The following is a 60,948-nucleotide window of genomic DNA, read 5'->3' on the forward strand; positions in this document are numbered from 1 at the left end:
CTGGTGATCTTTTATGCAAGTTCTTGCTAACTTATGGTGACATGAAGTTTTATGTGTGGAATAAAAATTACGTAAAAATCAGTGTAAACACTAATACCAATGTTTGCAGAGATTAGTGAAATTGTTTCAGTAGCAATTTAGAAAATTTGGATAAGAAAATTTGGAAAATTTGGATAATTTGAATTGTATCTCATGATTGCCTTTTGTAGCTTTTGAATTCTTATCATGACAAGTACATGAAAATTTTGATACCGTTCAAAGCACAACATGGACAACAAAAATGCAAAGAAAATTTGAAGTATTTCAAAGGAAAAGGCAGTTATAAGCTTTTTGGTATTGCAACATGCAAGTGAGAGTTCATGAAATGTAGTTGTATTAAGGCTCATAAGGTTCCTGTCAATAAACAAAATTTTCTAATTGATCAAAGAATAATACAGCTGATGTTTATAAGCAGAGCTAATAACAAGAAGTTCCTTCCAAGCAGAAATGTCAACTTGCAGAAGCAAATCAAGCATCAAGTTGATGCTGTCTGATAAGGAAACCATAGTAAATGAAGTGATTATTTCAAGTGAATCTGATGAGACTGAAAAAGAAGTCATATCAATATATCTAGTTAATGCTGCATCAGGTCCTCATGCTTTTACAGGCTTAATTGGAAAGGTAACTAGTATTTACTCCAATTGAATCTTACTACATATCAACAAAACTTTTATGAAATATGAGACGTTTCAAAAGGCTTATGCTCAGTACCACTATCAAGACAGAATCCAGGAGCACTCTCATACAAGATGGTTAACTACTACCTGCTGCCTTTATACTTTTCAGCAAACAATCTATCAGCAAATCTGGTTCAATTAGCAAGATAGATTGGTAAAATCTACGCATCCATGTGATTTAGAATCAAAAGCAAACCATTTTTCAAAGATGGAGCTTGTCATCTGTTTCAAATTGTTTACAAATCACAATATCTATCCTATCAAATTAAAAGTTATAGATCCAGTGATTCAATGCAAAGAATACTTTGCTCATCCAAAAATCATTCTTCTAGCAATCTTAAATGATTAATGTAAACAAATATAAGAGTTAGCAATTTGTTGTATATTGCATTAAAGATCAGAGAAATATGGAGTTAGAAAATTTCAGATCTTTAAAATAAATTTTTCAGCTGGAGATTACATCAGTTTGATTGATTAACAGAAGTCTCCTACTACTAAACTATCACTTCTGACCTAAGCTAATGTCACAGATACGAAAATATTAATTGCTAATGGTAATATCCCAGTAATAAACTGTCATGCTCAAGCTATTTCATGCAAAGCATTGACCATAGTGTACTGTGTGAAGTTGGGAGATGTGCTTATTCTCGTAAAGTTTCAATCTTGTAAGCTGATGCCAAACATTAATGCACTGAATATTGCACAAGATACCATTGTGTTTTTGAAGAATTTGTCATTAATAAAAACAATTTTATAATCTGTATTTTGACATAATTACAAAAAATAAATATAGTGGCATATTAAGTAATTTTCAAATTGAACACTAATGGAATTTGGCAATCCAACTACATTATATTGTTTTACACTTAAGTATATTATTATTTTAAACTTTCCTATCAAAGTTCGTTTCTTTTGAGAGACAGCTTGAAATGTTTATGGTAAAAAATATTTTCACTAATGTAAGGGTCCTATCAAATAATAATTGGGCTTGGGGAGGCTAAAGAGTTGAAAATTTTTTGCCTGTGTCTTATTGAAAATTGTTTGTGAGACCATTAGGCATCTTTTTCGCGTTATTAGAATCAAAACAAAAAATGTTTAAAAGAATTCCTATTATGGATGATTCACCCTAATAAACATTGTCAATAATGAACTTGAGTTCATCATAATTTCAGGCAGTTGTGTTTTCAAATCTCTGCAATAAAGTATATGTAGTTTATTAAAATTTACATAACAATCCTAATATATATATATATATATATATATATATATATATATATATATATATATATATATATATATATATATATATATATATATATATATATATATTAAAAAAATAAGTTTGTAAATTAAAGTGCAATCCTTTATATGTTAACTTGAAACTACAGTTATTTGCATCACTATACTTACTTTGTACATTTTAAATATTATAAAAAAATTCTGAAAATAATGTGTTTAAGTATTCAGCTTAATCAAATGAGCTTTTTTTAAGGATAAATGCAGTTTCAAATGCTCAAATTCGGGGTGAAACCTTTGATTCTGGTTGTCTTGGACAGACAGGTATATATATTGTCTTTGCTGTTGTTATTGCATATGGATCAAATCCAGATAAATTTTATTTGTATGATTTCCTTAAAAAGGTGCTCGGATTTGGGCTTTAATTGGGTTCATTCTTGGTTTTGGTGGTTTGATTGCTGCTTGTTGGATATTATTTGGTGCTTATGTAGCTTCAGGTAAAATTATAAAGATGCAGTAATATATTATAATTAGTGTATACTAAATTACAAGTAGTTTACTTATTTGTGTAAAAATAACATAAAAAATTCCAGAGAAAACTCAGTACTCACTAGACTTAAAACTCACTAGATTACACCACAATTTTTTAATCTAGCAGTATATATATCTCAATCCATCAGTACATAAATGAATAAGTGATACAAAATATCAAAAATATTTAAATGAGTTGACAATCAATTAAACTTTTGAAAATGATCTTCAAAAATTTAAGCTCTTGACCTAAAATCTGTTATTCTCTGAATTGTCTTTTGAATTTTAAACTGTTCTAATAAAGAAACAGCTAGATAACTTGGTATTTGGGTGTTTTTGACAGTGTAAAATCCAAAAAGCAAAGTTAGAAATCCAACGCTTTGAAGAAGATACTTAAAATTGAACTTGTAAGTATCATTAATGATGCATACATAAATGACAAAAAGTTTGTGTGGTTATGTAGATATGCATCTGGAGTTTTCAGAATTTATCAAAGTATGTTCTGTAATTCTGCAAATTGACTTTTATGGATAAGTGTGATGTCACATTTTGTATAGTTTGTTTGAATACACAACAACAAATAATAACTCATAGGATTGAAATTGTTTTTGAAGAACTGCAGAAAAGTGACACAACGTGTTTTTACAGATCTCATTCTCAAGAACTTCTAATAATTTTATACTATTCTAATCTGTCAAGTCTACAATTTTTGTCAAGTCTATAGTTATTGTTTTTTTAATTCAATGATCTTTAGATATTCAATGTCATTTGTATATTATTCTTTTTAAGACGATCCAAACACATGGCCTGGTGTTGCTGTGTTTCTGCAAAATGCCTTAATTTTCTTCAGGTATATATTGTTGTTGTATTTTCTGTTCAAAATCTAGGATCTAAGTGAGATAGTAATATTATTTTCAAGATGTGTGGATCTAATCTATCCTAAAAAATTGTTTGTGCTTCGGTTTGTTCCGTAGCAAATAAAAAATGGAGCATTCTTTTAATCTTTTATTTCTTAACTTTTGAACTTTTTTTTTTTTTTTTTTAAGTTTTGGCAAGTCTATTAGAATAGTTATACTAGTCTTAAAGAATAGTTTTTAAAGGTAAATGGAATACTAAAGCGGAAATGTTGGGCTCTTTTCACGAAATTGTGCGCTTTCGTTAGAATTACTTTCTTAGTTATTATGTAAATGGTAACAATGTGCGTGCGTTTTCTTACATATCCATTATTTAAGTTAACGAAGTTTTAAAGATAATCTATATGAATTCAGACTTTTAACGACTTGCTTTTGATGACTTAAGCGTATAAGTTTGAAATTGAAATGAAAAAACATTAAAGCTTAAATGGTTTCTTTTAGTGCTCTTATATTCAAGTTTGGTCGTTCAGAAGAGGAGTATTGAATCGTTTTATTTACTAAATATTGTATAATGGGAATGGTTACTTTATTGTTAATAAGTTTCCATAAAGATTATTTAACATTTACGTCCTTCAAGTTATTTGTATTAAAATAATAATTCTTATAAGATTTTGTAGATTTGTGAATATCTTGCTTTTTTGTTTGTTTGTTTTATTGATGACTATTTCTAAATTAGTTTATAAAAAGCTCTTTTCGTTAATGATATGCTGGAAGTTGTAAATGAAAATATTTTCTGGCGGGTTTATGATTCGTTTCTCGTCTGAAATCAGGCCCTGAACCAACCATGTTATTAGCCAGAAAAATGTATTTTGCTGAAGCCCTTATAAAATAAAAGTGCAACTCGCAATTTTTTTTTTTTTTTTTTTTTTTACAGTTATTTGAGATTATCTGTGACAACTCCCATGGGATTGTACTAAATTTTCCATTAAATTTTTACGAGTTTTACAATAAGGTTGACAAAACAATATAATAGTAATCGTGTATTTTATCACGTTTCTCTGATCGACTTCACCATCCAACGGATTTTTTCATTTCTGATTTTTTTATTTTTTCTTTACTTTACGTTTTTGATCAGATTTTAGTGGCGTGGCGGCACGACACGTCTTATTCCAAGTATTTATAAAACTGTGATTCATTACGGAGTAAATTTAGCCGATCTATAGGAAGAATCAATATTCTAATAGTATTCACGTTAATGAACTAAAAAAGGCTGACGGTACAAGATGTGTTTTTGTTGATCTCTATTTTATATCCACAAAATGATTTAAAATTTTCTCTTAATCGCGATTGGTTTGAATTGTTTCTGAATTTCTATCATCGAAGTTCTTTTACGTTTCTGATACATTAAGACAAAAATTATCAACGATTTAGCATCCAGAGTTTATTCTAGACACGTAGAGTATACGCAATTTATAAAACAGACTTTGATTTTAAATTCAGTTAAACTTAACTGGGCCTTTCGATAAAACTTCTAATGCCGGCTGACTGTCGGCTTTAGAAGTTTTATCGAAAAGTACACGGTTAAGAAAAAGTGATAATGACTATCAATTTTTAATTCGTGTCTGCTTGAATAGATTGTAAACATGACTATATATTCTTTTAAATTCATATTTTATCCTCTTAGAGTGTTTTAACTTTTTATAAAAAATATACAAGAGGTCTATTAAATGATTGTGGAGGCTTACCAAATTCTTCTATCTTGAGGTCCTTCCGAGTAAAAAATTAAATAAATTTCTGTAATAAGAAAGTTTTTTTCTTTTTTTTTTTTCTATCATAAAATATTCAATTATTCAAAATATAGTTAAAATTTTAGTTCGAAGAAATATGTACTGTTAGGAAAATTGGTTTAGATTGATTAAAGAACTAGTAAGAATATTTTCTAGCAAATCTTCAGTAAGGCTGTTTTTAGTAACTGGTTAAATGAATTTAATTTAAAAGTAACAGGAATTGGTAAAAACTTAAGAAATATTTACACCTCTAAACAGGTTATTATCCCCTGTCTTCCTGAGTATCTCTAATGGCTTAAAAATCATCTGTTCAGAATTTCAGATTTAAATGAATTTTGTGACATTCCATATGTAAGTTCATAACACATATATTTGGAAGTGTGTAAATGAACTTATATATGGAATGTCAAAATTCAAACTTTAATTTTTGAGTTTTAAGATCTAATGAGTCAATAGCTGCGAACACTAGAGATCGAGCAATGCTAATATTTTTACAAGATGACGTTTATTGCTCTTAATCAGTGGTTCCCATCGTTGGGAACCACGCTCCATTGAGTGGCAAATTGATTGACTAACGGAGGCATTTCGAAAACTTGTTAACCTCGATAAAATGACCATAAAGTTTCTTCAGTAAACAATTCAATTTTTAAAAAAAATTTCAAAACTATAAATTATGAATATCTAACATAGGGGGGCATAAGAATTTTAGAAATGCTTAGGTGGTGTACGACACGAAAAAAGGTTGGTAAACATTGCTCTAAATCAAATCAGGTAAGCTTTACTAAAACTTGAATAATTTTTATCAAACTTAGATTAGATTTCAATTTTATAAACGAGAAAATTTTAATTTATTGCTTTGATTTAGCTTCTTAGAATACAAAATATATTAAGGGACTTCAAAAGCCACTTAGGTATTCGTTTTCTATTTAATTTTGAGAATTACGGATTAGCAAATCTCAAACAAAAACGAATTTATTTAACAAAAAAAAAGTGCATTATTAGTAAAAAGAATCCTAACTGTTTGAAATTTAAATTTATTAGACCCGGTTTTAATGCTGCATGGTAGCGTTAGCTGACAGAAATTAGACGATAGATACTGCGGACCTTTTGCTAGACTTTAAAGACTTCTTTTAAAAGGAATAAACAATATAAAAAATTATCTCAAAGTTCAAGTTAGGTGGGTTTTCATTGAACATTGTAAGTAGAATAAAGGTGAGTATAAGGAAGATAATATACCCAGATCCAGAATTTTATTTTTGATGTCAAGAATAATACTAAAACTCTTCAAACTTTGTTCGCTTACCGACTCTCAATCGAAGAAAGAACGAAGTGAAGGACCCTGCAATCGAACGTAACGAAGGACCCTGCGATCGAACTGTGGTAACAAAGTATTATAAGAAAAATCTTTTAACTATTTATGAGTGAGCATGCTAGGCTCATTCCTTGTAGCAAGGCAATGTAAACAAAACAAAACAAAAAATTTTTTTTTCGTTCACATTGCCAAAAACTAGAATGCTCATTCATAAATAGTTATCTTATTCTATCGTCTGATATCTGTCAGCTAAATACCCATGCAGCATTAAAATCGTGTGTAATAACTTTAAATTTCAAACAGTTGCGATTCTTTTTACTAATAATACACTTTTTTGTTAAATAAATTAAATAAATTCCATTCAGAGAAACGTTGCAAAGTTTACTTTTTTGCAACACCATAGCAGCGGATCATATATTTGGTTGTCATAGTAACTTACTTCCATCATATTGCTGAGACAGCTAACTATATCATGAATCTTTGATGATCAAAGAAAAAAGGAGAGAAAGTCGGTACTTTGTTGAAAGTTTAAAATTCAGAGAAACATTTATCAACGATTCTTGAGAAGCATTGAAGTTTTTTACTTGTTTGAGCCGTGTATTGAAACTGTTTAACTTGAATATAATGATTGCACTCGTTTTAGCGAAGTTAGTAATTCGTACGCGCTAGAGTCGGAGTTATAATTTTTCTAGAGGAAATCGTTTGTTATATGAGTGACAAATTTTTAAACAAAATAAAAAAGTTGCTGCAAAATAAATAACACACACGTTTTAGTTACCTTTTTAGTAAGTAAAAGTATTTTTTAAATTTGTACTGTAAATAAAACCGGAAATTGATAAAATCTGATCATCTTAAAGAAAGTAACGAAACTTGTTTCGTTTCTGGCTTTGGATTGTACTTTTTGATGTTTACGTTTTTCAAACTTAAATGCTTATTAATACTATACACTTTTGTTGCAATATTTATTTTGTACATTGCATAAATATGTATGCATATAAATTATATAATTAAGATTCTAAATAAGAAAACTGGGCAGAGAAGGATTAGCAAAAGAATTCAATAACGTTTGATGGTCATAAATTATGCATTGTTAAGTAAGAGTCGAGTATTATGATATTTGGTTTTCGATAAACCAAATAAATTATTCAACAGAAACTCTTAAATTATTTTTTAAGTTCATGTCTTTATACAAATTTTCATACATACTTTCATTACTTTTTTCTATTGCGTGGTTATTTGAATAGGCTTTTAAAAATGTGGGTACATAGCTAAATATTATACGTCATTTATTTATAAAAGCAAACCTCTCTTTTTTTTTCTTACGCTATAATTAAACTTACACGTTTTACAGATTGTGAGTTACTTTGCGAGCAACTTTCAAATTAGCACATAAGAGCAGCTATTTACCGCAGAGGGTTCTTACAGTAATCTGAAAACAAGAAAAGTGCTATAAAAATATATAATAAAAACGAAATGGTTGGTTTTCCAATTTCACTGTTTGATTAATTTTTTGTTTTAAAAATTATACACGAGACAAGTTGATAAAAATTTTGGGGTTGATTTTTCTTTTGTTATTAAACTTTATTTTATCAATTTTTTGGAGAAACACCTTTGCTAGCAGAGTAAATATTATAAGAGTTGAAACGAAACGAAATGTTAACATGAAACGCGTCTATACTACGTAGGACTTCAAGTCATTTTTTCATTGAGACATTTTCAAAATAACAAGTTAATATAAAAAAACGCGATTGAAGATTTTAAATCGACTCCGATCTTTATATTCCAGCTACTTTACATCAGTTCAAATCTTCAAATTCCAAAGACTTACATAAACTTAAATCATTAAAGTTGTTTTATTTTTTTCTTATTGTTCTTTTTTCTAGTTAAATACCATATATAGTTCTAGTTAAATGCCATATATAGTTAAAATAAAAACATTTATTAACAAAATCGACCAATAAGGGAATTGATTGTGGCGGTCGAAAATAACCATTTAGATAATAAACAATTAAAAAGTAGATTTGCTATATAATCTAGACCAGATTGTGAGTTAATTAGTATATTTCGGTTCGTTCGCGTAAACATATTATTATTAATTCATTAATATTCATGCATGTATTTATTATTACTTTTAGTATATGCTCAAAGAATCAAAATAAGATGGGCTCTGGAAGTTCAAAAAATTCAGATTCTGGCAGCAACAACAATTTAAAGTTATCAAAAAAAGATTTGCAATATTTTATAAAAGAAGTTCATAACCATGAAAAAGGTATTAACACGATGTGCATATCTCCAAATGGCTCTGTAATAGTAACTGGTAGTGAAGATTGTAATGCTCAAATCTATGACTTAGAACGTGAGGAGGTTGTCTCCATACTTAAAGGCCATGAATTCTATATTAATCATGTCATTTGCACTGACACTTACATTTTTACAGCGTCAGCTGATAAATGTATAAGGAAATGGCGTATTGATAACGGAATGTGTTCAAAGACAATGAAAGGACATACAGCAGCTGTAAATCGCTTGCTCATAGCAGAAACCATTCTCTTTTCTTCCTCTTATGATCGCACTATTCGTTGTTGGGATGTTATTAGTGGGGAGTGTAAAGCGTCTTACACCGGTCATAAACTCGGTGTTTATCCACTTTTATATATACCACTTCCAGGACAACCTTTTGACAAAGATTACTCTGATTTAGAAAATAATAATGATATATTAATATCAGGGAGTGTTGACAAAACTGCAAAGTCGTGGGCACTTGGTTCTCGAGAAACAATCATTACGTTTCGTGGTCACACTGGAGCGGTTTTGTGTTTAGCTGCTGATAATCAAGCAAAGTATTTATACACGGGAAGCCAAGACACGACAATTCGTTCTTTTAACTTATTTACAGGTGAAAAACTAAAGGTATTCGAAGGACATGTTGCAGGTGTGCTTCAATTGCAGGTATAAGATTCATTCTGATTTTTATGTCGCTTTGCTGGGCCCGTTAAAATAAAGAAGATGATATCTTATATTGCAAGCAACTTAAATAGTTATTTAAATATTAGATCTGTAAAAAAGCATTCGGAAAAATGGCTATCAAAATTTAGTCTAGAATTTGTCACGAAGCTATATATTGCAAGAGAACGCAACTTTTCCCATTAGTCGAAAATGAACCTCTTTATCATATTCGTTGTTACTTTTATTTTAGTTACTTTTGTTTTTCTGTTCAATAAATGACGGAACCCAAGTGACTCTGATGCCTCCTTAACCATATCGCTTATGACCGGTTTGTGAAATTCGTAAGAGAGCTGGAAAGATGGATTCTTCACAATAAGTCATTTAATTGCGCATCGTGGCTCTGGCGACACAACGAAGATTCTTTTCTAAACCTTATTTTCAGATGAGAAGTAGGTTCTTCAAGACAATAACGTAAGCATGGCTCGATCCAGATGAACCATCCAAAAGGTATCCAAAACTAACCCTTCTTCGCGCTTCAAGCTTCGCGCCTCTTTTGTTCTTCTTTGGTGGGCCAGGTTTACAGTGTTTCATCATAAGATTTTGAAAAACGGGAAAACAATAAACGTTGAGATTTGCAGTGCTCATCTCCAACTCGTCCACGAATCTCTGACAAAATCTTCCTTAGCGGACAACTAAACTAAAACAGCAGATTGACGGGTTTCTTTCCTCTCAGATCCGATTGTTTTAGTGAGAGAAAATTTGTTTCTTTGATGGATGTTGATTTTCAAGTTGATTAGTTAATTAATGTTATATTTGCATTTAGAAATGTGATCAACTTTACCTATCGACCGTTTTCTTCCGAATACTTTTTGACAGACCTAATATTAAATTGGCAGTGGTAACAAAAACTCGGGTATTTGCAAAGACTAAACGATCACGCTTTTGCGTACTTTGCTATACTCCTAAAGAAGTTTGTCTTAATAAACAAATTTAAGTGAGCATTTATATCATCTTCCCCAGACATACCCTTTTCAAATTGAAACTTCAAATTTGATATCGAATCTTTCTTGAAAGCTAGAAACAGAGTGTAAAATTTATTTTAGCTCGTCAATAGATTGTTATTTTCTGCCAGTTGTGATCATACTGTTCGTTGTTGGGTCGCTGAAATTGGGGATTGTACAAGAATTTATAAAGGGCACACCCATACTATTGGTTGCATGATAGTTGCTAATGGGCTACGTAAGTGAAAATTAAACTTCGTTTTCCTGACTAATAGGAACAATATCTAACTCCTTAACAGTAGAAATATCTGATAATAAATTTACAATATCTTAAAGATTACTTCTGATAAACAAAGAAAGATTCAGTTCAAAATGATTTAAGCATGCTTTATCTTTTTTCAACTGATATATGTTTTTCAGTTATAACTGGATCAGGAGATAGTACTGCAAGGGCATACGATGCAAAATCAGGTGCGTGCAAACGCATTTACAAAGGGCATCGAGGAGCTGTAAACTCCGTTGTAGTAAGTCAAATGATAAAAAGCATATTTTTATTTAAGATTTTATAAAAAAAAAAGTTTTGAAGATTGAAAGTTTAATAGCTTTCATACTTGAGTGTTTTGATTGAACTTTTCAGATACACGGAACGAAACTGTATACTGCTTCTTTTGATGGTTCAATGAGAATTTGGGATGCAAGTAAACTTAAAGAAGGTGAAGATATTGCTACTGACACTGCCAAAACGAGCGCTGGTTCAGGCAATATCGTGCGCGATGCCGTATAAGAACGTGAGTTGAGGATCTTCAAACAAAGGTTTTTTTCTGCGTTAATAAAAAAAATACCAATGTTTTTGTGTGAAGCTAAGAAAGACCCAAAAGCACGCTGGGATATTTAATTCAAGAAAATATCAAATTGAAATTTAAGTATTACGTTAAAGTATAAATTGTAAATAGTGTTTATTAATTTCCTACATATTTCTATTGTCTAATTTTTCGTGGATAGTTCTCCTGCCGAGTATAAATTTCTTATGTCAAATAATTTCCTTTATATTTCTTCTGTCAAATAAAGTTATTCAGGCAGTGAAACAACGCAAAGATTTGTAAAGTTTTTAAAAAATGAAAATATTTTCACCGTCTTTGTTAAGGTTTTTCATCAACGCTGCAGTCACGTTTATAAAGAAAACTCATAGTTATGAGGAAAAAATTGTTAAAGATTTATTTTGCAAAAAGAATGTTTTTAAATACGTTTTTGAATTTTGAATTCTCTTAAACTGTTGAGCAATCTTGGACATTTAGATTTCTAAATAATTGCTAATTTTAGCCCACAGCAATTCTTATGGATAAAAACAGGAGTTTTTTTTAGGACGATGTTTTATATTTTTTTTACTTACTCTAAACATTAAAGCAACTTTTAAAATACTGATAAATGTCCATTTTTGTAAAACTTGAGTAGCCCAAAACAAACAAACTGCTTCTTATGTTATCCAAATTAGGGCATAGTTGTTCAACCCCCTGTAACAAATAAGTTTAAAAATTTTATCTTACATCCAGTAGGTAGTAAGGTAGGTGTTAAGTGATATGATGTGAAGTTGATAGTGATGATATGCAGGATTTAACATCTTACTTCAATTCTTAATTTTCTATAATTTAGTGACTAGTTGGGTTAGGCTATGTAAATTAGTACAAATGTTAAAGTATACTTAGAGAATTTTTTAAGTGAAAACTTTGAAACTCAACTAACAGCAGTAAAAAATTGAAATATAAATTCATCAATATACTTCTAGAACTAATTAACAGAAGGATTCAGGGCTTATGGAGCTGGGGAATCAGGCTACGGTTGTTTTCGTAAACAAATCTTTTTAGTAAAAATTTAAAAGTGCATTTTTTTGGCGACTTTTAATAACTCGGAAATCTTTTTGAAATAATGAAAGTTTATGTTCAACCACATGTCTTACACAAAAGCGATAAATTCTTTATTAATAAAAGCATGTGATAAGTTTGTTTAAATGTTTTTTACTTAATTGAATTACTTTTTTTACTTGTATTTATGCAAATTTTAATTAAATTCAACAATTCTTTTTTTGTTTTCTTTTTTTTTTTGTTTGTTTTTTGAATTACCTTTTAACTCTTTTTACAAAAACCTTTAATGGAAAAACATGTCTTAAGTATAGTCGACAATGTACAATTTCAATATATTGGCTTCAATAGCAAAATAGTTTCAGATACGAAAACAAAAAATTCATGGTTAGCTTTAGTTTTTTTAAAAAAACTTTTAAAAAAACTTATCTTTAAACCTTACTTGGGCTATATTTTAATGACTATAGTTTGAATAGACTTTAGTTAGAATAGTTTGGGAGAAAAAGTTCTATAAAACTAAAGTTATTTGAAAAGAATTCATTCGAAAGCTATAAAATAGCTCTCAAGACATTTTTCATTTATCTTTTTTAATCAACTTTGTAATTAGTTGCATATTTTACGAAACGTTTTTGGTTCTATGTTCTAAGCTATTATGTGCACAAAGTAACATAATATTGCGCATATTTATCCAACAACAATGTGTTGCTATTAATCAAACAACAATCGACAGTAATTGCACAACTTATGTAATTTTTTAAGAACAATCAAATGTGAAAACTGTGGTTACATTGTGGGAGTAAATTATTTTCTTTCCGTCATCAGTTTTTTTTCATGCTATATACTAAAAATTACAACTATTTTTAATGTAAAAACTTTGACTAATTATAAATATACAAGAACATTGGCTATAAACAATATATATTTACATCAAAAAACATATGCAATCCCAGAAAATAAGCATATAAAATTTAACCAAACAAAAATGTAAAATCACATAATATTCAAATACTTTTCTTCAGAGACCATAAAATACATTGAAAGTCTTTCATTAGTTCACAGAAAAATAATTAGCTTTGCATAATACAACATAAAATGTTACATGAAACAACACAAAGCTATATAATACTTTAAAAACTAACCTAGTCGGCCATAGTTAAAAGTAAAGGCCATTATCTAAGGTAGCATTCCGAAACAACAAACAGCACAAAACCTGTCATATACAGTTCCTATTTTAATCGTAATTAGATCTTCATTTTATCGAAATTTTAAAGGCAACCAATCAAACAAATTTCATACATCAACATACATTTATACAACTACACAATTTGTTGATTGTTATATTCCTAAAACACTAACAGTAAGATTTCCGTAAACTTTTATCGTAATTAAAATAAAAAAGCTATCAGTGTATTAACACACATTGAGTGATAACAATTACATGCAGAAAAAAAAACAACCAAGTTACACATAAGGATCTCAGATAATACTTATATTGACTTACAGTAATATATTACAAAGCCGTGTCCAAAAGCTAGTATGTTTTAACTGCAAAAATATTCATTTTGAAAAAAGTAAAAAAAGCAGACAAGAAATAAGTAAATATCACTAAACTAATTCAAATTTTCTTTATTCTTAACCATAGCTTAAAAGTTTAATACCCTCAGTATTGAAAAACGACATTTTATCAACTCTGAGTGCACGGTCGTTCAGAAGCGACAAGTTATTATACGCAAGCGCAGTAGAAACTTAAAAAAATTCAACTTTCAATAATGGCTACGGTCCGTAGCAACGAATTTTCTTATTTAGTTGACTGATCATTTATATGTTTCCATATAAATCAACATTTTAAACTCTTTCTAAAACTGAAATCATAATAAGCATATCTCAGTTGCATAAGAAAATGATTCAAATAAGATAAAGATTATATAAAAAAGTTTAAAGTTGCGCTTTTCTAAGTAAATTAACATTCTTGAAAATGCTGATTTGTTTACACTTTTAAAAACACATCATCTAATTTTCTGAGCGTAGAAATTAAATGATTTTTTTTTTTAATTTAGATGAGTTTTTATAGTATTTAACAATTTTATCAGATCTTAGCACTCAATTTTTTCTTGTAAATAAACATACAAACACACATACATACATACATACATACATACATACATCCATGCATGCATGCATGCATGCATGCATGCATTCATACATACATACATACATACATACATACATAAATACATACATACATACATACATACATACATACATACATACATACATACATACATACATACATACATACATACATACATACACATACATACATTTCATGCATATATATATATTTTTTTTACATTTTGATATTTTTTACCTTCTGAATTGGGTTTGATTGCTATTTGTTTGCTTAGGCAAACCGATAGCAAGAATTGTTTAGTTTTTCAGATGTTTTTTTTTTTTAATTTTAATTACTTCTCTTCTCACTCCTTACTCTTACAGGTTTATTTACTTTTGCTTTGAATTCATATTTGGTCTCTATATTGTTTGCTATTACATATACAATAAACATTTGTGTGCTATTTAGGATCAAGGACATATATTGATGCAATGTTTTCAGCTGTTTGGCAACTTTTTACTGATCAACTTTAAAGATTTAACTTTTTAAAACTAGCTTGAAGTTTCCTTGAGTTAAAATTTTGGTCAAATTAGATTAAAAATTGCTCTAAACAGAGTGGTTAATTTTTTCTTTAACACTTTCAACATTTTTTACTGAATTATGCGATTTGCCTTTTTTTTTTTTTTTAATGTCTGGACCAGTGAAAAGTTGCCAAACAGCTGATAAAACATTGCATCAATACATAGAAGTTGTTCATGAATATGAAGCAAAAGGAAGGGGGGATTGCAAAAAAAACCTGGAAGAGTAAAGAGTTTCCAGCTATTGGTTTGTTTAAGCCTCTGCTTAAGCAAACAAATTACTTGATTAAAATTATAAATGTTGTTTTCAATTAAATGATGATGAAAATGATGATGATGATGATGATGATGATGATGATGATGATGATGATGATGATGATGATGATGATGATAACGATGGGGTTGATTGTGGTATTATTAATGATTTATCAAGGCAGATGCACTTATGATTAATATCTAAATCATATTCTTTGATTGAATTAAACTTTTTTTTACATACATATACAACAGTCAACATAATTAAAAGAGAATTTGTTTTAGTACTGGATATCAAATCTTCAGGTAAAATAAGCTGTTTTTATTTTGAACATAATGTTTAATTGAGTTGGTTAACCTTTATATTTTCCACAAGACAGAAAAAACAAAATAAGTGTTCACGTTTTTTTAGAGTTGCTGGTTGTTTTGATATTTTACCACAAAAATTACACTGGTAAAGCTGTAAATGAGGATTGATTTCTTTATTTAGTTCTTCAATATCTATTTCCAAGTCATGTGCTGTCACAATGCTTTTTTTAATGGAAGCAATCATGGAAGATGACCACACTTTTTTTACCAATGCCAGGGCAACCAATAAGCTTTTTATTTTTGTTTTAGTGATTTAGTAAAATTTAAACTTTTACTGAGTTTTTCTACCTGCTGACAACAATAGCATTCATCACAATGAGTTTTCCAGTTCATATTTAAAAGAAGTTTTGTTGATTTCATTCTTTTGATCCCATTCTTTATGGTATCATAATGTTTTGAAAATTTCTAGATGAGTGTACATTCTCTAAATCTGACAACATGACAAGGAATACATATTTCAATATTATTTTTTTAATTTATTTCAACAGGATACTTTTTATTCCCAACCAAATATCCACAGACCCTGTAAATAAGATTCAAATTTTTGTAATGGATTTTCATCTAAAAATAATAAAACTTTTTGGATAGTTCTTGTGAATAACCATCAAACTTAACCACATGCATTATGTAGTGTTTATATTCATGAAGTAAATTAAGCCAATAAATCAATAAAAAACTGCATATAAAGTAAAAGATTTTATTTAAAATTATTAGAAACATTCAGTAAATTTTTTACATAAGGACAATTTTTATTTCACAAACGATATAATAAAATGTTATCAATTTAGGACAATTGTTAGATGTAAATTTTGAACAAGAAAAAAAATTGAGTGCTAAGATTTTATATAAGTAATAAAAAGTTAAAAGATTGATATAAGTAAAAGTAGAAAAACTTTTAAGTTTTTCCGCTCAAAAAAAAAATAAAAAGACTTCCAAATTTGTAAACAAATCAAAGAAAAAGTTTTTTTAGGTAGATCCTCTTCAACCATAAAACAATATTCCCCTTTCATTTTACTTACTTCTTAATAAAATTAAGTTACCGAGACACTACTAACAGCCTAAAAGCTGGTTATCGACCTAGACGATTTTAAAAAACACAATAAGTAATGAAAAATTGGTCGCTAAGTAAAAATTCATTCCGTAACGAAGGTACGTAGCCATTTTGAAAGTTCTAAAATTTTCATAACCCAACTGCGCTTGCGCACAATAACCTGTCGCTTATTAAAAGAGTTTGAACGACCGTGAGTGGGTTCGCTTTTACTTCTCTTACTTCCCGGTTGAGTGGCGTTTTCCATTTTCTTTCTGGTTTTTTTGCGCTGACATTATTTTCAGCGTTAGAATGCTTTTAGCAGTTTTTTTTCTTCTAAAAACCACATTTATTTTCAATGAAGGATCAAACTTAATTATAATAAAACAATTGCAATTTTACTGCTTAAGTAGTAAACAAATAAACTGTAACTGTTTATTACAAGTAACTTGGACTCTCGTTACTGATCTTACTGATCCGTGGCCAAATGTTCTTGATCAACAATAATACTATTCTCAAAAATTGAATATTTGCTTGTAACAAATATTTTCCTTAATGGTCGGCGGTTGTTTGTACAAAGAGTGCCGTCTTCCAGCAATATGTATTAACTGGTTAAGCAGCTGCTCAAAATTATGATATTATTAAATATTCAAAGAAATGAAAGTTAAGTATTCATAGTTTTTAATTCGGCATATACAGTGATATGATAGGTCATTTAACTACATTAAATTTATACTGTTGAATTAAAGATGTTTGTTAGGGTAATTTTACAATCTCATATTCCTAAAAACAAACAAATTATTTGTAATTTCAATTTACTAGCATTACTTGTGTTAATAATTTCCTGAAAGTAGATCAACAAAAAATGCCAACTATTTAGATTTACTTTTAACCCTTCAGCACAATCGTAGGTCATAATTAGGAATAAAAATTACTTAATTTAAGTAATTCCCCCCCCCCCCCTCCAAAAAAAAAAGAAAAGAAGAAGTTTAGATTTTTTTTAAAAAATTGTGTTTTTTTCCAGATAATTTGGGAAGCTTGAAAAACTTCAGTAATTTTTTTAATCCTTCCGCCTTGAATTTTTAAAGAGTTTTTTCGGAGACTAACTTCAAAAATAAATGCAGTTTAGATTTTGCCAAGAATAAATGAGAAGTCATGTAATAAATGTCATATGATAAATAAAAGACTACTTGAATATTACAATATATTTGTAAAAGTAGCTGTGGATAGAGGAGATTTCCTGAACCCGCATGTAGTGTGATTTATTCTGATAATTTGGTCTCCTGTTCTTAAGATAATAATAGTGGATAGTGGACTCAACCCATTGGCGCCGAGTTCACGGGGACAACAGGGGCAGTGCCCCCCCCCCCCAGAAAATTTATACTGATAATATATTATCACGGATTATCATGAGGGCGAGAGTATCTATTCGCCCCCGAGATAATCCGTGATAATATAATATTAGTATAAATTTCCTGGGGGGGCACTACCCCTGTTGCCCCCGTGAACTCGGCGCCTATGACTCAACCTATGCAAATTTTAGCTATTGTTGAGGAAGTTCTAGAATAATTGAAATTATGTTGGCTGTAGAAATTTTATGCCTAAGATTTTTGTCCTGCTGATGCTATCCTCAGTATATGGAAGCTTTATTTCTTCAAATATCTTGTTATAAATACCAGTTGTCACAAAATCTTTTATGTGAATAAGACCAACACCAGACGAAGAAAAACATTCCCACACCACATTTCGACTGCCAATATTTATTCTTCTTTAGTGTAGCGTAAATCAAATTCTTAATTGGTGGTCTGCTTACATACTGCTTAACATTTGGTTCAAAAGCATAAACTTAGCTTTATCTATACACAAAACAGTGTCCCATTTCTAATTTGACTATGCAGAATATTTACGGCAAGAATACTTTCTGGCTTTATCATATCAGCTTTTCAAAAATGGCAGATAACTTGGAGTTCTTACCAGTAAATTAGTTTCTTTTTAACATCCTCTGATTATAGGCAACGTTTCATTTAATTTTAAGTTGTGTTGCTGGAGATGAACGGGTTCACTTTAGCTTCACAAATAAACAATTTATCTTCTTCACAAGTTGATTTTCTTTTCCGACCTATAAATATTGCTGAAACATGCTCAAAAGCCAAAAACAATGGGGAGTGAAGGTTTAACAGTATATATATATATATATATATATATATATATATATATATATATATATATATATATATATATATATATATATATATATATATATATATATAGGATACTATATTTTTCTTTTTTTTTCTTTTTAATACTTAAAGGGATGGATAAGTACCGTAAAACGGGGTGACTTTGATACGCGGGGTGACTTTGATAATTTTGCCTGTTAGTTTCAAAAGTATTGATTTGGAGATGTATTTGCAAAATTAGAAACTTTTTTTGTTTTTTTCCTAGTACATTATTATATTTTGCGTATATTTTTGAAAATTTAATGATTGTGAAGTGATTCTAGCTTGTGCAAATGTGTTGGGATTAACAAGACTTAAACAACAAAATAACGATTTTTACATGTACCAAAAAAATACCAAAAAACATATGATTTTAATTTTTTGGAATAAATTTTTTTCTAAAAATCTATACTTAGATGTTCAAGTGGTATATTCCAGTTATAATACCACTGTAATATACCACTCATTTTTGTCAATATTCAAACGAGTTCACACTTCACAGGTATAGCAAAATACCGTGTGAAGTGTGTAAGTGAATATATTCAAAACAAAGATAATAAACAACATCTATTAACAAACTACTAAACTAACAACCATCTGTAAATGTCTAGTTTATAAACAAATGGAAACAGCTGACTGGAATGTGCTTAAAAGCAGTATAGAACGTCATATAAAAAGTCAGTGTGAAATTGAAACCGATAGTCAAACTGTGCGATGTGCGCACAAAAAAAACCGTAAAATCTTAAAAATATATTATAAATTGTGTTGTAAGTTAGTAAAACTCCAAAAAAAAAATATTAATGGCACTTGTGAAGGTGGCTTAATTAATAAGCTTTTAAGAAATAATAAACTATCAAAGTCACCCCCAACGAAGGATTGAGATAGATAACATTTTTGACTTAAAAAAATATATATTAGAACCAAAAAAAAAAATTATATTTAACGGAATCCTATAAAGGAAAGGTATAATGTTACATCGAAAAAATAAAATTCAAAAAAAAATTTATACGAAAGAATTTATTTGCAAAAATGCTCGAAAACCTATCAAAGTCACCCCGTTTGACGGTAGTTTTTCTTTCAGTTTTTGATATATAAAACTTGCATTTTGTTAATTGCTTATCTACGTTTGCTTAAAAACCACCCTAAGTTTAAAAAGTCAAATCTGGGAAGCAGTATTTGGAATTTACTTTTCGACAGTTTTTATTGAAGTTTTGTACTGAACGCTTCAAAAAAAAAAAAAAAAAAAACTTTTAACTTGGCAAATTTTCCCCTCCCCTAAAATAATGCCAAGGATAATCCTGATAATGAAAACTACTAAAGTTGATTAAGTTTGAATTGTCTAAATGCTGAAAATAGATTAGCAAATACAAACTCTGAAGATAATACATAGTTAAATTTAAAAAACTTATCTGAAAAAATGATAAATCGTTAAGCTTACAAAACCAAATTCATTTTCGCTGAGACATTTATTCGTGACGTCATCAACAACTCACATATTTACACATCTAGATAAACGAAAATGTTGCGTATTTCTTCAAAAGAAAACGTAAAAAAAACCATTTGCGAATATTTGGTTGACTATAGGGATACTTTGTAGCAGGGCTAATCAAGAGTTTTAAAAGGTCATACAAATTCTTCGAACTTCATGGGACATATATTTTTTGTTTTTTTAAGGTCGAGGTATTTAATCTTTAACATGCTTGATCTGTGTTATAAAGCAACTGGTAAAGAAGTCCTACATTTTTTGCTTTTTTGCTATTGCCGCAGTTTCACATTTTTGTATGCATGTTCTCCAAAACTTTTACGGTGTCTGTTTTAACTGCTGTTTTGATAAACATTGTATACAATTACAATTTTTTTACTGTAATTTTACTGTTGCTCACAGCAACATTCATTCATTTGTACAAATTTTAGCGAGTCTACTATACTGCAACTTTGACTCTGCTAATTTTCGCTCTTTTTCTATCTTCCGTAACATTGTACTTCGATTGCGTAATTATATTTATTATTTTTTTCTTATCTATAGCATGTGATAATTGAATTTGAATTGGACCCTTTGAACGGAATGTTTTTCCACTATGATTACCCTTTTTTTCGCTTTTGACATTGCTTCTGACGGAAGCTTTGTCATTTAATGCTTCACCGTTAACTCTAAGTTCTATAAAGTCGTCAGGTAAGTTTTTTGTAATTGTTGCTCTGACTATACCTTTATTTAGAGAGTCATTTTTATTAAGGAACGATGTTGGTCGAAGAATCTCGTTTCTGTACTGCGGCGATTCCGAAAGAAACGAATTTATAACATTCGATGAATCAACAGACATGCGTCCATGTTTATATTGAACCATGTCTCCCGAAAGTATTGAGAACTCTGTTGGTTGGTAGGTGGATCTTGAGTGGCCATTTTGAAAAAGATTGTTTGTGTTTGAATTAAGATGATTTTGTAAATAACTTTCTTTGGAACTTTCATCAAATCGCTCAGGAAGGGGTTCGTGGATTTCATCAGCAAAACTTGGATCTATTCCATCAGGGATCCCCGCTCTTGATCGGCCATAGTCGGTTTGAAGGCGACTTTTTCTAAACTCCATTGCTAATGCTCGTCCGTCTTTATCAAATAGTTTATCATTTTGTTTTCGGAGAGATTCTAAAAGATCGTCGGGTGAACCATCTGATATAGCTTCTTTATCTTCTCTGTGTTTAAACGTTGGACTAAACCAGTTTGGATCACCTGCCCCTAGGAGACCTCCTTTAAGTTCAGTGCCTTGAATTTTGTCGAGTAAAGATGACGGATCTACGCCATTTGCAACACTCATCAAGGCTCTTTGAGAACCTCGTTGATCGTAAGACATACGATCATCATCTACATTCATGGAATCAATCGATGCAGTTGGACGACTATCGGGATGAAAACTGCGTTGCATGGTTCGCATGTTTGCATAATTCAAAAGTTCATCCGGATTTTGGTTACGAAAACGGCTTTCTTCTTCCTCGGTTTGCTCTGATGGTGGGTCAGATATATCATTTAAAGCAACACTCTTTCCCCTAAAGAAGTGGCTATCGTCGTCATCATCACGTTCTGGATTGGCTTCCGAAAACGGGTTTTTTTTAAGAGGAAACACTGGGTTTGTGGGATAATTTTGAAGGAGTTGCGAGGCCGCTAAAGGCTCGTGATTAAAATTTTGTGAACTTCCAATCATGGACGATTCTCCTGGGTAATTTGATCTTGCCAGGTTCTGTTTTAAGTTAAACTGAATGTCACCGGTACGCATGCTTTGAACTCCTCCACTATTTGAATTAGTTAAACCACTTGGCAATTCATTAAAATTTCTTGCACTTGCTTGCTCATTCTGATTTCTATATTGAAAAGGAGTATTTTCATCCATAATTTGTGCAGCTAAACGAGGCATTTCTGGAGTTTTTAAAATATCATTTATAAGTGAAACAGTTGATGGTTCGGTTTGAATAGATGGAGAATTTCCTAAAAATAAATTGTTTATAGGATAGTCTGCTTCTGCATGATGCTGCTGTTGCTGCAGAGACTCTTCTCTCGGGAAGAAGTGAGGAAAATTATCTTGAGATCTATCAATATTTTCAGGATTGTGCAAATCTTTATCGGTGCTCTCAAGATTGTTTTGTGCAAAGTTTGATAAACCAGCAGCCAGTTGTTGCTGCTGCGCTCGAAGTTGCTGCTGCTCCTGCTTAAATTGTTCTAACTGTTGAATTTGTTGTTGACGCTGATTGTATTCACGAAAGTACTGCTCTTGCTGTGACTGCTGCTGTGATGGTAATGTCATAAGGTTTCTACCTGATTGCTGCATGTGCTCAAGCTGTTCTTGTTGAACTTGCTGACGTAAACGTGATGCCTGTTGAAAAAGTTGAGCAATTGTTGGAGTTGGACAAATAGTACCAGGTATTTCGCAACGTGAGCTGGCTGGAACTTGGTTCAATTGAGCAGGAATAAAGTTGTTTATGTAAGGGAGTCTCGATTGTTGCATAGACTGTGTGGTTTGAAGAAATTGATTCACCGGATTAAGTCCCATAAATGTAGCAACTTGTTGCTGAGGACTAGATAGTGGAACTATGTTAGATGGTAAACTAGGTAGACCTACCGATGGATTTGACTTTAATTGTGCCATACCTGTGTCAGTATAGGATATTTTTGGGTGAGAATCACTGCCATATACGGGGACTAACGCTTCTCCACTCTTTATAAACATCAACGGAACCCCTGGCATTTGCTTTACACTACCAAGGTCTTTTACAGCATCTGCCGCACTACTTTCAATAGGTATCTGCACCCCTCCAAACTGATTATTTAACGATATGGTAGATGGGTCTGCAAGAGATAAAGATAAAGAGTTGTCTTGTTTTAAATCAACACCAATTGATTTTACCGCAATTCCAGTACGATTTTTAAGTTCAAGATTTTCTTTAGCTGGTCCAATGCTAGCATAGGGATTTGAAGCTGATGAGTCTACCTGGAAGCCTGGAAACAAACAAAAGTGTTATTACTTAATTTTTTCAGAAATAATGAAGTGTGATAAAAACATAAGTATTATAAAGGTTGTGGTGTGTATTCAATTTACCTTGAACCTGTTTATTGCTGGCTCCTTCGTTTAAACTATCGCGTTGTGTTTCTAACAATGCCATATGTTTTGCTTCTGATCTCAGTTGCTGAAATTTTTCTAAAATTTTATCAACAACTTCTTCAGGAATGATTTTTCTTCTCACAGGGTTGTTAGAATCATCAATCATCTTTGGCGCTACATTATTGGTGTTTATAACATTTTTTGTAGTCTTGTTAAACTCATTTTGTTTCATAAATCTCTTTGCTGAAATATTCTTTATGACTTCATCCAAAGATTTAATTTCTAACTGAAAAAAGTCTTGCTCAATTTTACTAGCTGTTACATTTTCTTTACCCAGGTTAGTTAAATGCTTATTTTTACTATATTGCGCAGAAGAATCAGGAGTCATTTGGTCCAACTCGTCTGCTAGTTCTTTGGAACTAGTTCTTTTAAAGAGTTTATCTTGGATCTCTTTTATTTTTGCAATCAATTCTTTAGTACGTACTATTGAGTTTGGTCTGGAGCTTCTGCCATCTGGAACAAAACTTTTTGCTTTGGCATTGCTTTCTTTTTTTGTGACTAACTCATCCTCGTTGGAGTCGATTACTTTTCCGTAGGATTCTATATCATCGTCATTTTCTAAATTTTTTTCATTTAGAGCATGTATCACCTCTTGCCTTCGATAAGGTTTTGTCCCAGTATATTCATTATTGCTGGTTGTAACAATTGTACCTCGTTTTGAAGGATGGTGTAACCGAGGTAAACGGGTGTGTGTTTTTGCTGCATGATCTTCTATTAAAATAAGCCAAAAAAATATATTTTTATTGATTTAGCCTCATACACGTGTGTAGTCTGATGCATGATGAGAGTTCGCTCTGAGTATGTTTAGACATGGAAGATAAATTTAAGGGGAGGGGGGGGGGAAGAGAGAGAAAAGGGGGGGGGGCTTGAATGAAAAGAGAAATAACTAAATAAACATCTTAGAAAAATTTTACAGCGCGTAATTTTGTAATTCTCGGTACATGCCGAACTAACATTTTAAACTAAGTGCTTCTTGTTTGTTTGATAATTGTCATTTCGTCAGCAATCTGCCAACTATTGCCTTTTGTTATTGAGTTTGATTTCGGCTTACATGTAAAATCAAACCCGTTATTACTCAAACATTTTGTTTTAAAAATCACTGAACTCTCAATAAAAAAACTCAGCTCTTAAAAACTCTAAAACCTACTTGCTTGTTTCCCATACACCACTCCCAATAAAAGCATAACAATTAATCGTTTCCACATAATTAAAGATCATATTTGTTTATCATTATAAGCAATAATTATTTTATAATTAGAGTTCATATTTAGGCAAACCTATTTCGATTTCTCATTGGTCTCTCAGTCTGCAAATAGCAGAACTGTAGTGAAGCGTGAAACAGGTGAATTATAATGAATAGCAAAACACCGTTTATCTCTTTCATTTTGAAACCGCGGTCGCATGTTCTGCACTTAATCAATTTTCGAACATTTCTTAATAGAAAAGTTTTGAATGTTAAATTTTTATTTGTCCGCACTTTTAAATTTAAAAATTTACTACTTTGATATTCTGCATGCGCATTTATCAAGAAACCGTTTGTATGACAAGAAGCCGTAGAACTTCGATAACCACAACGGTCCAATCACCGAAATTGTTTTTGTGCGGCTCTTGAAATATTAACTAAAATCTACTGGCAAACTTTATAAGAAATATTAGAAAGATGAACAGAAAACCTTTTGCAATTTAAAAAATTCGTACATTTCCAAAGTGGTATAAAACAGTAACTTCGCTTATAGATTGAACTTTTTAATATTTAATCTGCACGAATATATGTTCGCAGTTATTTACAGAAAAACAGCGATTAATAGAAAAACGAAAAAGTTGTCGAAAAGGTTGTCGAAAAGAAAAAGTTGAAAAAATCTCCCCATAGAGCTTAATTCCCATAACTTTTAAAATTTTTTGATCATTTTTAAAATTTATTGCTCATTCTTAAAGGAAAATTTTCTTAAAAAAAACTCTCAATTTTGTTTACCAAAGAACGTCTAAACATTTTTTTAAAATACGCATCCTTTTTTATGCGGTTAAAGAAGAAATGTGGTCTACAGTTACTGTTGAGCCGCGTTTAAAGCAACTAAACTACTTTAACTTCTTTAAAGAAAACCTTTTCCTCCTGAGTGCAACTTAACATTAAAATTTAAGAGGATCGCACTTTGAAGGATTTCTCATGAAACTTTCAGCTGTTGAGAGCATCCGGTGGTTCGAAAGTTTCTGTCAACCTTTTGGTTGGTTTCAACATGGTTAGCATAGTTGGATTTTATCCCCAAATAATTAAAATCATACACAATTTTTTCACAGTTTTTCTATATATTAAAGTCTAACTTTTCAAAAAATACTAATAAATATATGAATACTTATACTTACAAATAGTATTTAATACTTAAAATGTAATAGAAAAAAATGGCTTCAGTGGCAGAAAACTAACAAAGCTCTCAATTTGTTCTTGCATAAAATTCTTCATCTTCAGACCATTCTGCCAAAGGAACTTCTTGTTGATAAAGTGCTGCGTACTTCGCTGATTTCTTCAAACTGGAAAAACACGAAATGCTGCATGCACAGAATATTGCAACTACAAATAACCCGCAAATAGAGAGTAAGATAACAATAAATGTGGGGTTCTTTTTTATTATTGAAAATAACGTTTTTTCTTCTAGCATGTTCAAAACTCTAGCAAGTGATCCGTTGTTAGGGTTCGGTTTTAGTTCTAAAATCTGGCACATTAGAACATATAAGTCAATATTTTCTACTGAGCCAACCTTTAAATCGTTTTTAAAAGCTGGGCCTTGAGCTAAAAATATTCCATGCATTTCTTTTAGGTTGTTATCGTAACCGTGGTCACCAAAGTCATCCAATATTCCAGCAGTTACGTTCTCGTTCGGTGAAATATAATATCCAGAATCTGCCACCGAAAAGATGTCTGTTATTCTTCGGTTGTTCTTATAGTGCCATTGGTTTGGTATATTTTCTTTTTTATACGTTTTTAAATTAGCAATTTTAGTTAAATTAGAGTAGACTTCTTCGTGTAAACCAGGTTTTGGTTGAATTAAAAGAAATGTTCCGTAGCTATGAAGATCATATGTGTCAGGGTGTACAAAGTTTGTGAGAGTTTTAACGTTTTCTTTTTTTACAAATACCATTCCATGGTCACTTACAATAATTGTATTGACCTAATTATAAATAAAGATTTCAGTATATAATAGATTAGATTTAAAAACTATAATATAAATTTTGTATAACTTAAAAAATTATACCTTAAACTTAAAGGGTAAACCGTACAAAAATATAGCTAACAGTGGTTTTCATTTTTTTAAATAAGTACTTTAAGGTAAAAGTAAGTTGTATAACCAATAGGTTAAACAAATTTTAGACATAAATACTATAAAGCTATTCAATTAATAGTACAAAATAATTGTCATCGATGCAGTTTCGTACCACTGTATTCCAGGAATCACAATACAAAGAAAAGTTGAAGTGTGTGACCGACCGACTTGGCGTTAGACAATTTACAGCAAACGAGAGTACAGAAATGCATCAATATTAGTCTATTAAGTGAGTGTTTACTGATTTAGAATCAAAGTTTATTTATGAGTTTTTAACTAATTTAGAATAAAAATTAATTCTTACTTTATTGTATAAGTTTGCTTTTTTCAGTTTGGTCGTAAAATAACCTAATAATCTGTCTATTTTTTGAAGCACATTCGATGTGGCTACATGGTCTGGACCATACTTATGGCTTGTATAATCTGGTTCCTCAAAATAGCAAGCAATAAAATTAACTGGATCTGGCTCAAGTAATAAATCTACTATTTTATCAATTCGAGCTTTAAACGTGTAGTTTTGATTATACTTCTTTTCGGTGTAATATTGCCAGTGTCCGTTGTAAATTGCTTCTGATCCTGGCCAATAGATTGTGGCACTTTTCCTGGTTCTATTACCATCTTGAAAATATTGGATCTCATTTAAGATCCAAATTGGAACTGCGTTGTTCCACCATTTTGACTCTTTTGAAGACGTTAGCGGGTCAAAATACTCATCGTATTTCGAATCATACATGTAGTTTGAAACTATGCCATGTGATTCCTCGTATAGTCCGGTAACCATCGTAAAATGATTTGGTAACGTTTTCGTGACAAATGAACTTTTCAAAGAGTCAGCTTTAATACCTTGTCTGGCAAACTCTTTGAAGTGCTTCATATTTTCACGATCTACGTAATCGTAACGAAATCCATCGAAAGATAAAATGATTACTGTTTGCCTTTCTTTTTTTAAAACCGAGTTTGTTCCCGTGACGGTGACGCAGAAGACAATAAAAAAAATCCTAGAATCCATCTGCAAAGAAGCATGCAGATTCGTACACTATAAAAAGGAAAGAGGAATTCATACTAAATTCAGTTGAAGAAAAAAGAGTAGACAGAAATGCATTAATAAATAAAAATATTAGTTTAAACTCTAATCTATTTAAACCGACCAAAAAGTTTTCGTTCGTAAAAACCCTTTTCGTAAAATCAAACAACAAACGACATTCGTCTCCGAGTTCGTCTCTAAATGCTATTAAAATTATATAAAAACAACAACAACAATAACAACAACAAAACAGTAAAGCATGCTCTTTACTTGCCCGATTTAAAAATTGTTAGACGGTTAGTTAGCTTAAAAACATCTGTGATAAAAAGTAAAACTTAAAGAAATTTTCTAGTCAAAGTTTTCATATTTTTGATTTGGTTTTGTCAAATTCGTAACCTAGAGATTTAAAAAATTACTTTGTTAGCCATCCAATGCGGCGAATGAATAATTTATAATAAACAACACATTAAGAGTTTCACAGAGATTTCAAGCTCACAAACGTGAGTATTGTTCTGTCCACCAAAAAAAATCCATGGACTCCCTATAAATAAAAGCAAAATACATGTATTTTATAAATTTCTTTAGAGCCGCGTGGCTCATACACTTTTGCTAACAATCCAGTTCGGAGTCTGTTGGGCTTATCTTTTGCAGTAATAAAGAATTTCAACCATTTATTTTTTTATTTTGTTGAAAAAATTATTGCTGTTATATTTTACGCATTTAAAATATGCAGTTTCCATCTTTTTCCATTTGTTTATGTAAGTTTTTGTTTATGTAAGTTTATGTAAAAAGCTGCAATTTCATAGCTAAAAAAAATCTCCTTAAGTTGCATCATTTCATAAGAGACATTACGAATGTTTTTCTAGTTCATCTTCGGTTTTAAAATTTAAATTCGGTTATATTTGAAATAATATATAACTAAAACTTTATAAAACTTTAACGAAATGAGCTGCCTGATTATACGCAAAATATTTTAATCAAATTAACTTAAAATTACTACCTACGTCTATATAAAGTTTGCATAGATTTCGATGTCAGCTCCTCTGTTGACAAACGACTTAATAAATTCAGCCTCTTAATTCGTAATAATTAGATGGACGTGTATGAAATGACAACGAAGACGCATTCCATTAAAATGAGAGCAGTTTTATCTCCACCATCTTAAATTGGTCTGCACATTTATGCCAGCACTCTAGCAAAAGAAACACATCATTTAAAAAAAAAACTTTATCAAAGCAAAAAATACAAAAGGAAGAGTAAGATAATATGTATACTACGTTGAATATAAAACGTTGTCGGATAATTGGCTTACTGAGGTTTATCACAAAATCCAATATAACCAAAATTAATGGCAATCACAGAAACAAAAAAATAGACGTCATCTAAATTGAACAAATTATGGATATACCGAGCCTCTAGGATAAAGAGAGAAATTTTTGTGTGATTATTGTCAGTACAAAAACAGTTTATTAATTATTTCACACCCAAATAAAGTATCTTTTGTTTTCGAATTAATTTTTTTTAAACAGGGATATAAAAAATTCATTTGATTATTTTTGAAATACATTTTTGTTTTTATGCTGTTCAGTTTAGAATACCACAAACTACTACTTTGTCACTTATTTTTTGAACATGCTCTTCGCTGATATTTATTTTTCCACACAAAACAGAATCAAATACTGGGAACGAGTTTCCAATAATACAATTGCAACGGACATCTTAGAGAAGAATTTTAGTTTATGACACGCTGCTTTAAAATTAAAAATTTGTTAGCTGACGCTGCATTTCACAAACGGATAATTATTTTTACTTTTCGTCTTGATGCTGTGTACTGAATTCTTCTTTACATAAGCCTAAGTTTTTTAGCCACAAAACACTTAATAGCCACAAAATATTGCGTTTTGCGAGTGAGAGGATATTCAAACAGAAACGAACCAGTACTTGATTCACAAGTAACTACGTCTGTTTAAAAGGAAATGTTTTCATTAAAATTAATTGTGATATATTAAGCAGTAAATGTTGAGCCTCGATTTCGTTTCGATGTTTTTAGAGTTCAAATGCGGATATAAAGAAAAGTTTTAAAAGTGTAGAGTTTTTATTAAAAAGTAAAGAAAATTCTCTTCTCGGGCACCCATTCTGGAAGCCTTTTTTTTTTCCATTGATGTAAACATTAGAATTTTATATGATAACTGAAATAGAAAACTGGAGATCATTTTTAAATGCTTAATATTTAAATGCTTTTTGTTAGGTCAGAAATATCCCAGCATGAAATAGCCTTAGACTTATAGCATTCTATATATAATGTTAAAAAGTAAAAGTAAGCAAGTAAAAGTAATCAAGTAAAATTAAAAATAATATTAAACTTCTTTTCAGTTATTCCAATATGTTTTTTAAATTCTGAAACTGTCTTTTTGTTTGGGTTCATCTCTTTAACATCACCGTAGAGAGTATATTTATTTAGGTCAGTAAACCATGAAAGCAGTTTAATAAACTAATATACTCTTTCTCAAATCTTTCACAAAACGTCTCTTTTTTAAAACTTTCAAACTTTTTGTTATTTGATATAAATTCCTGTTACAAAAATAAAAGATGACTTAATGACAGAAAAAAAAAAGTCATTGCTGGAATACAAACGCGGATAAAGAACTAACTTTCTGCGTTTAAATCATAAAAGTATGCAAGGAATTGTTCCGCTTTTAAAAAGACTTCCAGAAGTTTCTCTTGAAAATGGTTATTCTAATATTAATTGTGTAAGGAGGGGGTTTGATGGCGTTCTTTGATTTCAGATTATGTGAATTCATTTCTTGTGATGCAATTACTAATTCATTATTTAATGCTATTTTCTATTATTTTAAACGCTTTACAATAATAGATTGTCATATTTTATATATGCCCAGAGACACTTTTTGTTATTGTTATGATTAATGATATTCAAAAAATATAACCAATCTTTATATTTAAAAATATCAACTGTTTTTAATGAATGACGCAAATCATCCACCATATTGTTCAGTAAACACAACGATAATCATCTCTAATGTTTCAATAAGGAATAATTAAAATCTCACCTTAAGATTAAAAATTGAGCAATCGACGTTTTTGAAGCATAAAAACATGAACTGGATCAAATTCTAAGAACCTCCTCTACCAGAGCAAATGATCTCCCATGTAAGAGCTACTCGAGACTTTCAACGATTCATTCAGGGATGGCCTCCTTTATATGAATTTGTCTTTGTGATTTGGATACCATTAACCTCCTTTTTAAACTTCAAAAAGGTTTCTTCGTTAAAAAACTAAAATTTTAAATAAACAATAATCCAATGAAAATGTAAATTTGAAAAATGGGAATTGGAAAATGAAAGGCTGAGGTTTGGTTTAAATAAAGAAATTATATATTTTGCATATTTGAAACCCAATATTCGATATTAGGTTTCAACAAAATGTACGTTTTCTTTGCAGCGCGCCAACAGACGCCTAAAAGTGTTGCTGTTCACCTTAGCCAATACCTGTAAACTAAATTATTTTCATGATTCCGTCTTTATTAAAAATTAAGAAATGATAAACTTAGTTATAGCTTGACATATAAATATTTATTTAAATGGAAAATAAATAATAAATGGTATTTAACTAGTTCATCTTGCAATCCAGTTTATATTTAATTTTAGCGTCAATGAGATTAGTTATGAAGTATTTTTAAAAAAGCCGTTTTGCGGTCGAAATTTTCTCTTTTTTTTTTTTTTTGAAAACGATCGAAATGATTAAATAAGGAAACAAATTCACACGGTAAATTTTAATAATTTATCTTTCTTTAATTATTTAGCTCCCTGAAGGAGATTATGTTTTCGCATAATAGATCTTGATAAATCGGAAGACATTATCATGAGATAATTAAAAATATTAGGACAATTTTTAGTAAGCAACGATTTTTGCAGGAAAAATGAAGAAATTTTTGTGGAAGTTGTTTCGAAGAAAGACAAAGCAATTTCAATACGCGCGAATATTTAACGACTATTCATTGACTTTATGCGATCTTGTTCAAGATGGAAGAATGAGAACTCGGAGAAATGCACTCTCTTTATCCTGTGAAGAGAAAGATGATTTAGTCCGATTGCTAGAGGAAAAGATTCTGGACGAAAACCTAAAAGAGTACTTAGGGATTTGCTAGAGATAGCGGAGCAGTAAATTTAAAGAGAATTTTTTAATTCTCCGTCAAAAGTCTGAAAACTTAAGCTTCGATCTTTTTTGCGTAACTTGATTTTGAAGGAGATTTGATGTTGAAGACTTTTGTAAAGTGAAATTTTTGTATAAATTTGGACAAGCATCAACCGAAGAAGAAAATGACCGTAAAAGCAATTTCTACTTGTGCGATACATTTTTTTAAAAATAGCTTATATTATAAAAAAGTCTTGCGTATTTAAAATAAAGTGTGAAGCCGGCTGTGCCAGCAACAACTTGTAAAACTTGTTAAACCTGATTGAAACATGCGTTAGTTTTTTTATTTATTGTACTTTATAAGTATATACATGACAATTGACTCGCAAATAACTTTCCTCTTCTTTTCTTGATTAATGCTTCATTGATAACATTTTTGTAATCTGGAAAATTGTAACCTTCTAGCAGGAAAATCGACAACTGAAATCGAGATCGACCTAAAATCCGTTATCATTTGCGACACCAAAATTGAGGATTTTTCTCAATCTCTTTTTATTTCTGGAACTGTATAATGGAGTAAGTAATAATTTAGCTTTGGCGAAAACTCTTTTTTTGTGTGTTTGTTTTTGTATTGCGTTTTTTTTAAAAAACAAAAACACCAAAGAGATGTCATAAAAAAGATTAAATAAGAAACAAACGAAGTTTTCCATCGATTTTCTCCATACAGATATTTACGAAAAAACGCACGTGCGCAATAGTTAATAAAGTGCGTCAAGTCCCCTGAAAAGGTTTTTATGGATTTACTAAACATGGAAGTTTTTCTTAAACGTCTATATTAAAAACTGAAAATAACAACTATTTATTCGACCAAAACTAATAAACATTTTTGGGCAATTTATAAAATGAAGCTTCGATCTCGTGATGCGTTAAACTAAAGTTATTTTAACCAATATCTTGCTTTGTTACTAATTTTCCTCTAAAAAAAGAAAAAGAAGGAAAACTTTTATGGGGAGAGGGGTATAAACATTTTTAGAAAAATTCCTGTTTTATTTCAGTATCAAGTGGCTGCTGGTAAACATCTGTTGTTGTTTCAAAATCTTTTCGAAAATGCAAATATAGTTGGCTATATGGCGAGTTTTTGCGTCTCAAAAAAAGCATTCATCCGTTAGGTTTTACTTGGATTAGCTTAACATTTAAATCAAATACAAAATATCAAAGTATTTAACTGGCTTCTGTGCATATATATATATATATATATATATATATATATATATATATATATATATATATATATATATATATATATATGTATATATATAGATATATATATATATATATATATATATATATATATATATATATATATATATACCCAGTGAGCAAGATGTATGCGGCCCGCAATCGGACCTCTTGCAGCACGCACGCTGGTCCGACGTCGGCTAGCCACGTTACCTGCGCGGCTTGCTCATCGGTTATTTGACGGTCCATATTCAGCATGCCGATATAGGCGCAACATTGGTCCGCTAGTGGCAAAGTGATATAGGTTGAATAACGGTTTGTTGCTGGTTAGCCGCCTTAGGCTGGCCAGCATCTGACCGCTAACTGGCCTATGCCATATATATATATTCATAAATTTTTTTCATGCTATATATACACAAATATATATTCTTTAATTTTTATATGATGTATATTTTGCTGTTCTTTGTCATTTTTTTAATAAACAAAGGCAAAAAGAATTATTTCAATATTCTTTATGTAACATAGAGGCAATATAAACACAATCAACTAAACCAATCATCTTTTTTTTCGTTTAAAAAACTATACATTTATTTCTATACACTATTGACTGCTCTCATTTTTCTTCCACCATTCCTGTCTGCAGCTCCTCGTAAAAAACGAACGACTTCAATCTGAAACTCACTTTCGGTTATTGATCTCGTCGGTGGATTTTTACTGATTCCTCCTGTAATTAGAACATTATATCAAAACAAAGCCTTTCTAATTAAAAACAAAGCCTTTATCAATCAAAAAATAAAATTCTTTGCATAATTAGAAAATGTAGGCTGAAAAGATTTTTTTTATTTGTTAATTTTTCAGATGATTTAAATCTACATTACTCACAAACAGTACTTACTTTGCAGCGCTAAACAACAATTAAGTTTGCGAAAAGCTCTTTTTGTGAAAACGTTTTCTCCATCTCCGGCCTGTCCAACTGTTCCTGTCCAGTTAAATTTTCGTTGTAGGTCGTTAGTTAATAGTGCGTTAATGGCCCTTTTTACAATTTCTCTGAGTGTTTGACCACCTTTGCTGGCAAGAGCAATCACCTATAATTCAACAAATTAATCGTACCCAATTTAAATTGTGTCACTTTACATTAATGAAATAAGAAGTATTAAAAAATAAATAATACTACAATTGATACTGAGTAATTTAAGTATTTAGCTGAATTTAATCAAAACACTTACCAATTTGTTGAAAACTGAGTTGTCTCGCTTTATCAAACTGTCAAATGCATCTAAATCTGTCATACTGTCAAATGGAAGATTGTATTTCTCAAGCATGCTGTCATCGTATTCATTCTTATTTTCAAGCAGTGTTTGAAGTAGCTGGGTGTTGAACTCGGATTGACGTTGTAATTCTTTAATTGATGTTTTCATCTCTATTAATAAAGTGACCAATGTTTTATCCATGATTTCTAAAACAACACAACAAACAATACAAATAGTAATATAATAAGTAAAGTTTTGTTAATATGCTGAACTTTTGATTTATATATTTATTTTTTATTCTGAAACTACCTAAAATTCAATTGATTGTTTTATATCAGGGTTTTCCTTATCCTAGGTAAGTTGCCATTGCCACAGCTAAAGAGCCTCACCTGACCCAATGCAGGATAACTTTAATCTCTTAACTAGGACATGATCTTGTTTTAAAGATAGTGACCTGATGAATTAAATATTTACCTTTTGATTTGCAATCACTTACAGGAAAGTGTAATGGGTTCGTTGATAACATTGAACATTGATGTGGCGTATCAATTAATGGAACTTGGGCAAATCCTACAAAAAACAATTGTATAATATTTTTTACTTTGTATGTTTACGCCCTAGCCTTCTAAAATAAAATTAATTTAATGAGACATTAAGAATATAACATATATTTTTCTATATATGAAAATAGTTACCTTTCAAGTTAGTGTCACAAATGTGCTTTTGAGAAAAAGGCATTGGAACACCACAGTGTGGGCCAATGTACTTTTTGGTTCTTCTGAAAATTCTAAAATAAAACAACTCAAAAATTATATTTTCGGTATTATATTTATTTATAAATATATATATAAAACAATAAAACAAACAATATAAATAGTAATGTAATAAGTAAAGTTTTAATAATATACCGAAATTTTGATGTATATATATATCATTGCTTGGAATTAGGGTCAGCATCAACAGACCTAAAAGTGTTTGAGGTCGGCAAAAAATTGTCGACCTTATTTCTATGTGTTATGGTAATCTCTTTATGTCAAATTTTTTTTGCTGACCTCATTTTTTCTAATTCCGAGGGTTGATATATATATATATACACACACACATATATATACATATATACCCTTTAAAATGAAAGTTTTAACTTGCCATGACATCAATAATACCTTTTAAGTTAAAATCTGCCAATGGATCTTTACTGAATCCTAAAAAAATTTTGACAGAGTTAGATTTTATACATTTTTAAACTTTAAACTAATGCCTTCTTATATAATAAGTCAATTATTAAGAATAGGAAAAAATGGTACAAAGAAAAATCTTTAACCTTTTAATTTGGGAAACTCTGGAACATTTGGAGTTGTGGTGATTGTTTCTGTTTTTATGAATTTACTTTTTCTACTTCTTTCTTGAACAGATGCTATTATCTTGAAGTTCACATCATCATCAGATTTACAGTCATTTTCTACATATCCACTATAGTCTACTCTGCTAAAAAATGTAGATATCAAAAAATACAAAATAGTTTTAATAATTGAAAAGTTAATGTCAAAATAGATATGCTTAAATAAGTTCTGTTTCACATACCGCTTTCTTAGACGACTAGCATTTGCAATGCTTTTTTTCTCGCTCTCTGTGAGATTGAGATCAGACTCAATATCTGCAACTTTCTCTTTTTCAATTGCCCTCTCATAGGTTGCTACAAATAGTAAAACAACTAGGGTAATAAAAGTAAAAGATTCGGATTGTCTGGAAAGCGAGTTGGAAAATTGACTATTTGTGTTAGAGATTAAGAAAGACAAAAGTTGTAGGGCTTAATGCCTGCAGAGTCAATGACACTGTGATGAACCCAATAAAAACATAAACCTCTTGATAAAGGCTTTATTCAACAATAATATACTAATCTAAAGATACAAGAGTTTTAAATATATACATAACACAAAAAGTTCAAAATCAATAATATAAACACTAAGCATCACAACAGACACTAGAACCAAGCCATTTAGTGTGATGAGCATTTAAGTTACCAACAACAATTTTATTGGCTAATGTATAAAGAAAGAGGGCTTGGTATATTTGATCTAAAATAACATTGAAGTGGTGAAGTGGTGTTAAATGATTAGTAGAAACAATTAAACACAAAAGATTAGTTTGTGGATTCAAATCTAGTTTCCTGACAAATGGGTGAATTCTTACGAAAGTAAATACTGAAACATATGACTTTATGAAATAAAGGAAGATAACAATCAACACCAAGATCACAAGATGAAACAGCTGAACTCAAATTAGTCTCACATGGTAAGATAAATTTAAAGTTACATAAATAGCCTAATGTGCTATTCTTTGTATGATGAACTTTTATGAAACTCTTGGTTATATGAAAAGATTAAATTATAAAAAGTATAGTACAGTTTTATTATTTATAACATTTTAAATACACTACATTAACAACATTTAACAAAGCTTATATACCAGCTTTTCCAAGCACTCTGACTCTGTGCTCCTGCCAATTTTTGTCTAGCTTTAACTCATTCTTAACCATGTTATTAATTTTGTTTTGGTTTTTGCAAAACGGCGGATATTGACAACGATCTTCTTCTTCAGAACATAGCCAACTCTTAGGAATAATACCCAATTCACGAGTTTCTTCAAGGTCTTCAGGGTAATCAAGGAACTCAACAATAATGAATGCCATGATATAAACCTGAGATAAAACATATTTGAATACAATGGACATATTTATTAAAAATATGTTAATTATTGCTTATGTAAAATTGCTAAAAATATTAAAGTGTATAATGAAAATCTATATTTTATACTATTTATTTTCTTTGATTTTACAATAAACAATAAATACATACATACATACATACATACATACATACATACATACATACATACATACATACATACATACATATATATATATATATATATATATATATATATATATATATATATATATATATATATATATATATATATTTGCATGTGCAAAAAATACATACACACATTCACACACATACATATCAGTGTGTTAACAACTACAATATTTTGCAACTAAAACTCTAGTTGGTTACATACTATACTTAGCTCGTTTGAACTAAACTGATATCAGTTGGGAGTAAACTTAAGAATAAAGTATTTAAACATAAATAAAAAACAAAATAATAATAACAAGACATAACAAAATAATAAATAGTAACTTTCAGTACAGTAAAAATCATAAAACAGCTAAGAACAAAATGCACCTATGTAATATGTACAGTCATTTTTAAGGAGAAAAATTAAAGACTAATTTTGTTAAGTTAATGGAATCCATATGCAAATATACCCATATTACAATTATTATCACTAAAATGAATTATAGTATATAGAATATATTTAAAAATGAAGCATAGGTACAGCAACAAAATTTTGTTTATAAGGTAAAAGTACATATTTGCATTTTATTTCTGATAATGAGCATTTTAGGAGCTGTTTTCCTAACAATGACACAGTGAAAATTTCTACATTTTTAGAATTACATGGATATGTAAAGAAGCTTTCAACTTGTTCAAAAGATTTATGTATAATAAAAATCTGATCATCACTACATCTTGCAATATTTTGCACAACAATTATTGCACCTGATACTAATCTAAAACAGCTGTCACCCAAAGCTACTTTAATACAAAACTTAGAAGTATACAGCTCTTTGTACTGACTACAAACATTAATACTACAAATTGCACACAATGGACCATCAAAATGTTCTTTCTTCAGCTCATGTTTTACTGACAAAATTGCATCACCTTTATATAGCTTTTGAGCAAGATTTTTTTCATAAATTCTTCTCACAACTTGTTGCAGAGGTAAATTAGGCCGTCGAACTAATCTTTTTAGGTATTGCAAAAAGTTCTCAAAAGGAAACGCTGAAATATTGTCCAAAGGACCAAACCGTTTTGCGTCTTGGGTTAAATGAATCAGCCCATGCATATTGTAAGTTAAAAATTCAGGACAATATAAGTTTCCTACATCTTTAACAAATATTACAAGTAATTCATGAGCATAATCTGCATATTTGTGGCACAGTGATTCACTCAATAAAATACTCATTCCAACACATAACAGCATAAAGTTGTTATACAGACGTTTTGATAATACATCTTTCAAACAGACCATCCCTGTATACAGTAAAAACTGCCTAAATTCAGATGCTTTCCACCGTTCAAACTCTTTAAATGATCTCGGGTTACGTGCAAACTCTGAACACACATGTGGTCTCAGAGTAATTAATTTTTCGGATAATTGCTGAACTACACGAGGCCCAAGACGCGTATTTAAAGGCCCCTGTATCCATGCATATATCAACTTTCGCATAACACCCAGGCATACAAGATGCATGTAATCATGAGGCACCTGGGAGATCAAACCAATAGATGTTCTATTCAAAGGGCTCACCATAATATGGTGCTTACCATCAGACATGGTAGCAAATGACAAATCTGTTCTTAATTTTGCGTTCATCTCTGGAAATGTAACTCTGCCAATGAATTTACCATGTTGCTCACATTTATCACAACCATTGTATGCATTATGACCTTTATTACATTTAATAAATGATCTTGCCGGCGTATCACAAATAATTGCTGAAGCTTTAACAACATAATGATACCCATTAAACATCAATCCTTGACTTTCTAGTTCATTTACTTCATCAACAAAATCTTTAAGGAATGCACCAATATCTTTTGGCTTACCATTATCACAGTGCAGTGCAATTAAGAATGGTTTTTTATTACACTGAAGAATGCCATTAAAAATTTCGACTAATCCCAGAATCGGCCACAACTGCATCATTGAGCTTTTAAATAGTGGCAGTCCATCTACATTGATTTGAATAGATAATGTTCGATCTACTGATTGCTCAATGTGTCCTCCTAACAATAATCCATGTTAAATACCTATATAGCAGTATGAATTGTCAATGACCGAATTTGGAAACTTTGATGTTTGAAGAACTGTTTTAGCACATTTTGGTAAATCAGGAAAAGTTTTTTGTAAAACATTTAACAATTCATTCAATGCTGATTGCGTAATGTTATGTTTAACAGACCAACAAGCCAAATCACTTATTAACACCTCAGTTTCATTGTTTTTTTTACATTTATTATTATACAAAGATTCATCTAAATATTTATTTTCAAGTTTATCTTTGCTGTTGTCACAATTATAATCTTTTAAAGTATCAACAACTAATGGATTCAATACTAAGTTGTTTGCAGTATCTGTACTAAATGGTATTTCATCTCGTTGAAATAAGAAAGCAGATTTAGAAATACTATCAACTGTTTTCCCATCCTCAGATAGATCATACATATTTTTTTGACTATAACACTTGCCAGTAATAGTTGCAACATCTGCATGGAGTCTTCTCTGTTTGCTCCAGTAGCTTGACATATATATCTGTGGAGTAATTTTTGTTTAATATGTGTTTTACGTATATACATTTATATATATATATATATATATATATATATATATATATATATATATGCATATACAATGGTATATATATAATGTTATATAATATGTATATATGATAATAAAAATATGAATATATATATATATATACATATATATATGTATGTTTATACAATGGTATATATATAATGTTATATAATATGTCTGTATATATATGATAATAAAAATATTAATATATACATATATATATATATATATACATATATATACATATATATATATATATATATATATATATATATATATATATATATATTATATATAATATACATATATATATATATATAATATATATATATATATTATATATATATATATATATATATATATATATATATATATATATATATATATATATATATATATATATATACCAAATATTGAGCACTCTTATATGAACACGAGATATTGTACTTGAAAATAATACAACTTGAAATAGCTTATATATATATATATATATATATATATGTGTATATATTATATATATGTATATATATATATATATATATAAAGTATATATATTCATATAGTACACTTTATCACAGAAGTGCGATTACATTTTATCAGTGTCAAAATAAAATTCTTGGCAACGTATTTACAACTTTGTAACAGAGTGTACTAATTTCAATTTTAAGTTGTAATAAAATTGAAAGTTAAAATTGAACATAAACTCTTATTTTCTTGACACAGTTTAACCATAAGATTTCTTCGAGTAGGTACAAACGGCGGGGCGGGGCGGATCAGCGGAGCGGATCATTCAAGTGACACGGCACTTTTAATAGTCAAATTTCTGCTAACGAATTCAACCTGAACAAACATATTGCTAAATTTTTTTATGATGACTTTTTAGTAAATGGCTGTGCCTGTTTTGATAGGTAGCATAAAGCACCTTAAAATAGAGGTTATTGCAAATCTTATCGCCAAGAGCAATAATGAAGATAGAACAACTACACTCAACAATCCTAAGGCAGGCGAAGTTTATGTCATACAAGTGAATCATGAAAAAGGTTAGGCAGCAGTATTTCAGTGCACTTGTATAGTATTTGTATTTTTAAAATATATTTGTATACTAAAATAGTATAATGTAGTAAATAGCATAGTTTTTGGATTATACTAGTAAAAATCAATTACGATGCCTAAAGTAAAGTTAGACTTTAAAGAAGTTATACCTGTAATCTACAATGTAGACTGTAGCCTACATGTAGTCTACAAGACTGTATATAGCTTTGTTTCTTTTAATATGTTTAAAGTAAAATCTAACATTACTTAGGCATAGTTTATCCTTTACTTAAGGCTATGCTATAGTAAAGCAAGATATCTTATTAATATGTAAAATTAAATATGTAAGGACTTCTAAATGTCTAATATTATATTGAATATTTTCAAGATGTCATTTAATATGCAACATATTTTTGAAGCTAAAAATTGTCTTTCCTATTATAATTTATTTGAAGATTTATTTATTATTGTAAAATGGCTCCATAACAAACTTACATGCTTGTGTCTATTTTATATTATGTCAGTGTAAGACATGCTATAGAAAATAATCTGCAGGTTTTTAAATGACCTTTTTTATACATGCTGTTTAAAAGTATCTGTGTTATGATTTTAAAATGTGAGCACCAATGTGCTTTCATTGTACTTGCCTAAAAACAATCATAAATTATAACAATATAGTAGCTGCTATATTATTAAAAATATTATTATAATTTAGTAGTAGTATATAAAATGTGTATTATTATTATAATTATAATTATAATTTATTAGTAGTATATATAATTTAGTAGTAGTATATAAAATATGATTTAGTAGTAGTATATAAAGTGAGTTTCTAATTCACTCGCTGTTAACACATAGCTATGTGTTAACAGCGAGTGAATTAGAAACTCACTTTGACAACTCACTTTTGATAATATAGTTATATATTAATAAAAAGAATAAAAAATTTAAACAAAAACTACTTAGAAGACTTAAGACCAAAAGTAATTTTTGTTTAAATTTTTTATACTTTTTATTAGTATTAAAAATTTTTGTTACTATTAAAACTCATTAAGTTAATTTTTTTAATGCTAAATATTTGTCTAATTTGTTCTTGAAACTGTTTACATTTGTTGGCAATGTTGGGGTGTTAGCCAGGAATATATTTTATGATAAACAGAAATATATCTATAATCCCGGTTCGAAGCCCTCATGTAACCCAAACTTCTAGCCCTAAAATGGGTGAGACATATTTTCAAAGTTATAACTTTTCAAAACTTTTTTATAAAATTAAACTTATAATTTTGCAATGAAAATGAAATTATAATATTTTTTCTTTTTTTGATAGAGAATTATCTCTAACTCAGATAAGACTAAATTTTTTTCGGGGAATCCTTATCGCAAAAATCTAGATCTTCCTATATTTATGAACAGTAATGTACTGAATGAGTCATCTACCCTTTGACTTCTAGGATCAAATCTTACTTCTGATCTTAACCATCTGCTAAGGTTGTATCTCTTTACCATGCTTGCTACTTTATTACTCCTGATTCTATTCTTTATCTCTGTAAATCTCTATTAGTTATAGTACCAAAAAAACATAGAACTTACATCAATGAGGACCTCAAAGGTATTATTAATTAGTATGATTAGTCAACAAAAAGTTCAATAACATTGTTGGTTTATCAATAAACGCAGATTAATTACTACCTAGGTAGCAATAAATTTATGTTTATTGCTGATAATAAAGTTAGATTAAGGTATTAGTTAACTTTATTATCAATCTTAATTAATATATTGTCAATATCATTATTCAATTTATTTTAGATATTATTACATATATGTTCAACATAAATATTATTTATTAATATGTTATCGTTCTAACTATATTATAAATCTAAAATTATTGCTATATCAATCTTAATCATTCCACTAATACATCAAACTTTCCCATGTTTAATTTGACCAATTTGCTTGCTAAATCGTTTATCTTAAAATAAATAACTTTTATGACAAATGCCCTGATGTTACTATGTAGCTTAACATGAGTGCAGTTTTTGCCCTCATGCTATGTACATTTTGTGACATAAGGGCAGATTTGTAAGATGAGAACATTCTGTGTAACTTAATATTGTTACGCAGGCAAAATATTGTAATATGAGGGCAAAATTTGTAGCGCCAGAGCTAGGGAAATCATAAAATGAGGCCAACTAAGATTACTACTACTATACAACTATACAACTACTACTACCACTACCACTACCACTACCACTACCACTACCACTACCACTACTACTACTACTACTACTACTACTACTACTACTACTACTACTACCACTACCACTACTACTACTACCACTACTACTACTACTACTAAAAAAAAAAAAAAGAGGTATTGAATTTTGGAAACTTTAAACCCATTGGGAATTCTACAGTATACTCGGTGCCATTTGGCTAATGATTAGGCTAGCTAACACCCTGAATATGTTCCATAAATTTTCTGTTTTGTTTATAAGGAATTTGTACCTTGGTATAAACTTGGTTTGTTCTCAGCTGCATTTTTTATTATTACCTCTGCATGTTTTGAACTTTGTTTGTTTGCTTATATTTTTGCTCTTTTTACTCAACAATTTTGGTTGTCCTGATTACTGTCACTTAATTTATATGATGTGAAGTTGTTCTCCATGTATAAAGCAATTTCAATAATTCCAGCAATTTCCATCTTTTTGCCTGCCATATCTATTTTTATTTTATACTGTGGAACCTACTAACTATACAATTGATGAGTTGTTAAATCATGCTCTTTTTAGTTCACAAAAAAGTTTAAATTCTCCTTATTTGTTACCAAGTGATGTTGCATGTAAATATTGTGGTTGTTTATTGTATATGCAATGTATATGTGTGTGTATATATAAATATATATTATTATTATCATTATTATTTTTTTTTTTTTAGACGATTGGCGGGCAGATGGGTATAGGTGGAAGCAAAATGGTTCCAGTAAAATTCCTCGGGCTTTGCCACTTTACACAAAGATCCATTTTGCCACAGTTATACCAACAGGAATTTCAAATGATTTCCAGAAGTTTGTGTACTGTGACCTGAGTCGGACAGATCTTGTTGTTATCCATTACATCAGTAACCACAACCTTGCAGTTTTAGTTCCTCATGGTAAATATATCTTGCATTTTGATAATGGCTTTTGTTTTTCTTTTAAAAGTTTTACGTAAGTTTACTACTAAATAAAACCTACTTTAAATAAAATCTTTTAATAATATATTTAATTAAAATTCATGTTGTGTAGCCCCCTCTCTTTTTCATTCCAAACTTTGCTTTGAGTTTTTTTTACACTGTCAAGTAACATTTTGTTTTTAAGCAATAAACATTCACTCTGGCCGATGACAACAGTAGGCGGATTACTTGATATAAATCGGCGGATCACGTTTTTTTTTTTGTTGAACAATCATTAAACTTTACAGAGTTTCACCAACTCTTCACATAAATAAGTGATAAAGCGTTAGAAGAAAAGTTAAATACAACTGAGAAAAGATGTAAACGCGAAGACTCGTAAATGATAAAGCGATAATAAGAAAAGTTAAAAACAACGATCAGAAAAGATACCCACAAGATGACTCGTCCACTCTTCACATCAATAAATGATAAAGCAAAAAGAATTAAGTTAAAAACAACAACCGAGAAAAGACGTAAACATGAAGACTCATCAACCTGCCATATAAATAAATGAAAAGATATCGCAACAGGAAAACAAGCAAAAACTATAAAAGCTCAAAAAAAAAAAGAATCTAGGAAGTTGGAGTTTTTGTTAGAAGAAGAGATTTAAAGAGGATTTTAAGAGAAAAGAATTTTTAAGAGATTTAAAGAGGATTTTTAAAAAGAAAAAGAATTTTGTGATAAGAAGAGTATTTTGATGAATAAGCAGTTTAATAAGCAGTTGAATAAAAGAATTTCAAGTAAGATTTTGTTTTTAAGCAATAAACATTCACTCTGGCCGATGACAACAGTAGGCGGATCACCTGATATAAATCGGCGGATCACGTTTTTTTTTTGTAGAACAATCATTTAACTTTACAGAATTTCATTTAAACAATAAAAATATTAGGCGAATCACTTAATATAAATTGGCGGATCACTTCGTTTTTTGGTAGAACTATCATTAAAATTAAAGGAGTTTGATTCAAATAATCAAAATATTTGCCGGATCACTTGATATAAGTTGACGGATCACGTTGTTTTTTTGTAAAACAATCGTTAAAATTGAAGGAGTTCGATTCAAACAATCATAATATTAGGCGGATCACTTGATATAAGTTGGCGGATCACCTTGTTTTTTTGTAAAACAATCGTTAAAATTGAAGGAGTTCGATTCAAACAATCATAATATTAGGCGGATCACTTGATATAAGTTGGCGGATCACCTTGTTTTTTTGTAAAACAATCGTTAAAATTGAAGGAGTTTGATTCAAATAATCATAATATTAGGCGGATCACTTGATATAAGTTGGCGGATCACCTTGTTTTTTTGTAAAACAATCATTAAAATTAAAGGAGTTTGATTCAAACAATTATAATATTAGGCGGATCACTTGATATAAGTTGGCGGATCACTTGATATAAATTGGCGGATCACTTGATACAAATTGGCGGATCACGTTGTTTTTTGAGTTCATAAAATTTATAAAATATTATAAACTTATATACTTTTTTTTGTCGTTTAATAAAATTGTAATATGCAAGTTCCTTCGAAATGTTATATCATTAGTGAATTTAAACTATATCTGAATCTTTTTTTTTAATGAAATATAACTCGCTTTAGTAACGTTTAAATGATCCGCTCCGCCGTTTGTACCGTTTAAATGATCCGCCCCGCTGATCCGCTCCGCCCCGCTGATCCGCTCCGCCCCGCCGTTTGTACCTACTCGATTTCTTCATCGTTTCGTAAGAAAAGAATTATTTTCTTACTAATTTTAACTTCTTTCTTACTATTTCGTGATTAATCAACTGGTGCAGTTTTTAAAACGCATGGTAACCTTTCGCGGTCCGACGCTGGTTCACCGTTTGTTTTCCAACGTCGGGCAGCCACTAATGGTTCGCTATAAGTTAGCTGTGGGCAAGCTGCCGTCGGCTTGCCAGCTCAAATTAGCATGAGGTCCACTCTTGGTATGCCGACGTTGTTGCGCCATGCAAGGCCCGCTATTGGCCCATCTATATTTAACTAGCGTCGGCGCGCCGCTAACGGACCTTTACTACCTTTCTCACTGGGATATATATATATATATATATATATATATATATATATATATATATATATATATATATATATATATATATATATATATACACATATATATATGAGTTCTACAAAACGAATTTTACTATTTTTTGATTATTTAAGAATTATAATTTCCATGCAAATATACATACTGCATATTTATAGTTTTAAATAAGTTAAGTTCAAAAATTACAACTTTGAGATAAAAGTTGTAATTTTTGAACCTAACTTATTTAAATCATCATTAATGAATCATTTTTACGATGCTGACTATGACAAATGCCAAAAAATATTGACCAGGTTTATTTTAAGACGGGAAAACTGTAGAGATTTTTCATCTGATAGATAAAGTAAGCTGTGTAGAAAGTACAAAATATACAAAAATTTTTCCAAAATCGTCTAGAAAATTAGTTGGGATAATGAAAATCTCAATCGAAACAAGGAATTGCTAATTACATTATTAATCTCCATTATACGCTAAAGGATAAATTACATTATTAATCTCTTTTACTAAAGGATAAATTGAAGACATGAATTTCGCTAATAATCTTAAACAATAATTTAAACTTAAAAATTTGTGAATAAACTCAGAGCAAACCGTTGAAAACAAACAAAAAAAAAACAACCATTAATGACTTTAGCCAACAACCAATGACATTAGAACAAAATTGGACCCACTTTTTTTTTTTATCATTGAAATGGCGTTGGAGCGATTTTAGAAATGAACAACCGCCAATTTTATTTTATTGACGTTAGTCCAATTTTGTAAAATTTAAGCTTCAGCGTTAGGTTTTTCCCAAAAATTTTCTATATCAGTCTTTTTAAAGAAATTTAATTTTATGAGGTTTAATTAAATAGAACTCTTTATACATTTAAAACCTTTCCTGGATTTTCGTAATTTTGTATGTCTAAATATGTAAACTTTTTTAAATGCTGATTCATGGTTGGTGTCTTTATATAAAAAACAATCGACGATAGGCCTAGTGAAAAAAAAAAAAGGCAATAGGGCCTTTTAAAAAACGTAATAAGTTCTCATGCAAATGCAATACGTAAAGTTTATGTAAACATACTTAATCAGCGAAGGGCTCCTTTTGTGAATTGGGAAGATTTTATCCCTAAAAATCCCAACGAAAATCTTAAAGATTTTATCTCTGAACAAAGTATAGAAGAACATATAGAACCTTTACAAAGCTGTGGTGAACTTTATGAAGGGTCAAATCATCTTTATTACTATATATATATATATACACATATATATATATATATATATATATATATATATATATATATATATATATATATATATATATATATATATACACAAAATACACAAAAATACACACAAAAAAGCAATTTTTGATGCCGAGTCAGCATAAATTGTCAAAATTATGTCTTAGCTAAAACAAAACTATCTTAAAATCTGAACTTAATTCACCATATTTTTGTTCACCATATTTTTTATTTACCATATTTTACTCACCATAGATTTGATAACAAGATAACGCGCCTTGGAAGAAAATCTACAGACAACTTTGTTCACTTTTGTGACATCTGGAACAAAATAAATATCAATCTATAGAAACACTATCTACTAGGAAAAAACATCAAGGTTGACGAGCGATTAGAGCCAATTCGGAGCTGATATCTTTTCCGGCAATTTATGCCGTCCATGCCAGACAAGTACGGCCTGAAAATGTGATGTGTATGCAATTCCAAAATGTTTCAACCTTTGAATGGTATCCCGTATGTGGTTTGGGAAGAAAAATGGTCGAAGCTTTGGTGAAACCGTATGAAAGAAGCAACCGTATGAAAGAAGGAATATTACCTGTGGTAACTACTTTACAGATTTTGACATGATGCAGTAACTGCTATCTAAAGGTCTAACACTTGTCGGCACGGTTCGCAAGAACAAGGCGTTCATTCCTCCAAAATTTCTTCTTAATAAAAACCGTCCAGAGCTCTCGTCGTTTATTGAATTCACAAAGAATGAAACCCTTATTTCCTACGTATCGAAGGAAACAAGATTGTTTCTTTATAACGTAAATCTTTAACGCTTAGCAGAAGCTCTATTTAGCTGTCCTTCTGCAGCCCTTCCATGTTTCTGTTTTAAAAGTTTTTAAAAAAAATTTTTGAAAAGGAATATTGCTTTCGGCATTCAGCGTTTTGCTGTTGTAAATGATGCATGACTCAGATATGAATGCAGAAAAAGCCAACAGGCCTGAAATCATAACATAATATAACGAGACTAAGAGTGTTGTAAACTCACAGGATCAACTCGTTCACCAATACCCTTGGAAACGGTGCACCAATCGCTGATGCACAAATAGCTGGCACAAAAGAAACCATTCGCTACAAAACTGCTTTTTGAGAGAGCTGTCCGAGATACAATAACCGTGTAGACTTCTGATGACCAGTCGAACTTCTGTCGCAGAAGTTCGACTGATCATCAGAAGTCTACACGGTTATTAACATCTCCTTATAGTCAACGTGAAACGCGAGATGTTCCTTGCAAGTCACCGTCAGCCAAGAAGCTGAAGAAAGGACGCTGTCAGTGCTGCAACTCCTGCAGCAAACATGCCTGCAATGAATATTGCGCCACACGACGTGTATTCATAATCTGTTGCTAGTAGATGATGAAAACAGTGAACTGTAAACCTTGTCTATCTGTTATGTAGAACAAAACGAAAACATGCGTACGTTTGTATTTTAACTTCAGCATTGTTGCTCATTATTTAAATTCTCATTGTGTGGTCGCAATGAACTTGCTTTACGATTTTTTCAATCATTACCCATCCCAAACAACTAATGACCTTTAGGCCCTTTACGTGTTAGCCCCTAATTGCTACTGGGCAATCTCAACGTCAGTTATTCCACTTATCAATATTCCCTATAAACGTCTACAACATTTGTGTTACAAACGACGTTATTATAAGCGTATGACAGAGATAAAACAATCGAGATACGGTTTTCGAAATCGTATATTTTTTGTTCGACTTTGAAAGCCGTCAGTTAGGCGAAGTTTCTTAAATTAAACGGAGTTGAAATCCGTTCAACTTCGAAAAAAAGTCAATTAAACGGTTACGGAAGCCGTAAAAAGTTGTAGCTTTAATTTTAAATCAATTTTGAAAACCTTTAAAAGTCGTTAAAACTTAATTAAAACGATGTTAAAAGCCGTAACAATCCGTAACTTTAAATTTAATTGACTTTGAAAACCTTTAAAAGTTGTTAAAACTTAATTAAAACGATGTTCAGAGCCGCAAAATGTTGTAAATCAAAATTTTACGGTTATGAAAATCGTATAATTTTGTTTACATTATATTTAACGAATTTGAAAACCTTATAACGTTGTTTATGTTATTTAACAAGATTTAAACATTGTAAAACATTAAATAAATATGCCAAAGACCCATCGCTCGCTGGTTTGGCAGTACTTCCTGAAGGAATACAGAGGAGATAAGGCCTATGGTGTGTGCAATATCTGCAAGAAGGACCTAAAAATGAATACTGGGTCAACATCGACCCTGAGTTGTCACCTGCGATCCAACCATAAGGATGAGTACATCGAAATGTGTCAGAATCAAAAGATACAGAATGAGGCAGAAGCTGCCAAGGAGGACAAAATTGAAGAGGCAGAAGATGAACTGGAAACAGTTGGCACTGGTAAGTTAGCTACTTAATGGATCTTACGATGCGATGTAGCGAAGTTATACAACTTTTTTTTTTATGTAAACAACGAAATCCGGGGTTAATTCAATGTTAACAAATGTATACAATTTTTTTTAGGTCACAGGAAAAGAAAAAGGGTTCTAGAAGCCAGAAAGAATTTATGCTATCCAACACAGAGCACCACTCAACTTCGTGGTGACATGGAGCTCATGATTTACCTTGCAACTGACAATCAGCCTTTCTCCATATGTGACTCTATCCCGTTCCAAAGACTGCTTGCCCACTTTGATTCAAGGTTTAAGGTTAAAAGTGGTGCCTGCATGGCTCGCTTCAAGTTACCTCTCCTCTATAGGAATCTGCAGATGGCTATGAAGAGCATGTTTGACAAGGAGTTTCCTCATTGCAACCGAGTTGCAATCAGCACTGACATCTGGACCTCACGCAACAACGACCCATTCATGGCGGTAACTCTTCATTACATCACCAAAGAGTTTGTTCTACAAAAGGTAACTGTTGGAGTTGTTCCATTCCCAGGTAAGCACACTGGTCAGAACATTGCTACTCAGTTGGACAACTTGGTTAAACGTTTTGAGTCACTCAAAATGGTCAAGAAGCGGGTTGTTGTGTGTGATCAAGCTTCAAATATAAAAGCTGCACTGAGGAAGTCAGAGACTATTGCTGATCTTGAAAGTGGTTCAATCACGTGCATTGACCACAAGCTTAACATGGCCCTGGAAAGGGCTGTCAACAAACAGCCTGATATCAAGGCTGCTATCGATGCATGCAGGACAATCTCCGCCCAAGTCCATCACTCTCCTCTTGCTGAAGGGGTGTTGAAAAAGAAGTGCCTCGAGATGAATGGTAATATTTTTAACTTTTTAAGTAGATACGAATACGAAGTTTTACAACTTAATGTCAAATTTTTACAAATATTTTTTAATTTCAAACAAAGTTTTCTAAGAGTTTACGATTTCATGCGAAGTTTTTTGCGAAATTTTATTTTAGTTTTTGTTTCAGTACCCTACAGAAAGATCACTGCTCCTTGTGCAACCAGATGGAACTCTGTCCAGATGATGCTCCTAGACATCAACCATCTTCAAAGTGTGCTGTGTGCTCTCCGGGGTGACAAAAAGGAATGGACCACACCCATTCCTACGGATGAACAATTTGAGCTGGTTGCAACCATTCTGCCACTCCTGACCACATGCCGAGTCATCTCTGAGTCAATGTCGAGTGATAAGAAAATTACAATGGATAGAGCACTGACAGCCATTGTTCATCTTGTAGATAGGTGTGCTTCTCTGAGGGTCAAAGAAATAAGAAAGAACAGTGTCACTGGAGTAGGTCCATTCATGGTTGAGCTCATTGTAAAACTTGAGAAACGATTCCCAAGAGGAGGATGTGACATCTTGCTTTATGCTGTAGGTTGCCTGTTGCACCCCTTATTGAAAGGCCAACAACTGCACGCTTATGGTGTCAGGGATGAGATTTTTGACAAGTTGAAAACCAGTCATCCTACAACAGCAGACTGGATGTCAAACCAGCAAGGTACAATCAATGTCTCAGATGAGATCACCGATGAGTTTCTTGAAGATGATGGTGAGACTGAATTCTGGAAGGCAGCAGCAAAGGTAATAGCTATTAAGTATAATATAAAATAAATTTCTTTAAAACTAGTTAAATATACATCTCCTAATCTTAATGCAATCGAACAAACAAAGTCATAAAAATTTTAATTTGAGGATACGATGCCATACGGGGGAGAGGGGGGGGCGGTTCAAAGTTAAACGAACTTTTTAAAAATTATTTGAATTTAAACAATTTTAGAATAAAGAAAGCGAAGTTACACAAAGTTTACTAAATGTTTAACATCCTTCCTTTCTTTTAGACTGTGCCCAGCCAATTCAGGCAGACAAATGCTACAGCTGAGGGTCCTCCGATTTCCGTTGAGTGGGCAAAATTCAGAGAAACAACTGTGATAGATTCGAAGGTTAATGTCCTTGACTGGTGGAGGACACATCGCAAAGAGATGCCCATCTTGGCAGGACTTGCACGGGAGTATTATTGCCTGCCAGCCTCAAGTGCCTCAAGTGAGCGGGCCTTTAGTGAAGCTGGACAGGTGGTCCACGAAAAGAGATGCAGGTTGTCTCCAAAAACCACTGAGAAGTTGGTCTTCATCAACGAGAACTTCGATCTCTTAAACTCCTTTGTACCAATTTGGGAATACCACTCCATGGAAGAGCAAATGGCAGCAAGATCTGCTCCAGACAGAAATCAAAATGATGATGATGATGATGATGATGATGATGATGATGATGATGATGATGATGATGATGATGATGATGATGATGATGATGATGATGATGATGATAAAAAAATGTAAACTCCAGTATTGTTGAACTGGAAAGGTGAGACAGACATCATTTAGGCTCCCAAGGCCAGGAACTTGCACAAAAAAATGAGAATGAAAGACTGGAAGCGGACAACTAAATATTCTTTACTAGGGAAGCATGCTAGGATTATTTTAGATTAGGTAATCGATAATATGCAAATAATTTTTTCACATGTGTAAGAAATTGGATTTATGAAATCTGGAATGATTATTAAATGAAAGGGTTTTAGCATATCTTTTGTATATTCTGTATTTCTGTAATGTTACTGTAGTGTATACTTCAAATTTTTATTATTAAGAAATAGAAGGGCAGAGATTGCTAGCATATACCAAACCAGTTATCACTTCACTTTACTTTATACCGATGTCTTTGAACCTGAACATAGTTAGCTTCTCATCGATTGTGATTTTTTCCAAATCTAAGGGATAGAGTAGGAGTCTAGGAGAATAGAAGGGAAAAGCATAACAGTACTAGTACAGCCACATACAAATTCAGCTTAAAATATGGGTTATCAGTTCACTTCACTTTAAAATTTTTGCTAATAGAGCTTGAAGTTGAAGTCATTAAACTTGAACTTGAAGTCATTGAGCTTAAAACCTGAACGAAGTAACGCGACGTTCGTTTGTTTACTTTTTGTATGCACTCGTTTCGTTTACTTAAACGATTTCGAAGACAGTTAAATTTTTGGAAGTGAATTTGAAAGCCGTTTTTTTAAACAGTTTTAAAACACGGGTAATTCCACATCAAATCACCCAGTCCATTGAACCATGTGTCTTCCTTTTGTGTTATATTTTGACACATTATTCCTTATTATAAAAAAATATTACATGCAAAATTTCAGCTAAAAATGTTGAGCGGTTGACAAGATACTGCAATTTTAATATTGATCTGGTTTCCCAAAATGACCCGGTTTTCATAACATTCTGAAAAAACATTTTTCTTAAAAAAATAAGAAATAAAAATGGCAAAAATATGAAAATAAACATAAATAATGTTTTTTTGATGCTGAATTCAATAAAAGTACTTAAAATGCTCAAATATAAAAGGAACATGCTTAAAAGTTAATAAAACAACTAGTTTCTATAAACCAACTTTGGGGCCCAATATCTCAAAACACCCCTGTCAAATTTTTTTTTTTTTGCTGTTAATATTTTCAACTGCTTATAATCTTACTAGGCACAAAAAATCTAACTGGAAAAACAACTGAAATATATGGAACTTTAATTTCAATGATCTATTACTTTTTGAAGAAATTCCCAAAAAATATTTGTAAATAAAATAAAAATAAGTTAATCGTAATTTAAACAGTCACTTAAATATACAAGATTTTTAAAGGTATCGAAGATGTAAGTTATTTTGACTGTGTTTGTAATAGTTTACAATATTGTTCCCATTTTACTTGTACTTCCTCTATTTCAGCATTTTCAAACACAAAGTTTCTACCGGAACTAGAGCAAGCTTGTGGAACAGATAGTTTTTTCAATATGTTGGTGTTGGGAATAAAACAGTAGTTGTCTCTTTCAGGCCAATTAAAACAGATTGATGGACCATTTGGGTGAAGAAATTAAACTTAAGCATCAACTTCTTCTAGGTTAGATTTAGTTACAATGCCGATCCATTACTACACAGACTACAGCTACATAACAACCTTAAGCAACAGTATCAAGTTGAAATATATCTTGTTTCTTTTTAAGATTGTGGATTATTGAATAATTAATGTCTGTACTACACCTCTTTGCCCCAACCCTGTAATCTCCAAGATCATAAATTGATGAAAGCTACCAGTACCAGGTAGAGTTGTTACACCAGTGTACCTTTCTTTTTGCTCTTCATGTTGCAATTGTAAGTCCAATCCCTTTATGTAAATGAAGTTAACAACCTTGATTTTCTCAATACAAAATTCATACATAGCTTCTGATGTGAGAATTTGGTTTCTGTATGGTCGTTTTAAACTTTTTTGTGCTGTTAACCTTTTTACAGTACCGCCAATCCCATTGCATGGTGACTTTCCATGGGACGTGGCAAAAAAGTTCCATTCAACTTTTAAGTCAAATTCACTTTCTAAGGTCAAATTCACATAGATTGTAAAAGCTTTTACAATTTTTGTACTGTCCTGCGCAACCATCAGTGAATATATGTAATTTAGACAGATTGGAAAATTTTTTGATAAAGAAATAATTCAATCCTTTTCAGAATCCCTCTGTTTTATATTTTTTTACACTGATAGATATTGGTTATTTTCTTTATAAATATATTTATATATATATACAATCTGCATATATATATATGAAACATATATATATGAAATTATTAATTTGTTAAAATTTAGATAAAATTTACCAATAAATATTGTTTTATAACTGAACTTTTTATAAACTAGTTATTATAAACTTTTACAAAATATAGTTGTCAAAATTTTAAAAACAAATGCACATCAATATCACACTTATTCAGTTTTTATATAAAAACAAAACAGGATGTTTATTTCAGTTGTTAAGATCAAATAACTAAGTTATCATATAATTAAGACTTCCTTAAATATAACAAAATTCTTTTTTTTTTTTTTTTTTTTTAAGGAGTCTATAAACTAAATATAATATTTTACAGAATTCAATTTGCATTTTTTAAAAAATAATTTCTTCAAAAAGTAATAGATCATTGAAATTAAAGTTCCATAAGTTTCAGTTGTTTTTCCAGTTAGATTTTTTGTGCCTAGTAAGATTATAAGCTGTTGAAAATATTAACAGCAAAAAAAAAAAAAAATTTGACAGGGGTGTTTTGAGATATTGGGCCCCAAAGCTGGTTTATAGAAACTAGTTGTTTATTAACTTTTAAGCATGTTCCTTTTATTTTGAGCATTTTAAGTACTTTTATTGAATTCAGCATCAAAAAAACATTATATATGTTTATTTTCATATTTTTGTCATTTTTATTTCTTATTTTTTTAAGAAAAATGTTTTTTCAGAATGTTATGAAAACCGGGTCATTTTGGGAAACCAGGTCAATATTAAAATTGCAGTATCTTGTCAACCGCTCAACATTTTTAGCTGAAATTTTTAAAAAATTTGAGGACCCATGGTTCAAAATTTTCTAAATTTTGAGTGATTTGATGCGGAATTACCCACACGCCATTTTCGAATTTACACAACTTTTTACGATTTTGAAAACCGCGAAAATATACTTTATTTGAACTAATACGATTTTGAAAACCTTCAAATTAAATTTTATACAACTTTTTACGGTTTTGAAAACCGCGAAAATAAATTTTATTCGAAGTAATACGATTTTGAAAACCGTTTAAATAAATTTCATACAACTTTTAACGATTTCGAAACACGTTCACACACGACTTTTTGCGACGTCGAAGCTTCGACTTCGACTTCAAAACACATCGACCTCGATTGTTTTATCTCTAGCGTATGATATAAAACCTTTATTCGGCCAACCTAAAACCGTGACCGTAAATGGCAGAATAGCCGAATAAAGGTTTTATACTTTTAAAATTTTTCAACGGTTTCATCTTTCATCGATTCTTTTCAATTTTAAAATTATCAATAAGACTTAAAGGCTTTTAAATAAATTTGAATGAAATATTTCCTCCAGTAAATTTTTGATACCTAAATAACTGGCATGATTTTAAGAGGCTTTTAAAGAAAAAAAAAAGTTTAAACAAGTGAATTCCGCTCTGTGTAACAATTAGTCGGCAACTTTTGTTTGCGCGGGAAATTTGTGTATAAAGTTCCCACAAGCAACAAGAGTCCACCTTTTTACTTAAAATCATTTAAATACATGTAAAGGAATAACTTTAAAAGATAGTTAAAGATATACGATGATTAAAAAACATGCCAAGGATACTTAAACTATCCCAGATTTGTAGCTATGTTGTAAAAGACCTTTTTAGTTAATACCTTAATATATCTTACGATATTTTAGTTGTAATTCACATGCTAAATATATAAACTGAAGGAAATAATATATTCTTACTCTGTACCAAAAAAAAGTATATAAGTCGTTTTCTTTTTATTCTCTTTATATCATTCTACATTCTCTTTATATCATGCTATCATTCTTTGTATTGCTCTCTCTGTATCATTCTATTTAGTATCATTATACAAACTAGCACTTTGTGTCATACAAAGAAAATATGTAAAAAAAAAGACTTTTGAGTATTTATATATATTTTTTATACACAAACCCAGCAAGTTTCAAGTAGTTCAATTCTTTAATTCTTGACAAACTTTTTAGATGAATGATACAATTACTTATTCAAAACAGCAAACTTATGATCAAAGCGACTTAAGTGATTTATTGAAGCAATATTATAAAAGATTGTTTCCTTACAAACTTTATCACAAGTGGCTGCAGTATGGCGAAGGTAGGAATAATAGTCTTAATCCTAACTAATAGTTAAGATAAATTTTGTTTAAAAAAAAAAAAAAAAAAACAGCCTAGAAAGAATTAGCAAAGTACGGTAGGAAAACTCCTTCACATTTTTATTGGTTTAAAAACTTTTTAAATTTTCAGCTTTAAAGATTGCCACAGTCCTAATTTGATAAATCTAATAATCTGTAGGATGTATAAATGTGATAGCTAACAGATATGACAAAGCCTGATTATCCTCAATAACATCAAATAAAAATATTCTATCTTCATTTTCACTGACAAAAATTTATTTAATCAAGTTTCACAATGTTTAGGCTCCAAGAGTTATTTTGAAAATCGTGAATTTTCATTTACATTAAAAGATGACATATATATTCGATATTTATCTTTTGTTGATGCCAATGAATTAGAAAAAGAGATGCAAAAAAAGGTCCCATACAAAATTGACATAGGTGCTGTATACAATCACAAGGTAAGTAAGTTAGTTTCAAGTCTTCTTTTTATTTAAAGTTTTTTTATGAAAGATATACTATCCAACATTCTTAAATGTTGTTTAAAAACAAATTAGAGAAAATTTTAATTCAACGCTCACTCTATTTTATTTAGCCTAAAGACCATAAACAATTGCAAGCTGGAGCTTTTAAAGCTGAAGAAAAAGAACTGGTATTTGATATTGACATGACAGATTATGACACTGTAAGAACTTGCTGCAGGTAATCCAAATTTACTAATAATGAATTAAGTTTTATTACATCTGGTGACCATGATATCAACACATTTGTGAGTTTCTCCCGGGTATCTTTTTTATGCTCATCATTTTTTAATCATAATTTGTTAGTAATTTTTTAGTAGTAAACTTATTTACACTAGTTAATAATTATTTATCATAAAAATTATCTTATCTAGTGGAGCATCAATTTGTAAGAAATGTTGGCCCCTGATGACAATAGCTTTAAAGATAATAGATAGAGCCTTAGAAGGTTTTTTTATATATTTTCTTGTTTATATATATACTGCAGTTTTTTATCACATACAATTATTTTATCTCTAGTGTTTAGTAGTAGTTATAGTTGCTTTCTAAAAACTAAGTTTGCATCAGTTTTTTACTTGATTTTTAAATCCTATAGTTAACTCTTACATATAGTTAAAAAAAAAATTCATTTACAAAATATTAACACAATTTTTTTGATTTTTTTTTTTTAAATTTTAGAGGATTTTGGATTTGAACACCGGTTATGGGTATATAGTGGTCGTCGTGGAATACATTGCTGGGTTGCAGATATAAGTGCCAGAAAACTTTCTCAGCAAGGGAGATCAGCAGTGGCAGAGTATCTAAGTGTTATTAAGGTAATAAAAATATGTTAACTTTGAACTCTGAGTAGAAAGTTTTGTTCTTAAAAAGAGTTGTTGCTAATACTCCTTCTGTTAATCAAAACTTTTTAACCAAAATAAAACTGCATTACATCATCATAGCATGGTAATTTAACATTTTTTTTATAGGGAGGTGATGCACAATCAAAGAAAGTTCATTTTAAAGGAAATTCAATGCATCCTTCACTTGCGTAAATCTTGCTTATTTTTTACTTTTGATGGTGTTGTTCCATTTTTTATTTTTGGTTTGAAATAAATTTTCCAATTCTTTTTCTGCATTAAATTTCAGCCGTGCTGCTTCTATAATAAAGAAGTATTTTACAGAAAATTACCTTGCCGATCAAAATATTCTGGACTCAGTTGAGCAGCAGAAGTTAATGCTAAAATTGATTCCTGATGAATGTAACTTTTCTCTTGCTATATTCATATAAACTTTTATGCATTTGACCTTTTTATTAATGTTATGAATGCCATAGTCATCTTAAAAAAATATAGTAAAATTAAAAGTTTGAACCCAAAACTATTGCTTCTATTTGCCATCTCTTTGCATCGTTGCTGTTTTAATTTTATTATCCTAAAAAATTTAATTTCTCAGCTACACGTGATAAAGTTGAAGTTCTTTGGAACCAAGGCAATCTTTCATCAATCGAAAAATGGAAAAAATTAGAAAATTTTGTTCTGGAGAAGTCATTCAGTAATGTAATGATCTAGCAGGTTTTTCATAATTTTTTTAAATAGCTGTGCTTATCTAGAAATGTACACTAGATGACTGACTCTTCCGAAAATGGTGTTAAAAAAACAGCTGTCAGAATTTGATATCTAATTTTAAAAAGTAATTCAAGATCTGAGAAGTTACAAGTTGTGTTAAATGTAAAAGACCTACAAGTCTTTTTTTCATATTTTGTGTTTAATCTATTAAACTAAATTATGAAATAGTTTTCAAGTGTAAATACAAACAAATCTCCAGTTTTCTAATTTGTCACAAAAGACTAAATATAGAATCTTTTTTTAAATATTCATGTTTTGTCTGATGATATATTCTTCCCTAATATTCTGCATAAAACTTTGTAGAGTTTTAAAATGTCTGTAATTTTTTAGAAACATACACTAGAAGAAATTATGTTTCAGTATGTATACCCAAGGTTAGATATTAATGTCACTAAAGGTTTAAATCATTTGCTGAAGAGTCCATTTTGTGTGCATCCAAAAACAGGTTCTTGTTTTTTTACTGTCTTTTGTTTTGCTTCAGTAACCCAATATTGTTTTCAAGGACTTTTATAAATAGTTTAGTTAACTAGTACTTTAAAGGACTTTGTCCTCTAACAGTGCCTACATCTAATATCTACAGAAATAGTTTTTGAAATCTTGTTTCTTAGCTTTTTTAAATTTTATTAATAGTTTTTACATGAAGAAAACCAGTTTTCTTAAAATTATCTCAGCGTTTGTTAATCCCTTAGGTCGAGTTTGTATACCTATTGATCCAAATACAGCTGAAACTTTTGATCCTTTGAGTGTACCTACATTAAGGTGCTTTTTTTAACAGGTTTATAAATGTATAAAAATGTAGTATTACGTTTTTGTAAGATTAATTTGTATTTACTACATTGTCGATTGATAAATTGTTAATTGTATATTTTTTAAGCCAACTTTTTCAAGAACTTGACGAGAATAAAAAAACTGGAAACGAATCTACTCAAGGAGATAAAGGTACTTATGAATTACATACTCTTGTTCGTTTCTATACTGCTAATTATGATAATTTCATAAATATATGTTTGGGGACGAATTTTAGATTATACTAAAACTAGTATGAACGAAGGAATCAAGATATTTGAGAAGTTCGTTAATGGTTTAAATATGGAAAGCAAAGAAAATAACAAGATTGTCAATATAAAAAAAGGTTTAAATTTTGACATTTTTTATATAAAGTGTTTATTCAAATTGTTTTCAGTTGAATATATAACATTTTTATAAATATAACTTGGTCTATCAAAGGATATTTCAAGAGCTTTCTTGATTTTTAAATTTGGTTTTAGAACCTAACTCTGATTGGTAAAAAAAAAAAAGACCTATCCAGTGACCATTTCATTATCTACGCTAATGGACGAGGAATGCTGCGCTTCAACCAAACGATAGTTATCTTAATGTTTTGCATACTTCGGAATCGGTTTAAAAACAAAATAGTTTGCGGAACGAAAATATTGCTATCTTATATTAAACATTACAAAAATTTGTTAAATTACTATTAAAAAACTTTCTATGTAAGTATTCGTTTAAAAAAATACCATTCAGGAAGGGATGATGCAAGCTTCGGAAAAGGTGACGACCACTCATAGACGGCACGGCACTACTCCTATTACGTGTATATCTTTCCCGTGTAAAACATTTTATGATCAGATTTTTCACATCACTATCAAGAAAAAGAACTTTTTTCAATGCATTTTAATTCCTTTTTTTTTTTTTTTTTTATTTTTTTTTATATTATTAAAATTAAATGGGAACATTTTAAAAAATGACTTCCATTTTCTCTATTTAACTTTATTTTGATTACTTTATTTTCTGTGCTTATTTTTATTTCATTCCCATAAAATTTACAGTTCTCTATTTTAGGGCGAATTCATAATCATTAAAGGAATGACGTATATATGAGTATAGTTTTCTGGGTTTAACTTGAAAAGTCTTGCAACTTGATTCCTTCATTGTTCTGAAAATCCAGAATGTCTATTAGTAGAAACACCTTTAGGCAGATCTTTTTGCCACATAGCAAATATAGTGAGTCCAAAAATTGTTGGCCCATCCTTGCATAACTACCTTTATCTTTGCTATCATATAAGTTATAAGAGAATTACTGAGTGTCAAAACCCTTGTGTGGTCTGTCATCATTAGTGTATACACAAGTTCCAACTTTTCAATTGCATTCGT

The 60,948-nt window shown here is 30.2% G+C and overlaps 7 protein-coding genes and 1 long non-coding RNA gene across 30 annotated transcripts in view; 4 read left to right on the forward strand and 4 right to left on the reverse strand.

Annotated features, from left to right (window-relative positions):
• LOC149883714 (transmembrane protein 50B-like) overlaps positions 1-4,023 on the forward strand; it is an 8,533-nt gene extending 4,510 nt beyond the window's left edge. The window contains exons 3-6 of the mRNA XM_090098909.1: positions 2,209-2,276; positions 2,357-2,449; positions 3,273-3,333; positions 3,839-4,023. Coding sequence (XP_089955035.1) covers positions 2,209-2,276; positions 2,357-2,449; positions 3,273-3,333; positions 3,839-3,881 — 265 coding nt within the window. The 3' untranslated portion in view covers positions 3,882-4,023. The remainder of the gene's footprint in view (positions 1-2,208; positions 2,277-2,356; positions 2,450-3,272; positions 3,334-3,838) is intronic.
• A 1,761-nt stretch (positions 4,024-5,784) lies between these two features.
• LOC145185382 (uncharacterized) lies at positions 5,785-11,518 on the forward strand. 5 transcript variants are annotated; one of them, XR_016455648.1, is made up of 6 exons: positions 6,941-7,221; positions 8,572-10,129; positions 10,206-10,376; positions 10,486-10,621; positions 10,804-10,907; positions 11,021-11,518. XR_016455648.1 is itself a non-coding variant. In XM_090097750.1 (5 exons), the coding sequence occupies exons 2-5, from the start codon at positions 8,597-8,599 to the stop codon at positions 11,165-11,167; spliced, it is 1,176 nt and encodes a 391-aa protein (XP_089953876.1). In that variant the 5' UTR covers positions 5,785-5,895; positions 8,572-8,596; the 3' UTR covers positions 11,168-11,518. The 5 variants fall into 5 exon arrangements, 3 of the variants coding, with proteins under 3 accessions (XP_089953876.1, XP_089953875.1, XP_089953878.1); XM_090097750.1 differs by lacking the exons at positions 6,941-7,221; positions 10,206-10,376 and adding an exon at positions 5,785-5,895 and having other exon boundaries at positions 8,572-9,385; XR_016455647.1 differs by having other exon boundaries at positions 8,572-10,376.
• Positions 6,983-7,347, reverse strand: LOC149883715 (uncharacterized). Its single transcript, XR_016455649.1, has 2 exons — positions 7,215-7,347; positions 6,983-7,124 (listed from the first exon to the last, which is right to left on the reverse strand). It is a non-coding gene; the product is annotated as an uncharacterized LOC149883715 (long non-coding RNA).
• An 8,599-nt stretch (positions 11,519-20,117) lies between the features above and the next one.
• LOC145185240 (uncharacterized) lies at positions 20,118-24,760 on the reverse strand. Its single transcript, XM_080061092.2, has 3 exons — positions 24,591-24,760; positions 23,381-24,154; positions 20,118-23,280 (listed from the first exon to the last, which is right to left on the reverse strand). The coding sequence occupies exons 1-3, from the start codon at positions 24,646-24,648 to the stop codon at positions 20,720-20,722; spliced, it is 3,393 nt and encodes a 1,130-aa protein (XP_079917218.2). The 5' UTR covers positions 24,649-24,760; the 3' UTR covers positions 20,118-20,719.
• A 962-nt stretch (positions 24,761-25,722) lies between these two features.
• On the reverse strand, positions 25,723-31,462 carry LOC145185435 (bis(5'-adenosyl)-triphosphatase enpp4-like). 8 transcript variants are annotated; one of them, XM_090098204.1, is made up of 4 exons: positions 30,853-31,462; positions 28,785-28,976; positions 27,065-27,796; positions 25,723-26,607 (listed from the first exon to the last, which is right to left on the reverse strand). In XM_090098204.1, exons 3-4 carry the CDS (start codon positions 27,767-27,769, stop codon positions 25,873-25,875), a joined length of 1,440 nt encoding a protein of 479 aa, XP_089954330.1. In that variant the 5' UTR covers positions 27,770-27,796; positions 28,785-28,976; positions 30,853-31,462; the 3' UTR covers positions 25,723-25,872. The 8 variants fall into 8 exon arrangements, with proteins under 8 accessions (XP_089954330.1, XP_089954332.1, XP_089954331.1 ...); XM_090098206.1 differs by having other exon boundaries at positions 28,789-28,976; positions 30,853-31,461; XM_090098205.1 differs by lacking the exon at positions 30,853-31,462 and adding an exon at positions 29,097-30,441.
• A 2,260-nt stretch (positions 31,463-33,722) lies between these two features.
• Positions 33,723-39,869, reverse strand: LOC145191970 (uncharacterized). 12 transcript variants are annotated; one of them, XR_016455630.1, is made up of 10 exons: positions 38,214-39,869; positions 36,892-37,123; positions 36,007-36,118; positions 35,747-35,910; positions 35,589-35,627; positions 35,121-35,212; positions 34,922-34,995; positions 34,402-34,631; positions 34,071-34,260; positions 33,723-33,899 (listed from the first exon to the last, which is right to left on the reverse strand). XR_016455630.1 is itself a non-coding variant. In XM_090097697.1 (10 exons), exons 6-10 carry the CDS (start codon positions 35,161-35,163, stop codon positions 33,769-33,771), a joined length of 690 nt encoding a protein of 229 aa, XP_089953823.1. In that variant the 5' UTR covers positions 35,164-35,212; positions 35,589-35,627; positions 35,747-35,910; positions 36,007-36,118; positions 36,892-37,123; positions 38,214-39,273; the 3' UTR covers positions 33,723-33,768. The 12 variants fall into 12 exon arrangements, 9 of the variants coding, with proteins under 9 accessions (XP_089953823.1, XP_089953824.1, XP_089953822.1 ...); XR_016455631.1 differs by having other exon boundaries at positions 34,402-34,595; positions 34,900-34,995; XM_090097697.1 differs by having other exon boundaries at positions 34,900-34,995; positions 38,214-39,273.
• An 835-nt stretch (positions 39,870-40,704) lies between these two features.
• LOC149883716 (uncharacterized) lies at positions 40,705-44,418 on the forward strand. Its single transcript, XM_090097720.1, has 3 exons — positions 40,705-40,952; positions 43,879-44,094; positions 44,300-44,418. The coding sequence occupies exons 1-3, from the start codon at positions 40,799-40,801 to the stop codon at positions 44,323-44,325; spliced, it is 396 nt and encodes a 131-aa protein (XP_089953846.1). The 5' UTR covers positions 40,705-40,798; the 3' UTR covers positions 44,326-44,418.
• A 342-nt stretch (positions 44,419-44,760) lies between these two features.
• Positions 44,761-60,449, forward strand: LOC145185423 (DNA primase small subunit-like). The gene is made up of 15 exons (XM_090097693.1): positions 44,761-44,894; positions 47,699-49,147; positions 55,689-56,647; positions 56,970-57,127; positions 57,262-57,368; positions 57,562-57,635; positions 57,866-58,002; positions 58,156-58,217; positions 58,316-58,428; positions 58,622-58,725; positions 59,125-59,239; positions 59,484-59,553; positions 59,669-59,733; positions 59,819-59,926; positions 60,063-60,449. Exons 3-15 carry the CDS (start codon positions 56,518-56,520, stop codon positions 60,080-60,082), a joined length of 1,263 nt encoding a protein of 420 aa, XP_089953819.1. The 5' UTR covers positions 44,761-44,894; positions 47,699-49,147; positions 55,689-56,517; the 3' UTR covers positions 60,083-60,449.
• Positions 60,450-60,948: the final 499 nt, after the last annotated feature.

This window comes from Hydra viridissima, unplaced genomic scaffold (genome assembly GCF_058129835.1).
Source record: "Hydra viridissima isolate aposymbiotic clone 2 unplaced genomic scaffold, HvirCarnegie_v1 scaffold_9, whole genome shotgun sequence".
NCBI classification, from domain to species: Eukaryota; Metazoa; Cnidaria; class Hydrozoa; order Anthoathecata; family Hydridae; genus Hydra; species Hydra viridissima.

Excerpts from the sequence above, each read along its gene's own strand:
- LOC145185435 (XM_090098203.1), bottom strand. Across the intron at positions 26,608-27,064 it reads AAGCAAACTTATACAATAAA|GTCAATACAATTATTGTAAG; the intron begins GTAAGAATTAAT and ends ATTTATAATTAG.
- LOC149883716 (XM_090097720.1), top strand. The coding sequence starts at position 40,799 with ATGGCTGTGCCTGTTTTGATAGGTAGCATAAAGCACCTTAAAATAGAG. Across the intron at positions 40,953-43,878 it reads ACAAGTGAATCATGAAAAAG|ACGATTGGCGGGCAGATGGG; the intron begins GTTAGGCAGCAG and ends TTTTTTTTTTAG. Across the intron at positions 44,095-44,299 it reads TGCAGTTTTAGTTCCTCATG|CAATAAACATTCACTCTGGC; the intron begins GTAAATATATCT and ends TTTGTTTTTAAG.
- LOC145185423 (XM_090097693.1), top strand. The coding sequence starts at position 56,518 with ATGAATGATACAATTACTTATTCAAAACAGCAAACTTATGATCAAAGC. Across the intron at positions 57,128-57,261 it reads GTGCTGTATACAATCACAAG|CCTAAAGACCATAAACAATT; the intron begins GTAAGTAAGTTA and ends TATTTTATTTAG. Across the intron at positions 59,240-59,483 it reads TTGTGTGCATCCAAAAACAG|GTCGAGTTTGTATACCTATT; the intron begins GTTCTTGTTTTT and ends TTAATCCCTTAG.
- LOC145185382 (XM_090097750.1), top strand. The coding sequence starts at position 8,597 with ATGGGCTCTGGAAGTTCAAAAAATTCAGATTCTGGCAGCAACAACAAT. Across the intron at positions 9,386-10,485 it reads CAGGTGTGCTTCAATTGCAG|CTCGTCAATAGATTGTTATT; the intron begins GTATAAGATTCA and ends AATTTATTTTAG. Across the intron at positions 10,622-10,803 it reads GATAGTTGCTAATGGGCTAC|TTATAACTGGATCAGGAGAT; the intron begins GTAAGTGAAAAT and ends TATGTTTTTCAG.
- LOC145185240 (XM_080061092.2), bottom strand. The coding sequence starts at position 24,648 with ATGTGGAAACGATTAATTGTTATGCTTTTATTGGGAGTGGTGTATGGG. Across the intron at positions 24,155-24,590 it reads GGTGTATGGGAAACAAGCAA|AAGATCATGCAGCAAAAACA; the intron begins GTAGGTTTTAGA and ends TTATTTTAATAG. Across the intron at positions 23,281-23,380 it reads CAGCAATAAACAGGTTCAAG|GCTTCCAGGTAGACTCATCA; the intron begins GTAAATTGAATA and ends GTTTGTTTCCAG.
- LOC145191970 (XM_090097694.1), bottom strand. The coding sequence starts at position 38,246 with ATGAAAAAAATCTTGCTCAAAAGCTATATAAAG. Across the intron at positions 34,632-34,899 it reads AAGTGATTGCAAATCAAAAG|AAATCATGGATAAAACATTG; the intron begins GTAAATATTTAA and ends GTGTTGTTTTAG. Across the intron at positions 33,900-34,070 it reads TTGTTGTTTAGCGCTGCAAA|GAGGAATCAGTAAAAATCCA; the intron begins GTAAGTACTGTT and ends TTCTAATTACAG.